Source organism: Rhinoderma darwinii, chromosome 8 (assembly GCF_050947455.1).
Source record: "Rhinoderma darwinii isolate aRhiDar2 chromosome 8, aRhiDar2.hap1, whole genome shotgun sequence".
Taxonomy (NCBI): domain Eukaryota; kingdom Metazoa; phylum Chordata; class Amphibia; order Anura; family Rhinodermatidae; genus Rhinoderma; species Rhinoderma darwinii.
Window position 1 is genome coordinate 73860376 of NC_134694.1, and position 72089 is coordinate 73932464.

At 40.7% G+C, this 72089-nt stretch overlaps 1 protein-coding gene across 1 annotated transcript; it reads right to left on the reverse strand.

Annotated features, from left to right (window-relative positions):
* Positions 1-28566: 28566 nt before the first annotated feature.
* ZC4H2 (zinc finger C4H2-type containing) lies at positions 28567-56039 on the reverse strand. Its single transcript, XM_075834335.1, has 5 exons — positions 55645-56039; positions 48177-48348; positions 37464-37636; positions 30316-30478; positions 28567-29710 (listed from the first exon to the last, which is right to left on the reverse strand). The coding sequence occupies exons 1-5, from the start codon at positions 55695-55697 to the stop codon at positions 29597-29599; spliced, it is 675 nt and encodes a 224-aa protein (XP_075690450.1). The 5' UTR covers positions 55698-56039; the 3' UTR covers positions 28567-29596.
* Between the last annotated feature and the right edge of the window lie 16050 nt (positions 56040-72089).

The window sequence follows — 72089 nt, forward strand, 5'->3', positions numbered from 1 at the left end:
TACATGGGGTGGACTATATGTGGAGCACTATATACAGGGGTGGACTATATGTGGAGCACTATATACAGGGGTGGGCAATATCTACAGGGGGGCTATATACAGGGGTGGGCTATCTGTTGAGCACTATATACAGGGGTGGGCTATATCTACAGGGGGCTATATACAGGGGTGGGCTATCTGTATTGCACTATATACAGGCGTGGGCTATATCTACAGGGGGCTATATACAGGGGTGGGCTATCTGTAGAGCACTATAGGGGGAGCTATATGTGGGACACTATACAGAGGTGGGCTATATGGGGGCACTATCTACAGGGGGCACGGTGTGTGTGTGACAGTATATGGTGTGTGGCGCTATTATATTTAGGGGCGTAGTGTGTGGTATAATGAGAACTTTATCTTTGTTTATAGGTGTAGAAATGTAGGAAAAGTGAGAAGCTGAAGACATCTGAGTGGCAAACTGCAGAAATGGTCTGTGACCGGGAGAAGTCATCAGAGGTCTGGACCGGATGGAGAAAAATAAATAGAATCTGAGACGTCACTGGTGAGTCACTTAATGTAAATGTTTATTCTGCCTCTAATCAGCACTGTAGTCACTGTATGATCTGCAGCGAGATGATTATGATATGATTTATTTTTTGTGAAACAGCAACTCCCAGAATATCCTTATCATTGTTCGGGCCATGCTGGGAGCTGTAGTTTTACGCCATACATACCTATACGGCAGGGGTTGCACTAAATTGAGCTGTATTTGTGCTGGTGCTGTATTTATGTACTGAGCTTGGATCTGGTGCTGTATATATGTATTGAGCTTGGTTCTGGTGTTGTGTATAGAACTATATTGCTTGCAATATGTACAAATGTTTTTATGCCCGAGTTACTTAAAAAGAAATGTGGAAAGAAATGACACGTCATTGATTGGTAGAGAAAACAAACACGGCGAGGGGGAAGGAGATGTCGGGAAAGAGGTTGGTGGGGCGTCAAACTGAATCTTTGCTGGAGAACCTAGCTACGCCTCTGCCTTATGTACACACACAACCGCTTATAACCAGAAAGATTAGGTACGCTTTAAAACAACTACATACATAAAATCAATGCAGTGTACAACTCATCATGTAACTGGTAAACCAAAAGGGTATAAGCTGTGTAAACTCGAGCATCCAAGTTTTTGGGGGCTGTTGCCTATTATCAGGATCAGTGAGTCATTGGGTGATGTTTACGGCTCTCCGTGGATCTAAGTGTCCATTGTTGTCACGCAGATTACTTTAACTTCTACCAAACAGGAACAGCAACACAAAATGTTGACTCTTTTGGAACTAATAAAGGCAAAAATAAGCAAGAATAAGGAAAACAAGGAGATTCTAAAATAATAAAAAAGGAATTTTAGGATGAAGCAAAGGAATTATTATAAGACAAATTTATGCTTATGTGCCCTAAAGAAGTCCTTATTGGCATTTGATGATGATGTCAGCCGCCATAGCCTTGTGATGGGACCTCTGGGCTGGAATGGTTTGTAGTGAAGAGAAAGGAGACAATTAAGGGATATATGGACATGATCTACATCTCAGACTTACCTATCTCCAGTGTAACACAAAAAGAAAAAAATGGAACCAAAGTGGCGCTGCTAGTGAAGGAAAATAGACTAGGCAAAGTTCATAATTTAATGTAGGTATGCAGGGTTGACAAGCTACGCGTTTCAACGCCAGACCGGCGTCTTCATCAGGCTAATACAGACAGTGCAACTTACAGCGGTTTAAATACAGAACAATAAATTACAAATAACTGCAAGGTGAGACAAAAACCGCCAAAAGGCGGGTCAAAAGTCAAATGTCATTCATTGCGTCACTAGTAACGCACATCCACAGAATCCGTTAATTAGCCAAAAAAATTAGTTAAAACATACACAAAATACGAAAAACACTAACCTTAGTAAAAAATGAAATAGAAAAAATGATGGGAAAGATGTTATACAGAAGAAAGCAGATACGTAAACAAAATTTGTAAAAAAAATTGAATATTATAACAGCAACATATGTAACACTCACCCACATGATGATTGGGGAGACTCCACGTAGGAGATAGTAAGAAAGAGGCAGTGGTGATGCATGATCAAGAAGAAATGAATAAAACACAGGCGGCGCTGGGACAGCGTCCCTGGAGTCAAGGCAACCAGAAGAATACGGTGGCCGAGGAAGACCAAGGAAAAGATCATGACACACAAAATTGTACGCAGAAGAGGAGCGAGAAATAGACTCGCAGTAAACAAGAGAAGAATGATAAAGGTACACAAAGTCCTAACGATAATAGGTAAGTAGAAATAATATAATAAGTAATTAGTAAAATAAATAATGTATAAAAGCTAGGTGCAGTTAAAAATGAATGAACTAAAAAAGGGACACGGAAATGTAAAATGCTCGAAAAAGAATAAGAATAATAAATATAATAACAATGAGAAAGAAGGAAAGAGATATATAGAGGAATAAAACAGAAGAAACAATGTAAGGTCAGGGGTATGTCAGCATAAAAACGCATAATAAATAACCATAATAACAGAGAAGTTCCAAGTCTCTGACCAAGAGAACGTTTGTATAAAGGATAATATATAGTAGAAAGTACATAATATCATTCCAAAGTAGATTCTGTCAGATCATTCAGACCATTGGGATGTAAGGTCACAAGCTTATAAATCCAATGATTTTCCCTCTGCTTGAGTCTGATGAATCTATTAGATATGTCCACAGGAATCTGTTCTATTGGGGTAACTGTTAGGCTATGTTCACACGGGGTCTTTTGCCGAGTTTTTTGACGCGGAAACCGCGTCGCAAAACTCGGCAGAAACGGCCCGAGAACGCCTCCCATTGATTTCAATGGGAGGCGTCGGCGTCTTTTTCCCGCGAGCAGTAAAACTGCCTCGCGGGAAAAAGAAGCGACATGCCCTATCTTCGGGCGCTTCCGCGTCCGACCTCCCATTGACTTCAATGGGAGGCAGGAGAAAGCGTGTTTTATGCCCGCGGCGCTCAATGGCCGCGGGCGAAAAACGGCGCGATAATTGCTATTCACACGGAGTATTTTGGGGGAGGAATATCTGCCTCAAAATTCCGTTTGGAGCTTTGAGGCAGATATTCCTCCCCCAAAATACTCCGTGTGAACTTAGCCTTATGTTATCAAAGTTACAATCATGCTTAAATGTACAATGGCGAGAGACACTTTGCTTCAGAAAACCTTTTTTAACATTTGATCTGTGTTTGTTGATTCTGTTCCTAAGTGTTTGGGTCGTGCGTCCCACATATTGCAAATTGCACATATAGTGTAGCAAATAAATGACAAAATCGCTTCCACAATTTAAAGAGCTCTTAATAGGAAAAGTTTCATGCGTTATTGTAGAACAGTAGTCTGTACTTTTGTTTTTGTGGACGCGGCAGCAGCTTTTTTCGTCTTTACATTTCTCCCCATTGTGATACCTGCCAGTATCTACAATCCTAGCTGAGCACTTTTTATTAATTTAGGTGCTCTATTTTAGTCTCTCGATTACCTGCACTATGTGGCGCCATGTCTCCTTTTCTCTCTCTTAGTTTACCTATCTCCAGGTGACTCAAATGACTTACCTGGGAACTTTGCACTTTGAGCCCCTTTGTCATTTTCACAGATGCACAAGCAGTGAGGATCTGCCTGAACACATGGTCTATGAGTAACATCTGCTGTATTTGTATATGTGGCCTTTGCGCCTGCACTGGATTTCTTGGTGCTAATATTTGGAGTATTAAAGTCTTTTTTAATCCCAGTTTCCCTTTTTTGCCATTATTGAAGGAAGCCTAGTTATATATAAAATATAAATACATCGCTCTGCAAACTTCTTTAGTCTAGGAGTAAAACTAAATAAAATGAATAATCCTCTTTAAAAGGGAGGAATTAAAGTAACAGATATTAGAGAGTTGCTAAAAATATAAGGTTTAAAGGGTCTCCAAGGCTGAGTTTTACTATAGGGAAGGGGGAAATGTATCAGTTAGGGTATGTCTACACATGGCAGATTTGTTGCAGAGATTTCTGGAACTGAAAAATTAATTCCTTACATCGGAATGAGGTTGCTTCTGCAGCATGTGCATAGATTTCTGAGACTACGAGGCCAGGCGTGAATTCGCCTATTACACTGCCTGGCCCCTGTCAATCAATGAAAGAAGGGAGGGAGGGTTGGACCGGGGAAAGAAGACATAGCATTATGGAGCAACGGTGACGCCCTCGTTGCTCCAAAATGCTCATTTGCATATGCTGAATAAAAGGATTCTCTTTGCAAAGGGGGCATCCATGTGAAAAAAGGTAATAAACATTAGATTCAGGTGAGCCTACCCTATATTACTCTGTTGCTAGTTTGATAGGTACATTTCTGGTGACAGACTCCCTTTAATTACCTGCACTTTTCTCAGCAAATATACAGTGACTAGCTGATCTATGCTTGCAAATTGCTGTTTTTAGATACAAGTGTATGGTTCTTTTATGTGGCTTATGTTTAAGTCAAAGGAAACTGCTTTAGATCTTCCTTCTTCATTAAATATTTTTCTATTCACCTCCAAACATCAGAGAGAACTTTAAATCTTTCCAAGAGATTGAAAGGAAATTTCTTATACAGGGTGGTGAAAAAGACTGAGGATACTCATTTGGTTACAGTTTCCATGGCAATGCTCACTGATGTTTTTGTTACTTTGCATGTTTTGTATTAATTGGGTCCCAAAGAAGCTGAAATATGAAGATATTAAACTTCGGAGAGAGAAGTAATGAATGCATAGATTATCTAATTAGCACAATGTTCCTCGTGACAAGTAATTAGATCGGGAATATATTTCTAACTGTTAATGAATCTACGCCGTAACTGAAGAACTACAAGCAACAGCATGTTCAGTGATGCAGTATGAGTTACACAATGTACTATTTAGATCAAACTACCATATACTGTATGAAGCCGTTGCTTATATTCAGCACTTACTGGTCTTCCCGATGTCCAGATTCAGATCCTTAGTATACCATCTATGTGGAATACAGCAATGGTCAGGTACAGTATTTTAATTTGCCATTGCTATATGCTTAAAGCCACACATGTACCTAGGGTCAGATATATCCAGGTGGGTATAAGAGGCAGAGGTGAAAAACTTCTTTAATGTATTCATCTATGAGGTTTTTTGACTTTCCAAGAAATGTTGGTCTAATACGGAGTACCCCGGTACCATAGGGGCTGAGGATGACATCTGTTTTTCTTTCTGTCTCTCTATCTGTTAAAATATGCGGAAATACTGGTATCCAGTACATACTGCGTAATATATTGGTCTGGATAACCAATTCAAGGATCAGCACCGGCTACAGGTCATACACACAAGCCTTCGTACTATGCTGTGTACTTGGATGTGTACACCAATAAAAAGTTTTGTGTTGCAAGAGATGTGTTGGGTTTTGCTGCCTGCACTTATCTTTAGCTTGCTCCTTCCATGTATTTTTGGTTTTGGCATTACCGCCTTTCTTATGTCTTTGACTAATCAAACTAACAGTGATCTCACTGGATCCAAGGGCAATGGACCTTGCAGCCGTACATTAAATTGTCAAACCTTAACAATGAGCTTGTCCAATGGGTATCACATTATTTGTGGGTAATATGTTCTTCTGTCTTCTGTCTCATATTAACAGTGAAACACCCAGAGGTACCAGCTAATGCCCCAATATTAATGCCAGGTTCACTTACAGTGATAACGGTATGGTTCCTTAAAGGGGTATTCCAACTAAATACATGTACAACAAATCCACAGGATGAAGTGCTGGACCCATGTGGGCGGTTCCCTCCACTGAAGTCTATGGGAGGTGAGAAGACGGCAAGCACGGTCCGCATACGTACCCAGCTCTCCACTTCGTCTTCTCATATATTGTCTCATTTTTCTTAAGGTGTCTTTACATGGTTAGAGAAATTGTTCAATTTGACTAATTTCAATTGTCGCTCACGATCATCTCCACATGTAAAGCCCTACTATTTCAAAGAAAGGTCATATTTTGCATGACTTACAGTACATGGATATTTTTGTTTTGGACAACGAATTGTAATTTAATTGCCTTTATTATTGTATCAGCTTCTATACAGAATGTGCACAGTATACTTCACATTATGTCCAGCCTAAATTTCCCCTATGTGTGTTTGATCATAGTCACTTCTCCACAGTTGTGTTCTTACTTCCTTGCAAACTGTGATTGTTTTTTTTACTATCACTATGCATTTTTCCCAATGGCTGGAGAAGGCATTAGCGGTTTTTATTAAATACTTTACAGTCAACTTTTTCCCAGTCTTTTTTTTATTGTTAACGCATAATTCTGCATGAAGCACCATTGCATTCATAGACCGGGCTGGATTTCATTCTTCAGATTGCACTTTTTGGAAGAGTAGCCAACTTTTTAGCTATATGCATGTAAATACACCCATTACAATTATAGAGTACTAAAATTAAATATGTATAAAATGTCACTACAGAAAATAAACATACAGGTAAAATATACATAACTAAAACCTTTGCGGTCTTTTTTTTTTAGCAACAGAGTTTTTAATTCCATTTATCTTATTAATTTGTTCAATTAAACGTTAAAGAGGCTCTGTCACCAGATTTTGCAACCCCTATCTGCTATTGCAGCAGATCGGCGCTGCAATGTAGATTACAGTAACGTTTTTATTTTTAAAAAACGAACATTTTTGGCCAAGTTATGACCATTTTTGTATTTATGTAAATGAGGCTTGCAAAAGTACAACTGGGCGTGTTTAAAGTAAAAGTCCAACTGGGCGTGTATTATGTGCGTACATCGGGGCGTGTTTACTTCTTTTACTAGCTGGGCGTTCTGATGAGAAGTATCATCCACTTCTCTTCACAACGCCCAGCTTCTGGCAGTGCAGATCTGTGACGTCACTCACAGGTCCTGCATCGTGTCGGCACCAGAGGCTACAGTTGATTCTGCAGCAGCATCAGCATTTGCAGGTAAGTCGATGTAGCTGCTTACCTGCAAACGCTGATGCTGCTGCAGAATCAACTGTAGCCTCTGGTGCCGATGTGGCCGACACGATGCAGGACCTGGGGCAGGAAGTGAGTGACGTCACAGCGTGATCTCTGGAGAACGCGCTGTGTGTCTGCACTGCCAGAAGCTGGGTGTTAACGAACAGAAGTGGATGATGCTGATTCGTCAGCATCATACACTCCCATTCACAACGCCCAGCTAGTAAAAGAAGTAAAAACGCCCCGATATACGCACATAATACACGCCCAGTTGTACTTTTACTGTAAACACGCCCAGTTGTACTTTTGCAAGCCTCATTTGCATAAATACAAAAATGGTCATAACTTGGCCAAAAATGCTCGTTTTTTAAAAATAAAAACGTTACTGTAATCTACATTGCAGCGCCGATCTGCTGCAATAGCAGATAGGGGTTGCAAAATCTGGTGACAGAGCCTCTTTAAGGTAAATGCATCACAAATTTCTTAGAAAACTGACTGCTCAATGTTGGGAATGCCAAGATTTATATGGGTGATAAATAATGCATGATCTCCATCTAGTGTTCATCCAAGGAATTTCATGATAAAGTTTGTGACATTTATTTTTCTCAAGCTGGCACAATTTTCATTTATAGAATATGTATTTATATAGAAAAAAAAGACAGGAGACAACTGTTTGTCCATAGTAACCAATCACAATTCATTTCTCAATCTGCTTCAGAAAAGTTAAAGCTGTAATATGATTGGTTGCTATGTGCAACAGCTCCAAATGTCCTTTGTACTACTATCTATACGTCTCTATTTCCCCTTCTGTGTATAAAATCGCAAGCCTGATGTTTAGTAGGAAATGCAAATTGTGTCACTGTAAAGGAGCCACTGGGTAAAAATAATAGTGGAATTTGTTTCAATTTAGGGGTTGCCTTGTTTTAGATAGAAAGGTCTTATAATAAAAATATCCAGCACTTCAGGGGCATAGCTATAAGGGGTGCAGCGGTGCCTGAGGTGGTCCAAAGTCTGCCCTGTCACATAAGAAGACAACAGTAAAATAAATAGCACATGGTAGGTGGGGGGTTCTGTTATAAACTATGCATTGGGACCCAGGAGCTTCAAGTTACGCCTCTGTTAGGATAGTGTAAATGGTGTTGGTGTAATAGTTGGGTTCACCGGCTAGTGTCTCCCACTACTACTACCTCCTTTATATCAGGGTCACTAGGGTTATGCCTAGTTCCCCTACCTTTTTCCCTGTAGTAACGTTAATATATTTGTTTTGCTGCTAAGTAAGTGGATACGACTGTATAGTAGAAATAAAGGTAATATTTATTAATACATACAGTAAATAATACTTAGATAAGATACACCAAACACAGTAAATAATCACAGTATAGTATCAGTGTATCCGAATACACATAATAACTTAAAATGTATTGGATACACTAACACTACACGTGGTACAATATAAACAATCCTAATCTATACCACCACCCACTTACCTAAACATACATATATACGTTGCATGGGATTACAAAACATACTAGTAACATTATAAGCAAAATAACCATTGTCAAATTAACCATTGTCAAAAACTTAAGCTATAACTAAATAAATAGACACGACACTAGAGTGGTGCTAAAAATATTCTGGCCACTGCCTTTTATTAAAGTTACCATAAAACATTGTATAATAATAACCATTAGCTTTATCATCCTGAATTATTAACCAGGCTTAGCCATAAGCTCAAGCCTACCACTAATAATACATAAATGTCCACTCATACTGCTGAGCGACTTACCCCAACAGGCCAGAATGCCCTAAAGCATCTCTGGCCCAACCCCCACCAAAAGCAAGTTCAATCATTGTCTGGAGGTTCAAATTAAAAATGTCCAAACCGATCTCAGATAAATGTACAGCATTTTTTCTATAACGGCCGGGCACACCACCTTCCAGATCTGTGTGTCTAAATGAAAAACCACCTAGCAAAGGTAAAAATTGGAACATATATCTATTCACTTGTTTCCGTATTTTGTCACAGAACTTTAAAACCCTAGACCGCAGCCATATTGGGCGAGAAATAATTTCAGAATAAATTAACTTAGTCTTAGGGAAAAGATGCTTAAGTGTCAATAAACTGTGTTTCAAGAGAAAAATTAAATTAACAGTACTGTCTTCACCTATGTCGTTACCCCCTAAATGTACAATAATTATATCTGGATCTGGGTACCAATTACTCATCATCATAATTTGCTCGATCAAACTTTCACATTTCTGACCCCTAAGACCCCTCCAGTAAATTTTTATTAAAGCTGGATCCAAGGATAAATTTGTACTATAACATCTGTCCGCTGCTCTGCGTTCAGCCCAATGGATGAAGAATGGCCAACGATCCAAGCAACCTGACCTGTGGAAGCGAAAAAAACATAATTAAACTAGAGATAACGATGGTCTAATATAACTCTGAAAACAATTCGAATCCCATCTACCCATTCTTTTTATTAACTCCAGTGCCTAAACCAGCTCTATAGGCTTCTGTAGCTGCACCTATACGGAAAGAATGGGAAGAAAAGTCATGGCTAAGCAATCCCAATTCCCTAAGACATTTCCGCAGCACTGACCGAAATTGAAACTGAGTAAGTTTACTATCATCCTGATGAACCAAAAGCAAATTCATAGCTGCAGGTCTAATGGCGAAATAATTTTTTAACAAAAGAAATGGACAAACTAAGGATCTTTGCAGCCTATTCAAACGCAACGTACCTTCTTGATCCGTTTTTGATTGTGCAATAAAGAAAAACATTAAATAGCGTGTAACCTAAACTTGAGAAAATAATAAACCTTTTTTGTTTTTGGCAAAAGCTTCCCAATATGCAGCGCACCAGAAAACATAAGAGAAAATGCTGCAGAGAACAATACTGCTTCAAAGTCAGAGTAGCAACATTTCGAGTAAACTGAACACAGTTGTAGCAAAATATCTTCAGAAATAGGACATCTCCCATCAGGGAAACAATTTCCTCTTATATAACCTTTTAAAATCGGATTTATTAAAAAGAAACTGTTTACCGGAGGTTCTTGCAATATCTTCATAAAAAAGGAAACACCAGCTAGAAGTTTACACACACTGCTATAAGCCAACTTTTCATCAAATAATTGAAGACAAAATATAAGAGATACTACGATCAACTGGGAGATTATACAAAGCTAACACCTTACACCATTTCTTCCAGGCCGCTACATATCCAGACCATGTGGATTTCGCCACTGTCTTCTCCAAAAACGTAAACGTTACATCCAAATTAACCCCCACAGGTGATCTGGACAAGGTTCCCCTTCCACTTCTGCCCAGGGGACCAATCCACGGAATCTGGGAAACTGAAAACGTGACCAAGCATCAGCAATAGAATTGGCTAAACCCGGAATATGAACAGCTTTAACCCAAATATTTAACTTTAAACAAATCAGAACTAAATGACGTAACAACTTAACTTTTTGTCTTCTAAATGTCCGTTGGTTGTTAACAGCAAACAACACACCTTTGTTATCCATGTGTAAACGAATCCTTGTTTTCAAAAGCTGAACCCCATAATGACAATGAGACTACTACCGGAAAAAGTTCTAATAAAACCATATTTTTTAACACTTTATTAATATACCAGGATTGGTGCCATCTTTCAGCGCACCATCGACCATTCCAAAATGCACCAAAACCAACTGATCCTGACGCGTCTGTAAACAAATTAAATTGGTCAGAACCCACAAACTCAGCTTGCCAAAAAGAATGACCATTGTATACCATCAAATAATCCAACCATAATCGAAAATCCTCCCTCATATCTACAGAGATGTCAATCAAGAAAAGAGGATTCTTAATATCGGCTAATTGCATAGCTGTGCATCTACAAAAAACTCTGCCCATTCGCATAACTCTGGACGCAAAAGCCAACAGGCCTAAAACTGACTGAATATCTTTAACAGTAGCCTGCTTAACTCTACACAAAGACATAAGCAACATCTTCGTTTTATGAATCTTCTCCACTGGTAACCTAAATTCACAAGTGGCCGAATCGATTACAATACCAAGATATAAGATATCGGTGGGAAGAATAGTTTTTTTAAGCGCTAAAGGAACACCAAAAAATATGCTTAGTATTTGTGAACAAACTGGAGAATTTATAGGACCAACAAAAAGAAAATCATCCAAATAATGAATTATACCTCCCTTCATACATTTAACAGCCACTACCCACTCAAAAAAACTAGAAAAAGCTTCAAAATAAAATCAGGACAATGAACATCCCGTAGGTAAACATTTATCAAAAAAGAACTGATTGTTAAACTGAAAACCTAAATAACTAAAACACAACGGGTGAATGGGCAATAATCTAAAAGCAGCTTCAATGTCAGCCTTGGCCATCCATTCCCCAGGCCCAAACTGCTTCACTATACCAACTGCCTGGTCAAAAGTTGAGTAGGAAACTGAAGAAAGTTCTTTGTTAATGCTAAAATGTTATGAATCCCCTTCAGGATAAAACAGGTTATCATCCCTGCCACCCCGCCCCTGTCTACACTGTCTGGAACTGGAGTTAGGAGATCCCACCCACATCCGGCCCAATTCCTCCTCTCCCCCCATCCGACGTAACTTGGTCTTAGAGACCATCATTGCAGACGCAGCGTACACAGACTTTGGGGCCCGTTTGCAACTGTGACCGCTGCAACCCCTATAGCTAAGCCACTGTACACAGCTAAGAGAACAATTTCTGAAAATAACATAATATTATAAAATATGAGGTTGTGCTGCACTATATTCTGTGGGGTGCTATTATCATCTTTCGTTACGTGGATCACGTTGTTCGCAGGTTCATCATTACACCCATGGGTAAGTTTTGATTCATGGGCTCCGTCCGGTATTTGCCGGATGGGTTCTCTTGCTCACCATTGGATACATGCACGGTATATTCCCCTTGTGTTACATGGTATAGTGGGTCCCCCTTCTGGGAGTACCTCCTCATAGGTTACTTAGGGAGACGCTTATCATATGTGGGGACATGTTCAGTGTTATGTTTGCAGTGTTATGTTTGTAGCATTATAGTCACTAGACTCGATATAACATACACCATTGCAATGGACGTATTGACCGCATGGTCCTCTATATATCACTTGTGTCGACCACATGTATGTCCCCGTGCTTAGGTGGAATATATATACCCTGCTCCTTTAGGATAAGGTGTAGCATTTACATCATTCCTGCGTTTGATCACTTGTGACGTGATCCATATACTACTTCTCTTTTTTAGAAACCTCGTTGTGTTTTTATTATTATAGATGTTATATGTTTATTTATATGCAATAAAATTATCTTTTTTACATTATATATGGCCTTGTGACTCTTGGTTCTCAAATTCTTTATACTATATTCTGTGCGATCTGTGCACTTGGTGCAACTTTCTAATTACCTTTTATTAAAAATCTGTTTTACTTTTTGAGATACAGCTGCTTTGTATCCTGTATACAGAGCAGCTGTATCTAGCGCTGAAACCTGTATCCGTCAGGTCAGTGGCACTGACGGGTTCAGGGTCAGATGGTCTTGCGTGTCTCTGACACGCAGAATCAAGCTCTTACTGATCACATCTAAGTTCATAACAGCTTTTTCTCATTCATCGGCTGAACGTTGCCCTTATTACACAGGGCAATGATTGGGAACAAGCGTTCATATGAACACTCATTTGCAATATACAATATATATGGCCTGTAGAAACTGTCCCATCCGTGCTACTTAGTCAGGTGTTGCATGTGTATACTCACCATCAAACACTAGTAACCCTTATACTATAATAGCTGCCCACGCCAACAGGGTTCTAGGTAAGGATACTTATTTCAATTCCTTCATCCTTTTCAGCTTGTCTACTGCCATCACTATGCATCACATACCAACTAGGATACAACCGGGGCAGCTATTATAGTATAAGGGTTACTAGTGTTTGATGGTGAGTATACACATGCAGCTCCTGACTAAGTAGCACGGATGGGACAGTTTCTACAAGCCATATATATTGTATATTGTATGCTCTCTATGACATAAGGATACTGTCAGTACATTAACAGCACAACTATTTTGCATTATGTGGTGCATCATGCTTATATTGTCTTCCATGCTAGAGTATTTATGTATTTTCCTGAGTATGGGAACTAGATCAAGGAAGCATCTACAGGATCGCTGGATTTCTTGCACTATACACATGACACTGTATGCTCCACAGTACTGTTTCCAGCCACAGAATTTTGTGGCAATTTTGGGATTACTGCCGTAACATTGCAAATATACTCAGATGTGTTTCCTTATACATATATATTAAGTGATTATACGATTTAGACATGGTCTTTGAGGGATAGCTTAACCTGTACTATACCTCTAGCCTTGGATACGGTGCCACGGATGTGATGTCTTCCGTTTGGCATACACATGCTCATACTTTTGATTGTTTACATTTTTTCTGCATCAAATGTAGTGCTTGGTATGCATAGATATTGATGATAGTATGAACTATGTATGAGTTTTGCATATGTATTCTGTTCTTGTTTTAATTTTATTTTATTTTAAACGTTATCATTTATTATTTACTTTTCTCTTGTCTCGAGAAATTGCTATTTATATTTATGTTATGAGATATGATATACATATTGTGTAAAAATGATGCCTAGATATTTATGTGTCAAATTTTGTACACCTTTAGTGCCTTACGAAGGTCTTCTTGGACCGAAACGTTGCACGCACTCCGCCCATGGCATTTGAATACAATACAAATAAAACGGAATCATTTTTTTGAATCATATTTGTCTGTGTGCCGAATACTTCTCTACATACGATTGGGTTGGGACCCTATTCGTGCACCTCCTATAAGTCTAGTGCACTCTGAACCAATACCGACCTGGTCTGAGAACTGCCTCGATCGAGATGGTAGGGTACCAGCCACCACTGGAGGTCTTGTCTCACGTCTGAAGACATTGACATTAGGATGTCAAGAGTACCCAGTGTACCGCCTCGATAGCCGACATTAGAAGGCCTAACACACTCATGGCCTGACGGATAGAGCACTGATTTAATGATATTAGTCATTGAACTCCCTGACGGATGGAATAATATATCCGGTAGCTGGACAGTGTCAGAGACATTTCTTGTGTGATTACCATGAAGCCTAGGTACTTTAAAATGGTGCATGGTGTTAGATGAGACTTTTGGAGGTCTATCATGAAGCCATGTGAGATGAGCATGTCTAGAGTGACTTTTAGGTGCCGTGTAAGAATGTCTTCTGACGGGACTCTCACCAGCCAATCATCCAGGTAAGGACATACGAAGGTCCCTTTCATTCGTAGTACTGCAGATAGTACCACTGTTACTCTCGTAAACACTCGGGGTGCTGATGTTATCCCAAAGGGTAGGCAGGTGAACTGAAGATGTAACACTTGATGATGTAGAAATTTCCTGTGTTTCTTTAGGACCGGGATATGAAGGTATGCATCTTGTAGATCGATAGTGGCTAGAAAATCTCCTTCTTGAATAATATTTAAGACCGATTGTATGGATTCCATTTTGAACTTTCTCTTTACAAAGAATTTGTTCAGGTACGTCAAATCTATCACTAAACGCCATTTGTCTTCCTTTTTTGGAACAGCAAAGATAGGGGAGCACACTCCCTGACCTCGCTGATGATACGGGACTTCTTCCAATGCTCCCTTTCTTATGAAGTCTTGAATGAGACTGAGAACCACCGGATTTCTTCCTCTGTTTATACAGAATTTGTTTATTGGATTGGTATTTAGATCCAATGAGTAGCCATTCTAGATGGTGGATCTGATTCAGGCATCTGTAGAAGTTTTTAGCCATAGGTGAACAAACTTTCCCAGCCTTCCCGCTACTTGACACTCTTTTCTCTTGGCGTCATAAGTTAGAATTTTTTTGAAAGGGGGATTTCTTTCAGAAGGTGGGGTTTACCCGTTTGCTTGTATTTGAATGTACGCTGCTTGTCACCACCGTGAAAATATGAAAACATTACGCTTTGCTCTGCTGTAAGTACCAAACAAATGTTAACGAAGTGCAGGGATTGTGGATAGACATCCCGTCCTGGCTGGAAGGAATGACTATTCACTGTGGAAACACTTCAGTAACGTTAATATGTTAGTATAAGACAGCACATAGTGAACAACGCAATAAATGGAGAGAAGTGCATTACACTGATTGGTCACTATCTCTCCTCTGTACAAAGCCCACTTGGTCTAAAGTAAAAACACGCCCACTTGGGCATTAAGAAACTAATTAGCATAAAGCTAAAATCGCTCCTAACGTGGTGAAAATAGATCGTTTTTCTAAATAAAAAGCATTACTGTCACCTACATTACAGCGCCGATCTCCTTATGTAGGAGATAGGGCACTTATAATGTGGTGACAGAGTCTCTTTAAACCAAGACAGAAACCCCTTGGCTTCAGTGTGGAGGGATTGTTCAGGAGATCTGCATGAGGAGCAGAAACTCTGGTCCCAATCCCTCGGCAGCGGTTGCTGACAACTCTTAGACATATTGTGTTTGGATTTCCTTTTGCGTTTCCCTTGAGATGCAGGACTTGCCATCTGGGGAAAAAGGCATGTAATTTACAATTAAACCTGCATGTGGCAAAGTTAAACCAAGTTGTGCCAAACAAGGAGGAAACACCTCTGTCATTACCCTGACACCATCTTAGCTAGATACCTTAGTTCCCCAGGGTCTAGCAGCTTAGGCAGCACTGTAGCCCTAAATTTGTGGTCTTTTATTAAACCGCCGGGATCCTGCGAGACATCCGTTCTTGCGCATGTGCAGTACGAACCAAGCTGTGAGAGATTGCACCAGAAGCCGGCGTATTCCCTACCTGATGGCGGCCATATTAGTACACCCGCCCAGAGGTGCATGGGATCCACTTCTAGGAGCCGAGGGACAGGAACCTGCATGCCGCTCTAGAATAAAAGCATGGCTTCTATCTTCAGGTAAGACTTAGAAGCCAGCCTGAGGGACTGAGGAAACCCCCAGTATACAGCCCCCATACATCATGGGTCGCAGCTTAGGGACAGAGGGCACCCCCTGTATAAATCTTTCAGTATATATACAAATGATGGGTAGGAGCAGCACCAGGGGCATAGCTAAAGGCTCATGGGCCCCGATGCAAAAGTTCTTATTGGACCCCCCCCCCCGCAAACTTATCATGGCCGACGGTCCGCAACTTTCAGCTGCATCGCTGGGTCTCCTAAGTGATCCAACAATGCAGCACTAGCAGCCGGGGCGTCACTAAGGCTGGGTTCACACACCCTATTTACGGACGTAATTCGGGCGTTTTAGCCTTGAATTACCTCCGAAAATGCGGCTCAAAAGCGTTGGCAAACATCTGCCCATTCATTTGAATGGGTCTTACGATGTTCTGTGCCGACGTTCAAAAGGCGGCGCGTAAAAAAGACGCCCACGTCAAAGAAGTGACTGTCACTTCTTCAGACGTAAATGGAGCCGTTTTCCATGGACTCCATGGAAAAACAGCTGCAATTACGTCCGTAATGGACGCAGCGAAAGACGCCTGCACATGCCATTATGGCTGAAATTACGGTGCTGTTTTCTCCTGAAAACAGCACTGTAATTTCAGCTGTAATGGACGCTGCCGTGTGAACATACCCTCAGGGCTTAAAATGTCAGGGGAAATAGCCCCAATACATATGTGTCCGCCCAAAAAAAAATGTGTGTATAGGAGACAGCATAGCATATCTATAGCACTACGACCCTATAAACTATGGATAGGATTAGATACATTGGCTCAGCAGACAGTATCACACATGATAGGATTAGATACAGTGGCTGAGCAGACAGTATCACACATGATAGGATTAGATACAGTGGCTGAGCAGACAGTATCACACATGATAGGATTAGATACAGTGGCCCAGCAGACAGTATCACACATGATAGGATTAGATACAATGACTCAGCAGACAGTATCACACATGATAGGATTAGATACAGTGGCTCAGCAGACAGTACCACACATGATAGGATTAGATACAGTGGCTCAGAAGGCAGTATCACACATGATAGGATTAGATACAGTGGCTCAGCAGACAGTATCACACATGATAGGATTAGATACAGTGGCTGAGCAGACAGTATCACACATGATTGGATTAGATATAGAGCCCAGCAGACAGTATCACATATGATAGGATTAGATACAGTGGCTCAGCAGATAGTATCACACATGATAGGATTAGATATAGGGCCCAGCAGACAGTATCACACATGATACGATTAGATACAGGGCCCAGCAGACAGTATCACACATGATTGGATTAAATACAGGGCTCAGCAGATAGTATCACACATGATTGGATTAGATACAGGGCTCAGCAGACAGTATCACACATGATAGGATTAGATACAGTGGCTCAACAGACAATATCCCACATGATTGGATTAGATACAGGGCTCAGCTCACTGACATTGCGGCTCCAGCGCTGGACCCAGGAAAGGTAAGAATAATAATTTTGCTTCTTTGTGTTACTGATTATTTTTGTGTGTTTGTGTTTTTTTACAGGTTCGGTTGTTGGACTTCGGATTCGAGGACTTCAATGACGGCGTTTTTTTTATTCTCGATAAAATGGTTAATGAGGGTTGTGTTTTTTTATTTCAATAAAATATTTTTTCTATGTGCTTGCATCTTTTTAAACTTTATTATCACCGCCTTAGTAATGGCCGCTGGCTGATTGACAACCTCCATTACTAAGGCGGGGCTTAATGTTAGCAGGTGCAGAGGCCAACACTAACCCCCATTATTACCCCGGTACCCACCGCCAACAGGGATGCTGGGAAGAACAGGGTACAAACCAGTACCCGCCCATCTGTAGTGACGGGCAGGCACCGGGGTGGCCGCAGGCTGGCAGTATTAGGCTGGGGAAGGCCAAAAACAGTGGCCCCTACCACCCTGGTAATGCTGCCTGCTGCTGCTGTGTTGTATCTGGCTGGTTATGAAAATTGGGGGGGACCCCACATCGTTCTTTCCAATTATTTTTATTTTTTTTTATTTTTAAATGACGTGGGGTCCCCCCCATTTTTCATAACCAGCCAGATACAATAAAGCAGCAGCAGCCTAGCATTACCAGGGTGGGAAGGGCCACTGTTTTTGGCCTTCCCCAGCCTAATACTACCAGCCTGCGGCCACCCCGGTGCCTGCCCGTCACTACAGATGGACGGGTACTGGTTCGTACCCGGCTCTTCCCAGCATCCCTGGTGGCGGTGAGTACCGGGGTAATAAAGGGGGTTAGTGTTCGCCTCTGCACTGGCTAACACTAAGCCCCGCCTTAGCAATGGATGTTGTCAATCAGCCGGCGGCCATTACTAAGGCGGTAGTAATATAGTTTAAAAAAAAACACAAAGACATAGAAAAAATATTTTATTGAAATAAAAAAAAAAAACACACAACCCTCATTAACCATTTTATTGATAATAAAAAAAAAGCCATAATCAAAGTAGTCCTGGAATCCGCCGTAGTCCAACGACCGAACCTGTAAGAAAACACACAAAAAAACGATTAGTAACACATGTGTTAGGCTTAGATACAGGGCCCATGTGTGATACTGTCTGTGGGACCCTCTATCTAAGCCTACCACAACGTAGGCTTAGATACAGGGTCCAGCAGACAGTAATCTTATACAGTATAAGATTACTGTGTGCTGGGGCCCTGTATCTAAACCTACCGTGTGGTAGGCTTATATACAGGGCCCATCAGACAGGATCACACATGTGCCATGTATCTAAGCCTACCATGTGATTGGCTTAGATACAGGGCCCATCAGACATGATCACACATGGGTCATGTATCTAAGCCTACCATGTGATTGGCTTAGATACAGGGCCCATCAGACAGGATCACACATGGGCCATGTATCTAAGCCTACCATGTGATTGGCTTAGATACAGGGCCCAGCAGACAGTAATCTTATACAGTATAAGATTACTGTGTGCTGGGGCCCTGTATCTAAACCTACAGTGTGGTAGGCTTAGATACAGGGCCCAGCAGACAGGATCACGCATGGGCCATGTATCTAAGCCTATCATGTGATTGGCTCAGATACAGGGCCCAGCAGACAGCATCACACAATCTGTGATCCATGTGATTGGCTTAGATACAGGGCCCATCAGACAGGATCACACATGGGCCATGTATCTAAGCCTACCATGTGATTGGCTTAGATACAGGGCCCAGCAGACAGTAATCTTATACAGTATAAGATTACTGTGTGCTGGGGCCCTGTATCTAAACCTACAGTGTGGTAGGCTTAGATACAGGGCCCAGCAGACAGGATCACGCATGGGCCATGTATCTAAGCCTAGCATGTGATTGGCTCAGATACAGGGCCCAGCAGACAGCATCACACAATCTGTGATCCTGTCTCATGGGCCCCCTAAGCCTGCTACATCGTAGGCTTAGGGGTTGTGCAGTCCCTAAACATTGATGGCCTATCCACAGGATAGACAAAATAGACGAGGAGACAGCACTTCCAACATATGTCAGCTTTTTAATCACCCGTGCGACGTTTCAGTCCAGCAGGGTTAAACGTCGCACGGGTGATTAAAAAGCTGACATATGTTGGAAGTGCTGTCTCATCGTCTATTTTGTCTATCTGATATTGGGGACCGCGGATCCGGTCCTATTGAGGCGTGCACCCACTTGTGGTCCAGTGCTGTGGTAATTTTCTGCTTTGGATATATCCACAGGATAGGCCATCAATTGCTGATGTGTCTCCCAGGACCCACAAATCAGCTGTCTCGTACGAGAGCTGCTTCCCCTTCATTTCACTACTCGCTCACACTGTGAATCGCCGACACGGATTCACAGTGTGACCGGAATGAAGTGACCGGAATGAAGGGGAGCAGCTCTCATACGAGTGCTGCGGCCCCCTCAAAACAGCTGATTCACGGGTCCCGGGAGTCGGACCCCGCCAGTCAGGGCTAATCTTACCTTCCTCTTCAGCCACGGCGGTGGTTCTGTCGTCTCGATGCTGTGCGCGGCGCATAGCGCTGTGACGTCATGCGCTGCGCACAGCGTTTGACGTCAGGACCTTTGCTGCGATCCGGAACCAGGAAGGTAAGTACAGTCTGTTACTATAGTAACAGGGGCCCGCGGCCCGAGTTACTATAGTAACTTTTTATTGATTTGGTGCAGGGGGCTGTGGGCAATGGGCAATTGCTGTGGGCTGTGGGCAATTGCGACCGCTGCGACCCCTATAGCTATGCCAGTGAGCAGCACTGTGATTCCTTGCCTGTTAAGGCTGGTGCTCAGCTTTCAAACAGGGAGTGACCTCTCCCTGCACAAACGTGTATCCAAAAAAGAGAGATAGAAGCAGCACTCAAAAACACTCTGGTTTATTCATCCAGCATCCACTGCAACGTTTCACCTTCTCTATGAAGGCTTTTTCAAGTCCTTGACTTGAAAAATCCTTCATAGAGGTGAAACATATATATATATATAGTGTTCAACATTACAGGATAATCAAACATGAATTATAGAATAAATTGCAAAATATAATAAAAGGTGACATGATTGCAGATTTCATTATCAGTAAAAACTGTGTACTGACAACAATATATATGCATACAATTTCAAAATCCATAAAAATACAATAAAGTGCTTAAAGTGTCAATTCTAGTTGATTGCAATATCATAAATACCAGCTGAACTCACCCCCAAGTTCTCAAAATCAATACACCTGTCTTACATAGAAAAAATTGTATATCCTATAACATACTAGTATCTCAGTGTTGTATGGGGCCCACTGCGAATGCTCCCGCATCCATCTACAGACACAAGTGACGTCTAGTCACAAGACAAAAAAAAAGGGTCCCATACAACACTGAGATGCCAGTATATTATAGGATATACAATCTCTTCTATGTAAGACAGGTGCATTGATTTTGAGAACTCGGGAGTGAGTGCAGCTGGTATTTATGATATGACAATTAACTAGAATTGACACTTTAAGCACTTTATTGTATTTTTATGGATTTTGTAATTTGTATGTATTTATATTATATTGTACCGTCAGAACAGTTTTTGCTGATAATGAAATATGTAATCATTTCACATTTTATGATGTTTTGCACTTTATTCTATTAATCATGTATGATTAGCTTAATTGTATAATTGTAATGTTGAACATATATATATATATATATATAAAATGCTTCCATGGAGGAAGTGAAACGTTGCTGTGTTGGGTGAATAAATTCACATTTTTTGCTGAGTGCTTTCTTTGATATATGTATGGGGAGCACGTTACTCCTTGATTTTTGAAGCTAGCACCAACCGTTTCTTGGTTATTGACACAGTGCTGCTCCTAGCCCTTGTTCTATTGTATATATATATATATGTGTGTGTATATATATATATATATATATATATATATATATATATATGTATATATATATATATAAATACATATATATATATATATATATATATATATACTGAAATTACATACATTCATTGCTTGATAATCCCTTTAACGGGTAGCTGAGACATTGCCTGAACACTGGGTGAATAAACGTCTCTGAAGTTTTTACATTTACTTGGAGTGCTGCCTCCTCCTTGGATTATGACTTTATCATTTGCCAAGTGTATGCCCAAACTCTGAGTGTGTCAAAATCAGCATGTAATTTATGATCTATTAATTCCATTCTCTATATCATATATAAAGTTGAATAATAGAGGTTCCAGAACTGAGCCCTGGGGCACACCACTTATAACCGGGGACCATACAGAGTAGGAATAATTGACCACAACTCTCTGAATACGGTCCTTGAGCCAATTTGAAATCCATTTACAAACTATACTTTCTAAGCTGTGTAGACCTTAAAAGGAGTTTCCCGAATTATTTAAAAAATTGGCCAAAGTAGGCGAGATGCATTAAAAAAAAGAAGCATTACTCACCTCACAGATCCCAGGTGATTCAGTGCCACCACTCCTTGACATGGTTGCAGTGATGATGTGACCGTATACCTATGTGATCACTGCAGTCAATCACTAGCCTCAGCGATCCTTTGCTGTATACCCACTGAGACCAGTTATTGGCTGCAACGATCATGTGGGTATATAAGCACGTCATTGCTGCAGCCATATCAGGTGAGTAAGGACTTTTTTTTTTTTTAATGCAGCCCTCCTACCCCTGCCGTTTTTTGGTCAGAAACCACTTTAATTTATCCATTAGGCGTCTTCGAGGGACAGATTCAAATGTCTTTGCAAAGTATAAAAACATTATATCCACAGCAGCCCCTCTGTCCAGGCTTTTACTGGACTTCATAAAAACAAATCAGGTTGTGGGGGTGTGGCCAACTGCTGATGTGAGAGGACGTGTGCGGCGGTAGCTCCGGGCCAGCATCCTGCTTATTATCCTCCTGACACTGTTAAACCTGCCAAAATTCCCTACCAACTGCGAAGGAAGGGAAGGACATCTTCCAAGAAAAGGATGGGTCCAACTAAAGCCACAGATGCGGCGGAAAAACTGAAATCCTCTGCCTGCGCGGCGATCCAAGATGGCGCCAGCGGGAGCTCCTCTGTGTCAGCGTCTGCACTGGTAATGGCTGAGGCACCAGATCCTGTACCTCCCGTCTCTGCTAAGGAGATCACGCTGCAGGAGGCGTCGGAGAAGCTGTTAACAGCCATTCTGGACACCCATACATCGCTCACAGAGAAGATTGATGAGGTGAGGGTGGATGTGGGCTTGTTGCGCCAGGACCTCCAAAATTTGAGGGAATGGGTGACTGAGGCAGAGGGCCGGGTTTCCACCTTGGAGGACCATACTGAGAACATGCCGGCTGCTATACAAGACTTACATCGCAAGGTGGATTTATGGAGACAGAAGGCAGATGACCTGGAAAATATGTCATGACGCAATAATCTCCGGATTGTGGGATTGCCGGAGAGAGCAGAGGGGCAACGACCAGGGGAATTTGTGGAGAAATGGCTCCGGGACACCATCCCTGGAGCCTCATTTTCGCTAGCCTTTGCGGTGGAGAGGGCAAATCGTGTCCCAGCGAGACCTCCCATACCGGGTGCTCCCCCGAGACCCCTGCTAGCCCGTCTGCTGAATTGTAAGGATCGGGATTCAGTTATCTTGGAAGCCCGCAAAGCTGGAGAGATACGGTTTGACAATGCTTCGGTGTCCATTTATCCTGATTTTTCGCCTGATTTACAGCGTCAAAGGGCGTCCTATGCTCAGATCAAGCGCCGACTTCAGGATTTGCAGATTCCATATTCGATGGCTTATCCTGCTAGACTTTCGGATTGTGGACGGAGATCGTGCCTTATTCTTCACTGATCCGTCTGATGCGGATGACTGGCTCACTAAAAATAGACGATCTCCTCGTCGCTGATCTATCTGGCTGTCCTGCTTGGGTAAATATAGCTGACATATGGAACTCATGGATATCCCGTATTGTTTGACATAATTGTACCTCCTGTTGGGTGCAAACTTATGCGCTGCTGATACTGACCTGTATATTGTTATTTAATGCAAGAGTTCGCGTGGAATACCTGGTATTGGTTGCTTTATTAAGATATCTATATTCCTCATTTTATTACTGTGGTGGAAATGTCACTAACGCATGTGGGTTGCTGATTGGGGATCAGTTTTCAAAATATGTCTGTTTTTTTCTGTGTAAAGGGTGATGGCTGGGAGAGGTGCTGCGGTACTTGGATACTTTTGAGTCTTTACAGCAGAATTCCGCTAGCTGTACAGACTACCCCCCTAGGTTCTAGGCTGCAAAAGGTTCGCTCCTGTTGAGCAATGTGTTTTCAAAGCTACGTTATGCGAGTTTATGGGTCAATTCTAATTGCTGCAGATATGTACGCATACATAATAAGTAGGGTTCTGGTCTGTGACTGTCTAATATGTAATAATACTGGGGAATGGCAGGGTTACAGTTAATGTCCTGGAATGTGCGTGGTATGGGTTCTCCTGAAAAGAAACATATGATATTTGCTGCTCTGAGGCGACACCGGCCTCATTTGACTTGTCTGTAGGAAACGCACTTGACAGCTGACACGGTGCAGACTCTGAATAAACCCTGGGTGCAATGGGTTGGTCATGCTTCCCACACATCTTACTCTAGGAGAGTGGCTATTTTGGTGCATTCTGAGCTCCGATGGAAACTGCTCCAGTCCAACATTGATCCTAATGGGAGATTTATTTTTCTACATGCAGCAATAGATGAGTGTCCCCATGTGATAATAGGTATCTACAACACCCCACCGGCCACATTGGAGATTATTCAGGATGCCATGCGATTTGCGTCATCATATCCGGGCTCCCGTATTATATTGATGGGGGATTTTAACCTGCTTATGGAACCCTGTATAGACCGTATGCATAGACCCGTGGGACACGGTTCCACTGGCCCATCTCAATTGAGCCTACTTATGTTAGAAATGGGGTGGATAGTTTTATGGAGTGCTACCCATATTGGTATTCGAGAGTTTACGTGTCATACTTCACAACACAATGCGTTATCTAGAATAGATTATATTTTTGGCTCTCCTGCCGTTCTCCGTGAAGTGGACTCTATATTGCATTTACAGAGGGGGATTTCAGACCATAGTCAAGTACTGATGACAATGAAAAAGACGCAGGTTGGTCGAAGGGGGGTGTGTCAAATTTATCCTTCTGGCTCCAACTCATCCAGCAGAATGACGAAAAATCTGATCAATTGTCGGTTTTTATAGATGCCCATTCTCGAATGGAGAATCGCATGCTTGTGTGGGATATGCTTAAGGCCTATTTGAGGGGGTGTCTCCAGTCTTCCATATCGTATGTTAAACTTTCTTCGGCCCTTCAGGAGGAGGACTTAGCACACAGGTGTTCGCAAGCGGAGGGGAAATTTCTGCAAGATCCATCCCCGTCTAATAGGCATGAATGGTTAGGCTTGGGAAGACAGTACCTTCAGGTTCTGAAAGATAAATCCTCACGTAGTTTGTTTTTGAGCAAGCAATCTCACTTTGAGCTGGGAAATCAGTCGGGTAAGATTCTTGCTCATATCGTTAGAAATAGCTCTAGATCTCCACCTGTACTTGGCATTGTCAGATCGGATATGTACCTCCCCGGATGACATTCTTACTCAATTTGCATTATTTTTCGATCAATTGTATTCCTCTCGGGTCGACTATGAGCTGGATGTGTTGGAGTTGTATTTGGATGGAGTCTCTTTTCCTACTTTGACGTCCGAGCAGGTGGGGATGTTGGATGCCCCTTTCACTGTGGAAGAAATGTTGGAGGGGAAAGCCTCTGGGCCGGATGGGATTCCTCTTGAAGTCTATCTACAATATGGGGAATTGTTAGCTCCTCAGCTGTTGACCCTGTTTGAGTATAGTTTTGGGGAATTTGCTCTCCCGGATTCGATGTGTGATGCAACCATAGTAGTGTTATTAAAACCTGAGAAAAATTCTGAAGATTGTGGGTCTTATAGGCCAATATCGCAGTTAAAAGTGGATTACAAAATATTGACCAAGTCGTTAGCTAATTGCTTATGTACGGTGATACAGGAGGTTATTCACCTGGATCAGTGTGGGTTTATACCTGGCACATCCACTTCTGAGAATGTACGATGGATGGGGGGAGCAGTAGGACTGGGCCTTGGCTTCTCTGGATGCAGCCAAGGCATTTGACTCGGTTGAATGGCCTTATTTACTGGTAGTGTTGCGCAGATTTGATTTTGGGGAGGGTTTTATTAAATGGGTTTCTATGTTGTACCGGTCTCCTAGGGGTCAGGTGTTGGTGAATGGGGTACTGTCCCCTTCCTTTTGCCTCCATAGGGGCACGAGGCAGGGGTGTTCCCTTTCGCCACTCATATTTGCATTGGCCATTGAACCCTTAGCTATTCAAATTAGACAAGATTCCACATCTATGGGGATAAGAATAGGCCCTAGAGAGGACCGTATAGGTCTTTATGCAGATCACATGGCACTTTTTATGGCTAACCCTAATGCTACTCTTCCTAAAGCTATATCCATTATCAATGTCTTCGGGAAGTATTCGGGTCTATTTATAAATTGGCAGAAGTCGTACTTGATGCCCCTGAGACGGGATGATTGTGGTTGGGGTTCCGAATTCTGTGGTTTAAGGGTTACCTCTGACTTCAAATATTTGGGGATTCATATTGCTAAAGACAGTTCTCGATCTTATGATTTAAACGTCGCACCCTTGTTGAAGTATCTTAGGGACAAATTTCAAGTGTGGAAACTCCTGCCTCTGTCGGTGGTGGGACGCATTAATTTATGAAAATGATTGTTTTGCCCAAGTTCTTGTACGTTCTGGAACACGCAGATATGATTGTGCCTAAATGTTTTTTCAAAATAGTGAACTCACTGTTTGCGCTGTTTTTATGAGGGGGGGGGGATGTAAACAAACTTTCTACGCTTCAGAGACCTAAGGAATGAAGCTGGAGCTGCGTTGCCGAATGTATTCTTGCATTATCTGGCGGGCCAGCTTTGATACCTGGTGCCTTGGGTCTCTCCCACCCTTGAATTCTAATGCTGAATTTCATTTGGGATTGAAAAATGTATGGCCAGTACTGGAGCCACATTGTCACGGCGCTGGGTGTGGACCACAATGGGGCAGCCGATGGTATAGCACTGACAGGCATAATACCTTGCAATAGAGAAGTGTTGCAATGTATTCTAGTAGCGATACAGAGATTAAATGTTTAAGTCCCATACAGGTACTTAAATAAAAAATAAATAAAAAAAGGGTAATAAAAAAATTATAGAAATATAAAAAAAATCCCCCCAAAAATGTTTTTCCCCCTCACAAAATGCTTTTTAAGAAGAAAAATGTACAAGAATTCAAAAAAAATAAAAAAATCACATAATGGGTATTGTCACATTCCTAACGACCTCATCTATAAAAATAAAACATTATTTATCTTGCATTGTGAACGCCATAAAAAAAATGAAGAAACACAAATGCCTGAAGAAAAAAAACTAAATAAAATTAAAAGACATCAAATGTCATATGTACTCCAAAATGTTAACAATGACAACTTCAACTCATCCCACACAAAGAAATATCCCTCATAAATGGAAAAATAAAGCGTTCCGCTCGGTCTCCTAGGCTCCAGTAACCAGTATGGCAGCCATCGCTGAAGGAGACAGAGCAGGACGCTCTATCTTCTAATGCACAGGTACGAGCTGCACAGATCACAGCCAGTTCATACTGCTATTTAGGAGTAATATCAAGCGATTTAGCAAGACAATTATAGTGCATACTCCTAGAAGTAATCTGTTACACTACCCTTGACATTGTCAGTTACTGTTCCTTGTATGTCCTCTGCATTGTTAGACGTCTCTTTGCTTATGCTCTGTATGACCTATCTTTTAATGTTGTGATATTCAATAAAATGTATAAATTTTTTCAAATATTTGTGTTAATTACACCCTACACTCTATAGGTTCTATATTAGTTATTTAGGGCAATACACCAAGGTTTACTTGGCTTTATTGAGGTCTAGCCTTTATATATAGGCACTAGTGTAGCACATATTAACATATGTACACTAATTAGACCTTCCTCCTGCATGTACCAATCGGTTTATGTAAATAGGGATGACATAAAATATTTTTTGGGCCCTGCATACTCAAATGATCAAACCTTTCTAGTCGTATCATGGGCAGGATCATACAGAAAACATTACACCGCCCAGATTGAAAAGAAAGTTACTTTCCATTTGGCAACTTTAGCCAAATTAGCATATTTAGAAAAACACTCATAACTCTGCAAATAGACGTTTTTGAAAATAAAATAAAAATCACTGTAGTTATCATCATCATCGCACCTTGTAGATTAGTTAGAAGATAGGGACTAAACTAGTGACAGATCCTCTTTAAGGATTATATTATCTGCCCCTATTTCCACCAGCTTTATTCTTAGTTATATTACAATATACAAATTATTAAGAAAAAATATCCATTTGGATTTTTAGTTCCCTTAAAAGGCGATTGAGCAGTGTCTTCTCTCTTAACCGATGAATTTTAAAGTGTTCGGCCTATTTCCCGCAGTGAAGTTTCGGTCTGTTTTTGCATTTACAACCAGGTAGGGACTAAAGAGTATAAAGCTGGAATTACACAAGCACCCCAAACTCCATAAAAAAATGCCAATTTTAGGTGCAGTTTTTAAACCAAAGCCAGGAGTGGATTCAAAAGGATGTAAAGGTATAAACAAAAGACTGATACATCTCCTCTCCTTTTTGTCCACTCCTGACTTTGGCTAAAAAAAACAAAAAAAAAAAAAAAAAAACGCACCTGAAACTGCATGTGTGATTCCAGCCTGGAAACGTGAATACTTTTTTCTTTCCATGGACTCCTGGTTTTGGCTTAAAAAACTGAAACAAAATGAAGAGCCAATCTGCAATGTGTGAAAGGATGACTGCCATTCCCCAACACAAAAGCATAGACATTTGGGTGATTATTATTATTATTATTAGGCAGAAACTCTTTATAGGGGCACATTGGGAGGCGAGACAATGGATAAGATTTATGAATGCAATTACAACAGTTTCCTAGTGAAACAATATTAAAGTGAATTCCATTCTTTCCGAACACTTTTACCAACACAAACAGCAATGTGAAAGGGATGTGGACTTCCATTGTCCGAGTATGACAAATTTATCAAAGACTTCTGCTAATTTTCTGCAGAAAAAAAAAAAAAAGGATTCTATAATAGGTATGTGGTTTGTTGGAGGATAAAGAGCACATCAGCAGAGCCATGTGCAGGAGGCTGTATGGTGGCACACTAAGTCCCTGAGGCTGCGTACTATGGAGCTGTAGTCACTCCCTGTGCCACTATATGGTGCTCAGTGTGATGCCATAACACCGTTATTCTACCCTAGATTAAGAGACCCCCCCCCCTCCCGATAGGAGCTGTTTATAAGGCTGCGTGGTTTCATCCCCAGGCAATACAGATCAGCACCTAAACTGACCCATACACCCACAGCAACTTTATAGCAGATACTTTAGCCTTACGGGATCTGGCACAAGTATACACAATACATTTTACTATGATATTTTTTTCTTCCCTTTTATTTTATTGATCCATTTGCTTGTGAGAGGCATGTAATTTAGGCATTTTAAAGTAATCGTTTTGAGTGCTCTTTTTTTTTCCTTATGTAATTGCACATTGTTCTTATCCTCGGATAGCAATGGAAATTTTTGTTCAAAGGGCAGGATGTGAAAATAGCACCAAAAAACGTAGATATATTTTCTTCTCCTTTAACTAAAAAATTACAACAAACACTGGGAATGTATGGTTGTAGCAGAGTTACAGCAAAAACAGGTACAATATTTGTTGCTTTGTTTTGCAGCTCTGTTTTATGCTAAAACTACGCCACTGTAACAAAACAGGCCCATTGTGCTTACAACACGTTAAATAGAAAAACACCACACGTTCAGTTCAAGGTTTCACAGGCTTCAGGGCGAGCATGGTTACATTGTTACTAGAAAACATGTGAGGGCAAAAGGGACTTTTCAGGATTAGGAATTGGCCACAATCTTTTTATTCATCTTGCTTCCGTTTTGGCTTCTTTGGATTTCGAGACCGGCTCTTTGCTTTACAGAGTGGGCAAATGGGTGCGTTACGATGGATTTGCTGGTGACAAGACAAGCAGGCCTGGGGAAATAAAAATACATGTTTAGATTATGCGGACAAAAAAAAAACACACAGTACGTACATACAATTGCAGAATATGCATTCATATAAAACCTCTCAATACAAGTGAAATAGTAAAGCCAGACATACACTATTATATATGTAGCAATGTATATATTTTCAATAGAAGTTGCTAAACATCTTCGGCAGCTTATTTTAGCAGCTAAATTAGAGCCAGGTTTATCAGTAGGCACAGTAGGCCTGTGCCTATAAGTGGCCGAGGGGGAAGGCCATCCCCTGAAGGGGAAAATCACATATGAACACACTCAGTGTGTGTTAATTTGTAAAATTGTGGTTGTGTGTGTGTAAATTTGGCACAGACTGTTGTGGGAATGAAATAGAGGACTCTCCGAAATTAACAAGAGGAATGCTGCAGAGGTCGCTACATGTTGTGAGAAGTGGCATACTTGATTGGCAGAATGTAAGGCACAAGACAATCTGTGCCTACAGGCTCCTGATACGTAAATCCGGCACTGGATAGAATAGTTAGATTCGTTGTGAGGTGACCATAGATCAGTGCATCGTATATGGCTTCCAGTGGTTGGCAAAAATAATATGACAGTTACCTTCATGGGAGGCGGCTGCTGGCGGAATGTAGCGGTCTGTCTGGTATCCTGCTTTCTGGCAACTTGTAGCTGTTGGGCTGCTGCCGCTGCTGCTGCCAGGGATTCTGGTATCGGTGGCTCCTGAGGCTCTGTCTGCCACTCAGCTTTCTGTTTTTCAAAATAGCTACAACAAAAAGACAAGAATTACATTAGTTCAAAATCTGGGTTACATTTTTTCTAGCCACATTATAGAATAGACTTATAGATGCCCTCTAGAGATCTGTGACAATTGCCTATGGGAAAAGGAATATCTTTCCTATTGTAGAAGGGAGCATGGTCTCATTTTATGACTTCCATTACAAATTAGCATATCGTTAAAATTATAGTGAAGTTACAATATGGCGTAGAAAAAGGATGGAAGTTAAATCTAGAACCTCCTGCAGAATGCGGATCACCTGAAAATGACAGTATTATAAATACACATAGTAAATTTAGTTAAAAGTGTGTTTGTTAATAAAGCATATTCAGTATATAATGAAAAGTTCCACAACTTTCTAATATACTTCACGAATTAGTTATTGAGATCTGGGTTTGCTGAAAGTAAAGGGGAACATTCTTGTTTACATTCGGAGGCTGAAAACCTGTACAAACCAAATACTTCTCGAAGCTGAGAGGTGAATAAAACTCTACCCAATCTAGGTATTCTGTGAACTAAACAACCTGAATTGTGGGCTGATACATTGTAGCAAACTATAAGACTAAGGGGGGATTCAGACGAACGTGAGCATTTAGCGCGCACAAAACGCTGCGTTTTGCGCGCGTTGCAGCAGCGTGTCAGCTCCGTGTGTCCTGTTCATATGGATGCGCGGCTGCGTGCTTTTCGCGCAGCTGCCATCATTATGACACTCTGTTTGGATGTTTGTAAACAGAAAAGCACGTGGTGCTTTTCTATTCACATTCATTCTTTTACTGCTGTTGCGCAAATAGCGCTTGTCCCACGGAAGTGTTTCTGTGTGGTGCGCGTGATTTTCACGCACCCATTGACTTCAATGGGTGCGTGATGCGCGAAAAACGCCTAAATATAGAACATGTCGTGAGTTTTACGCAGCAGACTCACGCTGCGCAAAACTCACGGACAGTCTGCACACGAATGCGTAACAGTGGCATCTGTCACCCAAAGACTATTATGGAATCCATTTATCATACACATTACTGTGTTAGGCAGTTGTGGAAAAATGCTGCAAAGTAAGAATGCTTTCAAAAAAAGAAGCTTTAGTTTGTATTTTGTAAACTGATAAATCAATATTTGGTGTGACAACTCTTTGCCTTCAAAACAGCATCAATTCTTCTGTGTAGGAGGCTTAAAACTGGGTGCGAAACAGCCAAGCTCTGCTACAAAGGTGAGGGTGTGGAAGACCGTTTCATGTCACAGGTTCACCATGGCAAGACTGAGCAAAGCAACAAGATATAAGGTAGTTATACTGCATCAGCAAGGTCTCTCCCAGGTAAAAATTTCAAAGCAGACTGGGGTTTCAAGATGTGATGTTCAAGCTCTTTTGAAGAAGCACAAAGAAACTGGCAACGTTGAGGACCATGGACGATATGGTCGGCCCAGAAAACTTAGTGCAACAGATCAAAGACACATCATGCTTACTTCCCTTTTAAATCAGAAGATGTCCAGCAGTGCCATCAGCTCAGAACTGGCAGAAAACAGTGGGACCCAGGTATACCCATCTACTAATAATGGTGTGTAGTAAAGGCGGATCCAGCACTCAAAATTAAAAGTTCCAAGTTTTATTCAGGTCATGTTAAAACAAAGGTAAAACAAAGAATCCCGGGACCACGCTTACGCCTTTCAGACCGCTAGGGTCATTAATCATAGCTTGCTTTTCTAAAATAAATTCTCACACACACACACACACATTGACTAATATATATATATATATATATATATATATATATATATATATATATATATATATATATATATATATATATATATATATATATTAGTCAAAGGCATTTAGTCAGGTGACTATCTGGGGCTGGACTTAGAAATTTAACCCTATACTGCATGTAGAAAAATTTGTATCGTACTTACAATATAATATCACAATTCGCAGGATCATATTAGGATTGTACAAACAAAGTCAATAACATATTAATGAATGAATGTCACTTAAAAAATCTATTTTGATTTAAACCAGGGAAGTCATCAGTGTATTTTTGTGACACGAAACATGTGAATTGATTCATTAGTCTTCAGGTGTATAATGCAGTCAAACATAGTTCAAGAGAGACGGCTAATGTGCTGCGCGTGTGTAATAATGACAGAACATTTTAAAATGTGAATACTTCTGAAAGAGATATTATTTGGAGTGTATCAGTAGTGTGTTACTTACTGTACACTGTTCATAACGAATAGTATAATAGTTGTCCAGTACTAAAATAGTGGGATTTCCCAATATGTGTTACGCCCGTGGTGCTGAAGAACAGCTCCTTTCCAGATGATACTCCAAAAGTATTATCTAGTTCCGGAGAGCATTATTAATTACCTTGAGTAAAGCATAACATTGCTAAGAAGATGAGATTAAATATTAATATACTATCCAAAGTTAAATGATATTCAAGTTATACTAAATTTATTAAATAATAGTGTCCATTAAATATTGTCTTTTCCATTAGCTAGCCCATCTTAGCAATGTTATGCTTTACTCAAGGTAATAATGCTCTCCGAAACTAGATAATACTTTTGGAGTATCATCTGGAAAGGAGCTGTTCTTCAGCACCACGGGCGTAACACATATTGGGAAATCCCACTATTTTAGTACTGGCCAACTATTATACTATTAGTTATGAACAGTGTACAGTAACACACTACTGATACACTCCAAATAATATCTCTTTCAGAAGTATTCACATTTTAAAATGTTCTGTCATTATTACACACGCGCAGCACATTAAATGACTTCCCTGGTTTAAATCAAAATAGATTTTTTATGTGACATTCATTCATTAATATGTTATGGACTATGTTTGTACTATCCTAATATGATAATCCTGCAAATTGTGATATTATATTGTAATTACGATACTAATTTTGCTACATGCAGTATAGGGTTAAATTTCTAAGTCCAGCCCCAGATAGTCACCTGACTAAATGCCTTTGACTATATATATATATATATATATATATATATATATATGTGAATTATTTATTTTAGAAAAGCAAGCTATGATTAAGGACCCTAGCGGTCTGAAACGCATAAGCGTGGTCCCGGGATTCTTTGTTTTAACATGACCTGAATAAAACTTGAAACTTTTAATTTTGAGTGCTGGATCTGCCTTTACTACACACCATTATTGCTTTGATCACCTGCGGCCGACAGGATAAGTTTGGGAGCATCTACGAGCACCTACAGCATTCGGATCAACCATACATCAATTTGCATCAGCTAAACGCAATGAAAACGCATTGGAAACGCATTGGAAACGCAACCATAGCGTGGTGGTTATGAGGTGAGCGAAACTTCTAGTAAATCTTTTCTATTTTTATACCCATCTACTGTTTGGAGAAGTCTGGCCAGAAGTGATCTTCACAGAAGTATTGCACCCAAAAAGCCATACCTCCGATGTGGAAACAAGGCCAAACGTCTCAACTATGCACAAAAACATAGGAACTGCAGTGCAGAAAAATGGCAGCAGGTGCTCTAGACTGATGCCAAAATTTGAAATATATTTGGCTGTAACAGAAGGCAGTTTGTTGGCCGAAGTGCTGGAGAGCGGTGCAATAGTGAGAGTATGCAGGCAACAGTGAAGCATGGTGGAGGTTCCTTGCAAGTTTGGGGCTGCATTTCATAAATGGATTTGGGGATTTTGTCAGGATTAATAGTGTCCTCAATGCTGAGAAATACAGGCAGATACTTATCATGCAATACGATCAGGGAGGCGTCTGATTGGCTCCAAATTTATTCTGCAGCAGGACAACAACCCCAAACATACAGCCAATGTCATTAAGAACTATCTTCAGTGTAAAGAAGAACAAGGAGCCCTGGAAGTGATGATACAGAGAGCCCTCATCTCTACAGAGTCTGTCTGGGATTACATGGAGACAGAAAAGCTTGAAGGAAACCTACATCCACAGAAGATCTGTGGTTAGCTCTCCAAGATGTTTGGAACAACCTCCCTGCTGGTTCCTTCAAAATCTGTGTGCAAGTGTACCTAGAGGAATTGATGCCGTTTTAAAGCCAAAAGGATGGTCACACCAAATATAAATGAAATTTAGATTTTTCTATTCATTCACTTTGCATTTTGTTAATTGATAAAAAAAAACAAAACACTAACAATATTTCTATTTTTGAAAGCATTCTTACTCAGTACTGTATGTCACGAGTTTTCCATGATCTACAGTAGATATGAAAAAAAAAAAAGTCTACACACCCCTGTTAAAATGCCAGGTTTTTGTCATGTCAAAAAAATCAGTACAAGATGAATCATTTCACAACTTTTTCCACCTTTAAATGATTTGAGTTTGTTTTTCAATGGAATTGTACAGATTATAGCTTGCATTAGAGGAGGAAATAAAAATAACAAAACTACAATTCAAATACAATACAAGTGATTCTGAGAAACCCCATATAAAGTTCAGCTGTTCTATTAGGATTTTAGTCACATTTTCTGTTGCATGTGACAGCAAAAGCCATGGTCTGTAAAGAGATTAAAGCACATCAAATGCATCTGATTGTTGAAAGGTATCAGTCGGGAGAAGGGTACCAAAGAATTTCCAAGGCATTAGATATACTATGGAACACAGTGAAGACTCATCAAAAAGTGGATTACATTTGGCACAACAGTGACATTACCAAAAACTGGGTGTCCCTCAAAAATTGATGAAAAGACAAGACGAAAATTGGGCCGGGTGGCTACCAAGAGGCCTACAGCAACATTAAAGGAGCTGCAGGGCTTTCTGGCAGGTACTGGTTGTGTAGTGCATGTGACAACAATCTCCCATATTCTTCATATGTCTGGGCTGTGGGGTAGGATGGCAAGACGAAAGCCTTTTCTAACAAAGAAAAACATCCAAGCCCGGCTATGTTTGGCAAAGACCTACAGCAAGTCTGCCAAAAGCATGTGGGAAAACGTGTTATGGTCTGATGACACCAAGGTTGTACTTTTTGGGCATAATTACAAAAGGTATGTTTGGCGCAAAGCCAACACGGCACATCACCAAAAGTACACCATACCCACAGTGAAGCATGGTGGAGGCAGCATTATGATTTGGGGCTGTTTTTCTGCAGCTGGAACTGGGGCTTTAATCAAGGTGAAGGGAATTATGAACAGTTCCAAATATTAGACAATATTGGCACAAAACCTGCAGGCCTCTGCTAAAAAGCAGAAGATGAATTTCACCTTTCAGCACGACAACGACCCAAAGCATACCTCCAAATCAACAAAAGAATGGCTTCACCAGGAGAAGATCAACGTTTTGTAATGGTCCAGCCAGAGCCCAGACCTGAATCCAATTGAAAATCTGTGGGGTGACCTGAAGAGGGCTGTACACAGGAGATGCCGTCACAATCTGACAGATTTGGAGCGCTTTTGCAAGGAAGAGTGGGCAACAATTGCCAAGTCAAGATGTGCCAGGCTGATAGACTTATACCCAAAAAGACTGAATGCGGTCATAAAGTCAAAGGATAATTCAACAAAGTATTAGTTTAAGGGTGTGCATATTTACGCAAGCACATTATTTTTCTTCTTTATTTTTCCACCCTAAAAGACTTCCGTTTGTTTTTCAATACAGTTATATAGATTATAGGTGACATTAAAAGGTGGAAAAAGTTCTGAAATTATTCATCTTGGACTGATTTTGTAACATGACAAAAACCTGGCATTTTAACAGGAATGTGTCGACTTTTTATATCCACTGTATATGTTAAACGGATGCCATAAAAGCCTATGGGTGAGAAATGCCACTGTCGGGCATCCATCACACACATATGTCATGAAGCTCATGACATATACTTTTAACGAATGCCTATGACATAAGCCATATAGTGCATACATTACCCATAAGCTTATATGTTAAAATAAAATATACCACACAATATACTCTTTTTACAAGATCCCGTTGTATGGAATTGCGTAGTCTACTACTCCATTCCATACCTAAAAAACATATACCAACGTATACTAGCCCGACAAAGGCCAAAAGGACACTCTTTTGGCCTTCGCCATGCTAATGGAGCCTTATGGATACATTTAGCTTGTACCTCGGGAGCTTTCCTGGCGTGCATACTAAGCGTAGGGTAAAAATGTGATGAAAATGGGGCCTTAGCTATGAGAAGTGTTTGGTCTCTACAGATTTTCATTAAGAAACAAAATCTGATGCAAATCATCAGTTTTCAAGATCTCTGTTTGCCAACACAACGTATATATGAAATTTGCAGAACTTTTCTTTATACAAAGATAAAACTGTATTTACATAAAAATGCAAAATCCCTTTAATTGCACGGAGAATGGCCCGGTAGGTCACAGGTTGCTGTTTATGGTGGTCTGTAGGCTGTGAATGGATTCTAGACTAAAGACTAATCTATCAGTAGTTTGCCTATAGGAACCAATAAAGCCCCATTGAACTTGAATTCGCCCAGCAGCCTTGCAGGTTATTATTTTGAAGCTAATGGAACTGAATACATGCAAGAAGTTGTAAGGTTTGAACCACATCATCCTGTTACACTTCCCTAGACGATAAGCTGATCGCAGTGGGATTCCTGCTGACGGTGGGGGGCAAATAAGCACTATATGTCGCCCATTATCATCATACTATTCCTCATGCTTTTATCATCATGCTATTCTTTGTATCTGTGCTCATCTCTCGCTCTATTAGATACATATGCCCTAAAAAGGATATATCCACAATCAACAATTTAATATTAATATATAAAGGAATTACCCAATATATTACAAAGTGACAGAAAAGAAAGATATTGCTGTAATCCCTGTGGAGTTTTGTGCTTTTATAATGGTCATCATATAAGCAGATTTTTATAGACAAATGACACCAAGGACACGACACGTATCCCGGACTTAAAAGAAAAGTGAAATTGTTGATTTATCTGTTTTTTCTTAGAATTACAGACAACGGGTATGTAGCTAAAATATATACTACTTACTCCAGAGACAGCTTTTCCTCTTCTTCACACAGGTCCGGCAGCCTCTGCAGCCCAAGAGTCATTCTCAGGGCATCTACGTGCTCTTTCAGAGGTTTGTATTCTTCATGCAGGCGCCGAGTAGACTCCAGCAATTTGTTTAAGTCATTCTCAGACTGCTTGATAGTGTTTTCCATCTGCAGTATAAAAAAGTAGATCACCAAGATTGTCAGGGTTTTAGGAAACTTTTTCATTGACAGCCGTGCCAAAATCAGACAAATAAATTATCGCGTTATGAATGTTCTTTTTTTCGCTAATATCTACTATAATGCGGAGAAGTGCATTGATTGGCCCTTGGTGTGAACTCCGTTCTTTTTTATTTTTTCCACTATTACTTTTTAGCACAGAGGCATTTTCGGAAAGAAGCCTACAGTGCACGCCGGTATATGTTCCTTTTACAGTCTATGGGTGATGAATAAACATGTATGGTTTACAGTTGAATACATCAGGGATATTCCAGAACATGAACGGATACGGTTATGTGAACAGTGTCTAACAGCACTCATCCCAGCGCTGGCAGGAGTGTAACTTTACATGTAATGTAGGTTACAGCTCAGTTCCTTAATATATATGTTACACCCAAGGAAACAGGACCGTACATATTAATTGAAAATTAAAATGTGTCCAACTGGAGATGTCATGGATGCTCTGCTGTCTCCATTCATATGGAATGGACAGTGGATCCCATCAAATACATACACAAGACTCTTATGTCTATAGGCACGCATGCTCGCCCACCACTCCATACAAACACTGCTTCACTGAGTCCCATTTACGTACAGGGCCTTGTTCCATTTGTTGCTGGCAATCACAACGCATTAATTGATGGGGGGGGGTGACAGAAAATACAGTAGAGAGCGTAAAAATGTAAATGCTAAGATTTTTATATTATTCTATTAGAAAGCATCTGACACATTTAGGATCCATAAGGACCCTTTAACAATTAAAATAAATTACTGTACCGATTACCGAGTCATATATGCTTCCTCTGTAAGGATAACACTAGCGAGTCAACACCTACAACCCTAGATTTAAATAAAAGTATTCTTCATATCCATATTAACCCGTTAGTGACCGCCAATACGCCTTTTAACGGCGGCCACTAACAGGCTTTATTCTGATGCATATGCCTTTTTACGGCACTGCATCAGGATAAAGTAAACAGAGCAGGGAGCGTCAAATCTCCCTGCTCTCAGCTGCCAGAGGCAACTGAGGGCTGGGAGCATCCCTGCTCTGCTGTGTGAGATCGATATTAGTATCGATCTCACCCGTTTAACCCCTCTGATGCGGTGCACAATAGCGTGCACCGCATCTGAGTGGTTTTGGAGAGAAGGAGGGAGCTCCCTCTCTCTCCCACCGACACCAGGCGATACGATCGCCGAGTGTCTGTGTCTCTAATGGCAGCCGGGGGCCTAATAAAGGCCCCCAGGTCTGCCTGGAGTGAATGCCTGCTAGATCATGCCGGAGGCATGACCTAGCAGATGCCCGTTTTAAACGGACAGGCAGTAATACACTGCAATACAAAAGTATTGCAGTGTATTACAATAGCGATCGGAGAATCGCATATTAAAGTCCCCTAGTGGGACTAGTAAAAAAGTTAAAAAAGTTTAAGAAAGTTAATTTTAAAAAAAATGTGAAAAAAAAATGAAAAACCCAGCTTTTCCCCTTACAAAATGCTTTACTATTAAAAAACAAAATAAAGTAAAAAAGTTACACATATTTGGTATCGCCGCGTCCGTAACGACCCCGACTATAAATCTATTACATTATTTAACCCGCACGGTGAACGCCGTAAAAAATGTAATAAAAAACTATGGAACAATTGCTGTTTTCTGTGAATCCTGACTTCAAAAAAATTTGATAAAAAGTGATCAAAAAGTTGCATCTACTCCAAAATGGTACCAACAAAAACTACAAGTCTTTCCGCAAAAAAAAATCCCTCATACAACCGCATCGGCGAAAAAATGAAAACGTTACGGCTCTTCAAATATGGAGACACAAAAACGAATAATTTTGAAAAAAAAAAGCGTTTTTACTGTGTAAAAGTAGTAAAACATACAAAAACTATACAAATTTGGTATCGTTGCAATCGTAACAACCCGCTGAATAAAGTTAGTGTTATTTATATCACACGGTAAATGGCATAGATTTAGGACGCGAAAAAGAGTGGCGAACTTTCAGGTTTTTTTCTATTCCCCCCCCCAAAAAAAGTTAATCAATAAATAATGTCCCCCAAAATGGTGCTATTAAAAAATACAACTTGTCCCGCAAAAAACAAGACCTTATACAGCTATGTCGACGCAAAAATAAAAAGTTATAGCTTTGGAATGCGACGATGGAAAAACGTCAAAAAAGGCTGGTCATTAAGGGGTTAATATAGTTGTTTGATAACAACACCATATCGACGCCTATTACATAATAAATAGTGATAACGCAGATCAACTAATCTCACATTTCTCATTTCCATGATAATGAAATCAAATTAATGTGGCATGTAACGTTCTTAACATTCGAGACTAATGGGCATTTCCTAAAAGTCTCTAGTAATACCTGCCATTAGTAAAATGCCCAAATCACCAGGAAAAATCTATATTCACTAAAATAGCGCAATCTAGTAGTCTTGTATTTATTATTTTTGTTAATGGGACTTTTTCCCTTTGAAATAAAAATTGTTGGATCATTGAGGTAAATGAAGCAAAGCTTAGGTTTGTAAAATACTGTAATAATTACAACAAATCTTCACCGTGGGGATAATGTCACAAACAATTAGGTTACTATGACATTTAAGCAGCAATTTGAATTCTGGTATGGATGACTGAAGAGTAGAGTGAACTGAAGCATCAAGAAATACGGAGATCGGATCTAAAAGATTTCCTACTACACATTTCTAGGCTTGTGACCTGAAAATACTACATGTACTTTACTGCCCACATACAATCCAATCAGAGGTCTCCGAGAGGACTTCCCTCTAAAGTCTAAAAGTACAATATGTACCGAATACATGTCTCTGAGCAAGGGCATATGTACTATGACTATGCAGCTGCTATGGGGCCCTGGGAAAATGGGGGCACAATGCTGGTTGTCCCCAACCCTTTTGCGATTATGTGTCGAGAACCTATATAGGACAACCCTCTCTGGAGGAACTGTATTCAAGTAGGTGGAGAATTGGTGCATGGGTCATGGAAAAGGGGCGACAACGCTCAGCACCCTAATAGTGGTCCCAGTTTGATCTTTGCTATAGGGCCCCCACTTTTATTCTGTGTATGTCACTCTCATTCCATCATCCTTGTGTTACGTCTTTTAATATGCTAATTAGCCATTTCTAAGTTATCCTGACCTAACAGTTTGGGTTTCCAAGGGTGAAGAACCACATCATGAGAACCAGAGATCCCAGATAAATAATGCTATATGTCCTTCCTAGATGAAGGACTGTTGTAGTGCATGGAATTGTAGAAAAACACAGAAAAGAAATAAATTAAATGTGAACGGTAAGATGATCTATTTTTTAATTAAATATGATCATCATCAACAAGTAATGTCGCAAATGCTCTTTAACCCATGTTTTTATAGAAGGCAATATGCCGTCTCTCCAAATGTGAATTAGATCATTCTTGCCCATAGGACAGAGAAGAACATTTTGTGGCCAATCGGTTGGATAGAAGAAAATAGCCCTTGTTGAATTTCTGGTCTCACAACCCGTTGAGCAAAGGTCACTTTCATAGTGTGGTCTCCATGACAAGTCTTCCTAATCATGTCACAACCATCATGTAAGGACATTGAAAAGTGGGAGCAGAATCCAAAGTGGATTCATTGGTGAATATCTTTTTTCATTTTATTATCTCTGCAAAAAAATGTATGAATAATAATATTATCCCATTAATAACATTAACACACATATATTAAAGTGCCTTTACGCAACGCAAAATCGGTGCTTTGTAAAGTGGTTGGCAAGTATCTGATGAAAACCTATACCAGGGTGATCCTTGGAGCCACCAGTGCCTATTGTAAATATCGCAACAAGCAGCATCTACATTTATAGATCATACAGCAGAGAACGATGAATTTCAGATGGCACGATCAACCAAGATTAACGACAATCATTTAACATTGCTCTTTCACTATTCACACTGTCCAATTATTGTTGCGATCGCTCGAAAACAAGAAAATCATAACTGGCCAATGTAATCGGTCCTTTAGGCTCTCATAACAACGAAAAACATGGAAGATAAAGATATGATTCACCAAATTACTTTCCTCACATTCTTTACTTCCATTTAAAGTGGATTGAAAGGTTACTTAACATTCTGTATTCAGTACAATGAAAAATCATATAGCCCCTTTCCATTTACTAATGGAAAAATAATGGACCAAAAATAATGGCCAAAACGGTTATACTAAACAGTTAAATTCTAGAAAGAACCGAACTGTGTAAACACATTATATTGCCCATGACTATTGATCCAGGAAACGTTCTCAGTACTAGCCAAAGGATTCCAGAAGGGTTTGGCCTTTCCACTGTGTTAATATTTTCTAATAATCTATTTTCTTCACCATTCACTTGCTATTAATCTTACCACAAAGCAAACAAGCCTGAGTCGTATACAGGTTACTAATATATTAGGACCAACATGGTTGCTAGAACACAAAGTACACTTGTAAGTGCTAAAGTAGGGTTGGGCAATTCATCGAAAAATACCTGAAATCGAAATTCAGCACAATTTAAAAAAAATAAAATAAAAAAAAAAAAAAACCGACGCCGTCTTACAAATTTCGGTTTAAGCAATTATTTTTTCCAGGTTTAACCCCTGGATACGTCATGGAAAGCTAGTGCTTTCCGCATTTTGCCGTATCCATACGGCAAATGGTGGACACCGGCTCAGGGGCGGTGCCACCATCGCCGTATGTCTGCGGTATCTTACAGCTGACATCCGGCTGTAATAGCGGGGATCGAAATTAGCTTCGATCCTCGCCATTAACCCCTTAAATGCAGCGCTCAAACACGATTGCTGCATTCAAGCTGTTTGCAGCTTGTCAGAACCCCAGCAATGAAATTGCCGGGGTTCCGGTGCGTGCAACGGCTACCGGAGGACTAATACTGGCCTCCCGGTCTGACTAGCACGGAAGCCTTCCAGGGCCTGCCCGGCGGCTGAGCCTGAAAGGCTTCCGTAGCTGACGGCAAGATAGCGCCGGCTGAGGAGCTGAGCCGGCGTCATCAGCGTTGGATGTCAGCTGTATGTTACAGCTGACATCCACCTGTAGCGGCAGCTCCGATCCCTGCCATTAATCCCTTAGATGCAGCGATCGCTGCATCTTAGAGGTTGCTAGCAGATCGCCAGCCCTGCCATGCAATCAGGGCTGGCGACTACTGCTATGGCAAAAGGAGACCTAACAATAGCCTCCTGCTCTGCCATTACGGAAGCGATTTGGCCCCGCCAGGAGTTGAAGCCTAATTAGCTTGCTGTCAGTGAATGACTGACAGATCTAATACATTGCACTACATAGGTAGTGCAATGTACTAGAAAAAAAAAAAAATCTGACAATTGGACCTTCAAGTCCCCTAGTGGAACTTGAAAAAAAAAAAAAGGTTTGAACATATGATAAAAGTTTCAAGTAATAAAATAAAACGCAAATCGCCCTGTTCCCTTATAAAGTCTTTTATTAATGAAAAAATTAAATAAACCATACAAATTTGGTATAGCCACGTCCGTAACACATCTATGGATTATTTTACTGTTTTTTTTAACCCAATTATTATACCACCTGACTATGCTGCTGATGTACTCTGCCCGGCTTACACGTGCCCCCACATTATAAACTAAAACACCAGCAATACTCAAACAAAACTACTACCAAGCAAATCCAAGCTACAAAAGCCAAACGGTGCTCCCTCCTCCCTGAACCCTACAGTGTGCCCAAACAGAAGTTTACTTCCACATATATGGCATAGACATACCCAGGAGAACCCTTTTAACAATTTTTGGGGTGTGTGTCTCCAGTGGCACAAGCTGTGCACTACATATTTGCCACTGAAACGGCATATCTAGGGAAAAATGTAAATTTTTACTTTGCACCATCCGCAGCGCAATCATTTATGGAAAAGACCTGTGGGGTGAATATGCTCACTACACCCCTTAATAAATGCCTTGAGGGGTGCAGTTTCCAAAATGGGGTCACTTCTCAGGGCTTTCTTTTATTATTTCACATCTGAGCCTCTGCAATTGTGAACCAATACTTTGTAAATCACCAAATTAGGCCTCAATTTTACATGGTAGTCTTTCACTCTCCTGAGCCCGGTCAAATGTCCAGGCAAAAGATTAGGGCCACATGTAGGGTGTTTCTAAAACTGGGAAACACTGCATCATAATTAGAGCTGTCCTGTTATGGTGGCCCAAGCTGGGCACCGCATATTGACATATCTATGGAAAAAATCAGCAACAGAGTGTACACTAATTTCTGCAAAACACCTGTGGGGTTAACATGCTCACTACACCCCTAGGTGAATACCTTCCAAAATGTGGTCACTTCTGCTTTGGTCCCACAAGGGCCTTGCAAATGCGGCATAGCACCATTCCGTCAGGTTCCCGTTTTTCCGACGGAATCAATAGCGCAGTCGACTGCGCTATTGATTCCGTCATTAAAAAACGGAAACCTGCCGGAATGGTGACGAACGGAAACCATTAGCAATGTTTCCGTCACCATTGATATCAATGGTGACTGAAACGGAAGCTGTGGTTTCAGCTTGACTTTCCGTTGCGGGCTTCTACGACCGAAACCTCCCGAGGAAACCCCGTAACGGAAAGCGAACAGTGATGTGAACAGGCCCTTACAAATTTTGCAGTGCTTTTTTCCTTTAGTCCTTGTGGAAATTAAAAAACATTAACTAAACCTAGAAAATGCTCACTATACCCCTATATAATTTCCTTGAGGTGTATAGTTTCCCAAATGGGGTCACTTTTGGGGGATTTCCACTGTTTTGGCACCGCAAGAGCCCTACAAACCAGACATAATGCCTAAAATATATTCTAATAAAAAAAGGCCCCAAAATCCACTGGGTGCTCCTTTGCTTCTGAGGCCGGTGCTTCAGTCCAGTAGCATAATAGAGCCACATGTGGGGTATTTCCAAAATCTGCAGAACCTGGGCAATAAATATGGAGTTGCATTTCTCTGGTAAAACTTTCTGGGTTACAAAAAAATATAAAAAAAAAAAATTGATTAAAAATTAATTTCTACAATAAAAATTTAATTTCACCTCTACTTTGCATTAATTCCTGTGAAACATCTAAATGGTTAAGAAACTTTCTAAATGCTGTTTTGAATACTTTGAGGGGTGAAGTTTTTAAAATGGGGTGACCTATTGGGGGTTTCTACTATATAAAGCCCTCAAAGCCACATCACAACTGAACTGGCCCCTGTAAAACTAGCCTTTTGAAATTTTCTTGAAAATGTGAGAAATTGCTGCTAAAGTTCTAAGCCTTGTAACGTCCTAGAAAAATAAAAGGATGTTCAGAAAACAATGCCAATCTAAAGTAGACACATGGGAGATGTTAATTAGCAACAATTTTGTGTGGTATAACTGCCTGTCTTACAAGCAGATACATTTAAATTGAGAAAAATGCGAATTTTTCGCTAAATTTTGGTGTTTTTCCACAATTAAATTCTGAACATATCGAGCAAATTTTGCCAGTAACTTAAAGTGCAATGTGTCACGAGAAAACAATCTCAGAATCGCTTGGATAGGTGAAAGCATTCTGACGTTATTACCACATAAATTGAAACGTCAGATTTGAAAAATTAGGTTCTGTCAGGAAGGTCAAAAGTGGCCAAAGATGGAAGGGGTTAAACTGTATCTGCATCTTCAGAGCGCAGACACAATTGAATGCAATGGTAGAGCAGGGGACCGTAAGGTCCTTGCTCCACCATTCACTATGCAACGCTGGACGCGAGGTAGTGACGTCATCGGGCCTCTCTGCGCTGTGCCGCACAGACCAGAGGATGAAAGGGATCTCCTCTACTCATCGTTGGAATGGGGTTAGGGGAGTATGTATATTATTAATTATTTTTATCAGGCACTAGTGTGTGGCTGCTGTGGGGGCATTATACTGGGGAGAGCACTATGGGGTTAATATACTGTGTGGGGGCAGTCATTGGGTATATTATATATAGTAGTATACAGCAGTCAGGGAAAAAATATTAATTCAATGGTGTAGCATGCAAAAAGTGGTGTGGCCTAAATAATAGTTATCGAAGTTACATGTTCAATTAATCGTGATTTTGATTTAGGTCATAATTGCCCAGCCCTATGCTAAAGTAAACTTTTTCAATACAGCATTACACATGCACTTGATGGATATGTTTATAGTACATAGTCATTTCCTTTATGCACAGACTGGTTTGGCATGAAACGTGGAGTGTAGGTCCAATAGAAAATGTCACATGTTCTGCCCCCTCGTATCATGATACATGCCTTTAGTCATCAGCTGCACACCGTAATTCTATACTGTGTTCCAAATTATTATGCACATTGGATTTAAGTGTCAAACATTTAATTATTAGTTTTTTAATTAAATTCATGGATGGTATTGTGTCTTAGGGCTCTTTGGATCACTGTAATCAATCTCAGACACCAGTGATAATTAGTTTGCCAGGTGTGCCCAATCAAAGGAAAACTACTTAAGAAGGACGTTCCACATTATTAAGCAGGCCACAGGTTTCAAGCAATATGGGAAAGAAAAAGGATCTCTCTGCTGCCGAAAAGCGTGAAATTGTCCAAGGTATTGCACTAGGTATGAAAACATTGGATATTTCAAAAAAACTTAAGCGTGATCATCGTACTGTGAAAAGATTTGTGGCTGATTCAGAGCACAGACGGGTTCGTTCAGATAAAGGCATAATGAGGAAGGTTTCTGGAAGACAAATTAATAGGATTAGGAGAGCAGCTGCTAAATTGCCATTGCAAAGCAGCAAACAGGTATTTGAAGCTGCTGGTGCCTGTGGAGTCCCGCGAACCTCAAGGTGTAGAATCCTCCAGAGGTTTGCAAGTGTGCATAAAGCTATTATTCGGCCACCCCTAAATAATGCTCACAAGCAGAAACGGTTGCAGTGGGCTCAGAAATACATGAATACTCATTTTCAAACCGTGTTGTTTACCGATGAGTGCCGTGCAACCCTGGATGGTCCAGATGGATGGAGGCGTGGATGGTTGGTGAATGGCCACCATGCCCCAACAAGGCTGCGACGTCAGCAAGGAGGTGGCGGAGTCATGTTTTGGGCTGGAATCATGGAGAGAGAGCTGGTAGGCCCCTTTAGGGTCCCTGACGGTGTGAAAATGACCTCTGCAAAGTACGTAGAGTTTATTACTGCCCACTTTCTTCCGTGGTACAAAAAGAAGAACCGTGCCTTCCGTAGCAAAATTATCTTCATGCTGCAAAGAACACCTCTGTGTCATTGGCTGCTATGGGCATAAGAAAGGAGAGAAACTCATGGTGTGGCCCCATGTTCCCCTGACCTCAACCCTATTGAGAACCTTTGGAGCATCCTCAAGCAAAATATCTATGAGGGTGGGAGGCAGTTCACATCAAAAGATATTCAAGCAGAAACTGTCCAAATACTCACAAATTCAATGGATGCAAGAATTGTGAAGGTGATATCAAAGAAGGGGTCCTATGTTAACATGTAACTTGGCCTGGTAAGTTTTTTTTTATTGAAAGAGCTTTTGATTTCTGTAAATATGACCTCCTGATGCTGCAAATTCAACAAATTACCATTTTAGTTCTCTTTACAACCTTTAAAATGTTTTGATCTCTGTTGTGCATAATAATGATACAGAAGATACACAGCCCGTCTTTATAATAGGCATGTCAGAAGTGTTTTGATGGCTCTTAAAATGTGGGTCCCCCTTTAGTTAACCTTAATATGGAGGTGCACTTTTTATAAAATGTTAGCTACAAAAAACGTCTAAGAAATCAGCAGTGTCTCCTTTATGGCAGCGGGTAGGCCAATGCTGGTGTTATTTCAGGCTTCAGCATCAGGAATAAGCACTTTATTCCATTGTCAAAAATGGCGTCTCAATATTTTTTTCTATAGCACAAGGCATCCCTAAATAGGCCCAAAAAATAAAATAAAAAGTTAAAGTGTAGCTAAACGTTTGACAAACTTCTGACATATCATAGTCAGAAATTTGGATTGGTGGGGGGTCCGAGCACGGAGAACTCCCACCAATTGCTAGAACAAAGCAGCTGAAGCGCTCAGCTGCTTCGTGTCTGTTCAGCTGTTTCCGGAAATAAATGTATCAGTGTACGGACTCAATAGAAAGTCTATGAGCCTGTACTCCGATACATTGGCTTTCCGGAAAAAGCCCAACCGTCATGAAGCGGCTAAGCGCTCACACGAGCTGCTTCGTTCTAGAGATTGGTGGGTGTCTCAGTGCTTGGACCACCACCAACCCAAACTTCTGACATGTCACTATGACATGTCAGAAGTTTGTCAAACGTTTAGCTACACTATAACTTCAACTGGTCTAAATACTATTCTAGTTTTCAGTTGATACATAAATCAATGTTTTTAGTGCGCCTCAAACCATAATGGAGAGTGTGCAGACGACCCAAATGATTATATAGGATTTCAGCTGCATGCATACAGTGATGGTTTGTGGAAGGAAATATAAAGTACAGTACATACCACATTAATATCAGCATGTATAAGCCTCAACTCTTCCACATGGGCCATTTTTTCTTGAAGTAGAAGGTCCATTTCTTGCTTATACTCCTTTAGGTGCCTTTCCTCTGACTCCAAGGAATCAAACTCTGATTTGAGGCGAGCCTTTATCTTCTCCATTTGAAGTGTCTTGTTCCTAGAGAAGACGATGTTGCATGTTTTAAGACATGGGGTTTCATAAAATATCATTCTCACTATATGTATGATGTCAGTACGTGACTTTCAGACTACCGCATCCCTCCAGTGGCAACATGGTGGAGGCGGTAGTCTGAGATGCTCCCCAGATTTCTGCTAACTGTAATTAGACATAAGCACAATCTAGTGAATGGAGGGGGCTGGCACAACTGGTGAAGCCAACAACATTTGGAAGAGGAGCCTTAAGGGAACGGAAGCTAGGAGGGTATTCTGCCACTCATTGTGTGTGGGCAGGAGAAGCAGGACTCAAAGGCTCAGTCGGTGTGTCCTGGCAGCATTCAAACAGATTATTACATATAGGGTAACAGAGATGCTTTAGTGTAAAAGGGATTATTGTTAAATTTATAATTTAGACAATCCAACTAAACGATAATCCCGGTGCCTATGGGTGCAAACAAATGGAAATTTAAAAAACACAAATTAGTAAGTAAATTATAATCCCAGCTTAAACATTCTTCCTAATCACTAATAATTAACTCTACAGACATAGGATATTATTTTTTGATACATTAGGAACAACTTTATCAAGAACAAATCATTCAGATTGTAACTAAAATGCTTAGCACGTATTTAGTTTGATAAAAAGGAACAGTCCCATATTGGATCACTTAGAGTTTAGGTACAAAGATCTGTCCATGTTCAACTAACGAAAACTACGTTTTATCTATAATAATGTAATATAAGTATCACATTATATTAATTTAAGAAGGCCATCTGTATAAAAGGAAGACAAATAGTAGTCTTATTTAATTCCAACAAATGAGTCCTGCAAATGGTTTAAATAATAACATGTAAGGCAAGAGCAAAGGTGGAGCAGCGGGTACCCAAGAGCACTGTCTGGCTGCAGTGACGGGACTTCCTGCCTGGCACAACTGCCAAGATAGCACTATAGCCATCTTCCCCTTTTGGAAACCCAGAGATCCCTTATGCAAGAGAACCCTCGATGGGCATTCACCAAACCCGATTTGAGAGAGAATGAACTAGAGCACGAGTGTTAGACCGAATTCAGACTACCATAGTATCCACCATGCTCATGAATTATTCCCTGCTTTATCCTAATCATCTCTCTTCATCTCCCTCTGTTTTTAGCATACACAATTATTAATTAACACCCATGAGTGACGTCAGAGGTGACCTTTGACCTGCCGGTTTTTCCTGTGTTTTTCTTTCCTTCCTTCACTATTTAAAGTACCTCTTCACAATTTAATGCACACGGCCTGATGAAGACGCTAGTCTAGCGTCGAAACGCGTAGCCTAATTGACTATTTCATTATTTATTTTATTTACAACCAATAAATCCCTTTTATTGCCTCCCTGTCTGGACTTGCAATTTATATTAGCAGTGCTGTATTTTTGGTTCTAATTTTTCTCCTTATATGTCTCATTGAGCGGTTGTCTTTGTACCACCGGTTTGGACCTATCTGCAGCTACATCACCTCATAATATTATTACCTGCTTACAGTAGAGTTGTGCCTACCCTTGCACAACTTCTAAAGGTGAGCAAAATCTTCACCACTGTTCTTTCCCTGGATTTTCTCTTGTGATCTGCACCATGTGGCGCCGTGGTATTTTCTCGTTTTCCCTCTAGGTACCATAGTATACGTCCATGTGACGGCCGTTAAAATAGCCGTCACACGGACTGTGTGAAGGGTACGTTGAAAAATAGAACATGTCCTATTTGGTTCCGTTTTCACGGATCCCTCGATAGACTCAAGTCTATGGGGATGCGTGAAAACAGGACCCGCACGGGGGCAGCTGCGACGTGATAAACGGCTGTTTTTCACGTCTAAGTTTCGCCACGTTCATCTGAATTTGGCCATATTATGTCAAATAATTCTAACAGACCTTTCCTCATTACACAACGTAGAAATAACTACCACGTGCTGTTACTGTGTGAGACGACAGACAGTTTGAGCAGGGCCCGCATACTATTAAGAAGATAAACATATATATGCAGCTGTCAAAACATACATTGGTCACATATAGGCCACACACACAGTACATACTGTATATGCTAAATGGCACAAAAAAAAAAAAGACATAGTGCCTTGCAAATGTATTCCAACCTCTAAAATGTTAATAGATTTGTCTGTACTCCAGGTTTATTACAAGTCACCGTAACTACAAAGAAATTAGGTGATAGTTTATATGGAACATTTAATTCACAGCCCATACTTTGATAGACTAATACATATTAAGTTACCGTTAATGTACTTATATAATTGCTATACATTTTGAGGTCATTCTAGGGTAAACCCTAAAGGGAATGTTTCATATGTTTAAAATTTTCATCTTCATTAACCTCTTACAGTCCAAGCCATTTTTATTCATTTTCGTTTTATACTCCCCGACTTCTAGGAGTTGTACATTTTTTATTTTTCCATCAACGGAGTGGTGTGTGAAGGCTTGTTTTTTGTGGTAGGAGTTGTAGCTTCTATTGGCACTATTTAAGGTAAAATATAATGTACTAGGAAACTGAAAAAAAACCTCTATGTATGGTGGAATTGGAAAAAACTGATTGCTCCATTTTCTTTTGGGTTTCGTTTTGAATGTCTTTCACCGGCAACAAAACGACAAATTTACTGTATTCCACTGGTCAATACAATTACGGTGATACCAGATTTATATAGTTTTTTTTAATGTTTGACTCCTTTTACAAAGAAAAAACAATTTGTTAGGATACTATTTGTTACCGGATTCTGTTAAGCCCTGCCACAGGCCATGAAAAACATCGGCACTCAACGATGGCGTTGTGGGGGCGCTGATGAGGGCCGCACCCCTCTCTATAATGCCTCAGATGCTGCGGTCGTGATTGACCGCTGCATTTGAGGGGTGAAACGGCCAGGAACAGCATGATCGCTATTCCTGGCCTTTAGCACCAGGTGTCAGCTGTAATACACAGCGGACACCCGCAGTGTATGGAGTGCACTCATACTTCTCCCCCTGCACATTGACGTGCACTTACATCATGGTTTGTTAAGGGGTTAAAGGGGTTTTTCAGAGAGAAAGTTGAAGGCCTATTCTCAGGATAGGCCATCAATATCTGACCAGTGGGGGGTCGACTTTTGGCACCCCCGCCGATCAGCGGTTTTAAAAAGCGCTGCTTCTCCTTCATTCCCTTTACTGCTCAATACTGTGATACACTGACACACTTACAGCGGCGTTTTACAATATTACAGCCTTTTTCCATTCATGTGAATGGGAGAAGGTTGTAATACTATGAACCGCCGATACAAGTATGATGGCATTTCAAAGTAATGAGCAATGAAGGGGAAGTAGTGCTCGCACGAGCACCGCGGAACCTTCAAAATAGCTGATCAGCAGAGGTCCTGAGAGTCAGAACCCCACTGGTCAGATATTGATGGACTATCCTGAGGATAGGCTATCAATTTTCTCCAAAAAAAACGAAAACTTTAAGTGGATTTCATTACCTTAATTTAAAAACTTCCCTGGTGGTGGATAGAGACAAGCACTCTGCTGTATTGACTATACGGACAATACAGAAAGTGTCTGTGCTTTATGGCAGCTGCAGTCCACAAGATTGACATAACTCAGTTGATTTCTTTGATTTTAACTGTGGACCTACAGCTGCAGTCCAATCAGTTGCGCTACAAAAAGCCTCTGCGTAGTCCAGGCCATAGAGTTAATTGAAAGAGAAATAGCAGATTATCATGGTCTCCAGAAAGTGTTGGGAGTATTGCTCATCCCCCAGAGAGTACCAGGGGAGATGCATACAGCGGCAGGCAGGTGTGGGTGTGTGTGTGTGTGTGTGTGTGTGTGTGTGTGTGTGTGTGTGTGTGTGTGTGTGTGTGTGTGTATCCTGCCCTATCTAGGCCTCCCGCAGTATACAAAGGGCCATCATTAACTCGCCCACCTTCTAATAATGTAATTACTCTTCTCATCTGTCCCATTCTATACAACAAAGCTGAAAAGTGAGCTATAAAAACAGGAAACGTCAGCCTATTGTGTCTGCTCTAGGGGGCACTGTAAAAACTTAAAGGGGTTGTCCAGTCTGTAAAAATTGATGGCCTATTCTCAGGATAGGCATTCAATAGCTGTTGGCTCGGAGTAAGACTCCCGGGACCCCCGCCAATCAGCTGTTTTGAAGGGGGTGCAGCCCTCGTACGAGCGCTGCTTCCCCTTCATTTCTACTTGCTCACTGAATAGCCGAAACGGATGTAGCAGCGATTCACAGGTATTGCAGCCTTCTCCAATTGAAATGAATGGGAGAAGGCGGCTGCAATACCTGTGAATCGCCGCTACATCGGTGTCAGCGATTCACAGGGAGCAAGTAGAAATGAAGGGCAAGCAGCTGCACCCCCTTCAAAACAGTTGATCGGCGGGGGTCCCAGGAGTCGGACCCCGACCCATCAGCTATTAATGGCCTATCCTGAGGATAAGCCATCAATTTTTAGGGACTGGACAACCACTTCAAATATTAAAAAATATTCGATAGTCAGGGATAAAAAAAAACAACACAATTTTACATAACAAAAGAAGTGCTCTAGTTTCCTAATGTAGGTTTTGTTACAATCCCATCCCCTGCAGATCTGTTTTAAACAGTCTATAGCCCGGATCTCATTTGCAGACTATGGACGGACGTAGACAGCTGCCAGTAGTGCGATGACGCATTAGCAGGGAAGCCGTGTTTGAAGTTGCTGCAGCCTTTTATGTTATTTCAAAATCTTTACCACAGCTATAAGGAAGGCTTCCAATAGACAGAATGAAGAAAAAAAATCCAACTAATGTGGCCTACTTTATCTCTCTTCAATGATGTTAATAGCGGGAAGTTTTAACTTCTATTATTATAACCACTCCTGTGTTTGCTAAAAAAAAAACAAAAAAAACCACAAAAAACAAAACACAAAATTGAGCTAAAAACTGCGTGTGTGATCCTGGCCTTAAGGTTAAGTTCACATGCTGCAGAAATTTCTGCAACTGAAAATCTGTTCTATACATCCGAATGGGGTTGTTTCTGCAGCAGATGAAAGGGAGAGTCGCAGAAATTTCTGTAAATAGATCGGCCGTGTGTGAACATGCCCTAATGGTAGAATCACACGTGGCAGATTTGTTGCAGGGATTTCTGCGACTTAAAATCAGTTCAATGTATATGAATGGAGTTGTTTCTGCACGCCACATTCAGGTATGTTCACACAGGTCAGGTTTGCTGCGGAGAAATCTAAAGCCAAATTCGACCCAGATACCACAGGGAATTCTGTCCAAAAGTCTGCACTAAAGTAGTGTTTGATTTGGTGGAGATTTTTGTACTATACTGGCCACCGCTGGCGCTGCCGTACCGAAGAGTCCATGCTTCCCTGGCTGGTCTGTCTTAAGCTGGTCTCCTGGAATGACATCTCATCCCATGTGACGCTGCAACCTCCGATTGGCTGCAGCGGTCACATTGGACACAACTTCATTCCCGGATCAACATAGACCAGCCCAGGGAGCAGGGACGTGTCGTTATGGGGACTATGATCTTTTTTATATAGATTGTATTTTTTCTTCTAGTTATGATTTTTGCTGCAGAAATAGTTATTGAAGTCAATGGGGAAAATCTGCAACAAATGCGCAACCATTCTGCAGCATAAATTGACGTGCTGCGTCAGCATTGACGTGCTGCGGATTAAAAAGTATGCACCGCAGGTCAATTTCTGCACTGAACTTTTCCACAGCGCTTAGATGAGATTTGTTAAAACTCATCCACTTTACTGCTACTGGAACAGTCACCGGAATTTCTGCTGCATGTGAATATAACCTTACACGGTCGCTTCCGCTCAAAAGGAAGAGATTCTGGTAAAGATGCTTTCACATGCAGTGTTTTTGCTGCAGTTGTGTCTGAAAATGCACATTTTAGAGAGTTTGCTGCGGGATATGGTTTACCATGGGAACCGTTCTAGGAACATTTCGTCACTGCTGGCTCATGTGAACAACTCCTAATAGTTATTTATTTAAAAAAAAAAATAGGCTAAATATAGTATCCGGAGGGAGAAAAAATGATTCCTGTGGGCTCTAGCATGGCCATGGTAATGGGTAAGTGAATACTAAGCAGTGTCAGCAGATGCATTTAGTGCCTTCTCCTATTGTCCACCGATGCGGGGACTCTGGACTCTCATAGGAAAGGCTTCAAGCTATTATGTACGTACAACAGACAATCAAAAGCCAATGAAAGGGTGAGAATCCCTCGACTGGCTGCATTGTCACATCAGTGAACATACTCCCCCACTGCTCCAAGCAAGAATTACCATTAACCCCTTTACTTGAAGTGACTTCACCCTCCGATTGAATTGTATGCACAACACTGTATTTTTATTCTATACTGTATAATACATTATGGCTATTTAGATACAATAACGCCTTAGATACACATATCATCTGCAATTAAAATCGACTATTTTGGAACATTTTACAACGAAGTGTGAAGCTACATAGGTGATTGTCCACCATGCAATTGTGTTACCCATGCCCACAGTATAATCCTCCCTCATTGTATCGCACGCGATCACTTTGCGATATTTAACCTCCATTTTTTCATAATATAAAAAGATGAATTAATGACGGAAACAGAAATTAGTTTGGGCTTCGATTTCGGTACCATTGAAACTAGCGATGTAATAATACATAATCTGGTCGATGATCTGCGCTAAGATATTTAATTAAAACCGATTTTCCTATTGATCATTTATACACTGCGAGAGAGATCAGATATCATCATTATTCAGGTCAGTTAAATCTCTGTCCGGTCACTTGGCCCATATACGCATATAGGTGTAGTTATTATTACTATTTAATATTTATGGCGGTGTCTAAGCGACAATTGCGGTTTGAAAACCCACCGGTGGCTACTTTGTGCTATTTTTCAGGTCTGGTAAATTTTTTAAATAATAGAAGCAAATCGGAATATAGAGAAAAAAAAAAAAAAAAAAATATAAGAAATTAGTCAACAATTGGTCACCAATGTTGCAGGACGGCGCACGCCTAATCACACAAGGCTACTAATTCTGCTAGAAAAGCACAGAATGTAGGTGGACTAATGGAAATAATTCCATGTATATGTTCCAGAGATGACTGGACTGCACCAGCTCCACATCTATATGCTGGATGCATCCATAGAGTCTGATGGTTCCTATGTAACTGTAGGTGCACAGTATTCATTATTACCTGCAGGATTCTATACAGTCCTGGTGCACAGATTAGAATGCATGCTAGAATAAGAACAATGCACTTGAAGTGTCCTTACCTGATCTCCTTGATGCTCTCCAGCTTACACATGATCTCCTGCTCATCGCCCATACTCCGCGCTCTACAGTACAACTGTCCACTGAAACGTAGGAAGAAAATCCAGCAAAACAATACAATGGATAGAAATGTAAGCACAGGCTACGATCCAGCAAAGTGACGCTCCCTGGTGCTGCTGGGAAATACAGTCCGTTCTAAGGTCTCTCTCCAGACCGTGTTAGCTACAAGGACTACATCTCCCAGAAGACACAGCGCGCATCTTCTCCCTTCACTTCCTGCTGCCTCCCAGCGTTGTGCAGAACGTCCCAATGTTAATCAATTTGCTGGAGCGAATGATGTGAAATGGCTGTCAGGAGAGGGAGGGCAGCGTGTCATAATAGATTAGTCTTCCTAATGAGCGTGTGTGGCCCTGCTGGAGGAGAGGGATAATGTCCTCGTCTATGCCTCACTGCTCCCTCCATTCATCAATGGCTTATTAGTGTGAGGGATGAAATGTATGGGCTTGGGCTATTAGTGGAATAAAGGGGTCTTATTGAGATCATTCGATCATTTGTCCCACAGAAAGCAAGATCAGAGGGGAATCAATGTGCTGCATTCTATAAAATGGCGGAAAAATGTGGACGACGGGCTCATGTATCAAACGGTCAACAACTGCGCTGGAAAGAGCAGAAGCGTCAACTTTTTCTTCATAATTCATATTTTATTCAAATTGGGCTACACGGCGACTTTTGGCACGACACAGATCGCTGTGTTATGGCCGCATTGCAGTAATGAAAGTGAATGTGGACACGACATGACAGAAATCCAAACTTCATGCATTCCTTGCAGCGGTCATGTCACAGCAACCTGCGGGTCGCAAAGCGGCCACATGCCATTTCATTACTGCGACGCAGCCAGGCGATCTTTGACCTCTCCCTGCCAAAGTCGCCGTATAGCCCTAGCCTATTTGTTAGGCCTCATGCACACGGGTATGATCTGTATAGCAGATACGTAACGCGGCACTGAAAGCCTACTCTAATGCCTATATTGTGCCTCCATTTTTTTCAGCAAACATACAGGGTTTCTTTTTCCATTAAATGCCATTTTACGGAGCTACCGTACATTGCCTATGAGCATTGATCTTTATAGCTTGTACACGGATATTTTAATAAAAATATTATAGCACTCCATGGGGTCATACTGGCCATAGGCTTCCAATTCCATGCAGAAGCATACAGAGGTTTCTTCTGTTGTATTCTGTATGCATCCGATAGAAAAAGAAGTCCCATGCTCCATTTAACACCATATTGCGGAATTACGACGGCACACAGAGTCCTTACAACTCCATAATCTGGATTACGGAGCCATAGGTACTCCATGTACCATGCATAATACCTAAGGCTTTGTTCACAGATACAGCAGAAAAAGGATGCAACTGTATGCTGTATTAAATAGATCCTTAATTTAAAAAAATAAATAAAAAAGTAGTATGTATTTGGTATACAATTTCTATCCATTTAATGGATCAGTCTTTTTTTTATTTATTTATAGTGTGCAGTTATTTATTTGTTTTTTGTTCATTTAGACAGGTTCAAAAATATATAGTGTGAAAACGCACAAATGTATATACCCATCAGGGTTGCCATACTGACTTATTTTTTCTGGACAACTTTTTCAAAAAATCAGTTGTCGCTGGTATCCGTTGTGCAACAGTTCCGCCAATATGTCATGGCTACTGCTATAAACAGAAGCTAAGATGCAGATGTGAAGAGAGCCTTAGGGTATGTTCACACCTGCAGGTTAAAAAAAAACAAAAAAAAAACACATACCCTCTGCCATCCTGCAGGCCAGCCTCCTGGGATGATGATTAATTCCACATCACATGGGATGAAACGTGATCCCAGGAGGCCGGCCTGTACGAAGAAACATAGAAATCTGGGTAAGTATAAGATTTAGTTTTTCTGAGCTGCGTTTTTTTGCGACGGAATCGCTGCTTTTCTCCTGCAAAAAAACGCAGCATCTGCTATTTGCCACGGGTTTTACCTCCAATTGAATTCAATATGGAAAACCCACAACACAAAAGTAGCGATTACGCGAATACAATGGACATGCTGCGGACTAAAGAAAGTGACCGCAGGTCAATTTGAGCGTTTTTTTCCGCTCATCATTTCCGCATCGTGTGGATGAGATCTGTGCAAGTCTCATCCACTCTGCTGCCACTGTATTATGTTGCGGATTTTCCGCAACGGGATCCGTTGTGGAAAATCTGCAGCATTTACGCTACGTGTGAACTTACCCTAACCCTTTGAAACGTATACTAGAAGGACAAGGTTTTGGCATATAAATGCATAATAGAAGCCTATGTACAGTATACCACGGTATACATTTTTTATGTATAGATTATATATATATATATATATATATATATATATATATATATATATATATATATATATAGAGGTTGGCCAAATACATGGTGTAAACACAGGTGACAGTTTTGCAGACTGTCCTCTTCTTGATGTCGAAATACCAGAATAGCCAACAATCCCCAAAACACAACATTAGTGTGAACAAAGATTAACATATTTATTTTCATTGTCATGTTAACAAAAAAGCCAGTAGCAGGTCATGCAGATGAATCCCAAATATGGAACTTCTAGAATTCTATGCGCCTATATTGTACTTCCGTGCACTTCTGATTACACGGTGTATCTCACAGGTTCAAAGAGAAGTGGTATCATGACATGCTGCAATACATGCCGTATTACAGAAGTATTTTTCTCTCAAAGTGCATCAACGGAGCGCTTGTCTCTCCTATTGTATGCCAGATTTAACAAATTGTGCCCTCCTGAATTAAAGAGGCTCTGTCACCAGATTTTCAAACCCCTATCTCGTATTGCAGCAGATAGGCGCTGCAATGTAGATTACAGTAAAGTTGTTTTTTGTTTTTTTTTAAAAAGAGCATTTTTGGCCAAGTTATGACCATTTTTATATTTATGCAAATGAGCCTCTCTTACGTACAACTGGGCGTGTTTAAAGTTATGTACAAGTGGGCGTGTATTGTGTATGTACATCTGGCCGTTTTTACTTCTTTTACTAGCTGGGCGTTGTGAATAGAAGTGTATGATGCTGACGAATCAGCATCATCCACTTCTCTTCGTTACCACCCAGCTTCTGGCAGTGCACAGACACAGCGTGTTCTCGAGAGATCACGCTGTGACGTCACTTCCTGCCCCAGGTCCTGCATCGTGTCGGACGAGCGAGGACACATCGGCACCAGAGGCTACATCGACTTACCTGCAAACGCTGATGCAGAATCAACTGTAGCCTCTGGTGCCGATGTGTCCTCGCTCGTCCAACACGATGCAGGACCTGGGGCAGGAAGTGACGTCACAGCGTGATCTCTCGAGAACACGCTGTGTGTCTGTGCACTGCCAGAAGCTGGGTGTTGACGAAGAGAAGTGGATGATGCTGATTCGTCAGCATCATACACTTCTATTCACAACGCCCAGCTAGTAAAAGCAGTAAAAACGGCCAGATGTACACACACAATACACGCCCACTTGTACATAACTTTAAACACGCCCAGTTGTACTTAAGGCTCATTTGCATAAATATAAAAATTCTTATAACTTGGCCAAAAATGCTCGTTTAAAAAAAAACAAAAAAAAAAAAACGTTACTGTAATCTACATTGCAGCGCCGATCTGCTGCAATACGAGATAGGGGTTTGAAAATCTGGTGACAGCCTCTTTAAAGCACCACAAAATCGGGCCAGAAAACTGGTATAAATATGTTGATAAATCTCCTTTTTTTTTATTGCTTCTACAGGAGAATAAGGTGCCTCATGGAGCAAGACCCCTATATGTAAAGCAGCACTACATAAACTTGTTGCCACTGGAGAAAAGCAAATATTTTGTCATACACAGATTGATACATCATAATGTATTCTCGCTAATTGGAAAAATTGATTAAAAGAAATGATTGGCCCAGATGTAATGTTAAAAAATATAATATTGCATTGTATGCACTAACCAAAACATTCTTCATTTAATAATGACTAGCACTTTCCAATATTTAGCTTAGAAAGCCTCGTCTCCTTGTTGCCCTTGAAAACTAAACTTGGACCACCCTGCTTTAATGACATGTGTAGAACAGCTTCTTCCACTGACTTTCTTTCGGTCTTACAAAGGGTTGTGAATAGTAGACCAATAGGAGCGCAGTACACAGTGGGAAGCGTTTCATAGTCATCCTCTGCTTCCCCTGCAATTAGAAAATCAATAGCAACACAGGAAATCACTCAAATGTAAAAAGGCTGGTACTTTACTTAGTCAAAATTCAGTCCTTTCAGGTGTACAGCATGAGAATACCCAATTCTACCCAATTCACAGATGGAAAGAGTCATAAAAAGACACTTACTATTTTCTGCAGCCTGTTTATTTAGTCTGATTTGTACACGAGTCATAGCAGTCCGTTTTACATTACAAATTTTAGAACTAAAAAATGGAAATGGATCCCAGTAGAAAAAGCAAGGGAAACATTTGGAAACCACAAATGGGAAGCACTCTCAGAGTTAACAAGGAAAACTTCACTAAAGCAAAAGATGAGAACTGATCCCAACAAACGGGACAAGAAAAGCGTTCTGAAACCAAAAATGGGAACGGATTCCAGCAAAAATCATAAAAGAGGGATTGCGGAGAAAACATTCCCAAAACATAAAAACAGGAACTGATCTCAGCAGAACAAACAACAAAAAAATATTCCCAAAAAAAGAATGGGGCAGATTCCAACAGACACAACAAAGGGCATAGAAAGCAAAAACAGGAACGGATTCCAGCAGAAGGAACAAGGAAAAATTACTATCCAAAAATGATGCCAACATATGAGACAAGGACATGAACATATAAGCCAAAATCAAAAAAGAGATCCCAGTGGAAGGAAGAAGGAAAAATAACTGCTCCTTTTCTAAAGGTTTGTACGGTTCCCTTTGATGGGATCAGTTCTTGTTTTTGGTTAAAAAAATAAATAAAATCAAAAAGATGTTATGAAGTCCAAACAAAATGTCTCTTATTCATAAAGAAACAGATTGAAGCAAATGACTAGCAGAGACAGAAGCGTTCAGTAAGACAGTTGGTCGTGGGAGTCGCTGTCCTGTAATAGCTAATAACACATACGTTTGCAGTCCTTCCAGCACAAGCTATTATATGTGTGTAGCTGGCTTTTAGAGCATAAATCACCTTCAGCTCTTGCACAGTAAGAACTTTCATCACAATTTTCAAGTTTGTAATAAAAATGTATAGACAGACATTTCCCATTACAACGACAGTAGATAAATTACACTTAAAGGGACACTAACTTTTCAAACAACTTATGCTAACCTAATAGTATACCTGATTATATATATATATATATATATATATATATATATATATATATATAAACACTTTGTAATTTACTTAAATGTTAAAATTTAGTTGTTTTATTCTTGCAAATAATGTATGTAGTTACTGCCACTAGGTGTCTCCCTTCCTATAATCTGCTCTCCACACCCTGTTGTCAAGCTAAATCCATCCCTAGTTACTGAGCAGAGGAGACGGTCTGCAGGAAGTGGGGGTATGGCTCTTCACTGTCTACCAATAAAAGTCTAAGAGGATAGATGGAGAAGGAGGAAGCAGGAGAAGAGACACAGACACGGTGCCCATACAAGTCTATGGAGAGTGGAGGGGGAGCAAGGAAAGATAGATGCACGCAGACGTGCAGCAGCTTCTGGTAAGATTTATATCTCAGCCCAGGGAAATCTGTTAAAAAAAATGCAGAATACAAGTCATATAATGGCCAGAAATAGTGTTATTCCTCATATACAAACATATGACAGCTTATTCTGGGAAGTCACCTGAAAAGTTAGGTACTCTTTCAATCTTAACAATGGGGTGTATGCATCTGTTACCTACATATTTTAAAGGCAGTGCTCCTCATCCGATTTCAAGTAGCTAAGCTTTCCTGGTCACATCTATAATTCTACACTACCTGGTGTAAATGCATAAGACATGTGAGCTACTTCGCAACCATTTGGCCCACACTACATAATTTCAACTTGCAGTCTACGGTGATGATTGACTATGTAATTTCGGTGCTCATTCATTCTACCCATTACATACTTTTCCATGTTTATCTGGGTAGCAGTTATAGCTTTTAATAACCAATACAATAACAAAAATGAAATAGAAGACAAAATGATAAATTCACTGAAATATGATGATAAATGTCGTTCCAATATTATTATTCTAATATATGATTCACCGCCTGAAAGAACGATTAAAAGTAGTTTATTGTTTATATAAATAAAATTGTGGCTCAACCAGCCACTGATACCAGACCAGGCATAAGCAAGTGATTTGCGAGAAAGAGAAGTGGTATAGAGTGAATAAAGTCTCTCTCACACCCACATACCAACTCTCCTGCTTATGGTATAAATTCCGCTATCTTCTTGCCATTAAATTACTATCTATCTCCTACGCGTTTCATCATCACACTCCAGGTGATGCTTCCTCAGGGATTCATAGATATGAATTGTTTAATTGTTGTTCAATTTTTGTTAAATTTTAAAGTGATTATATAGTTGCAATGTTAGAGCACTGGATAGCACTGTTCGTGTGCTGATTAATAGCCTCCAGACGCATGCACGGCTCTGATACACTGGCCGTAGACGCGCCAAGGAGACTAGAGGCTTAAAAGGCTGAGAGCCCGCCCTCCAAAGGTCATCCCCGGGGCGAACCACCAATCCGCATAGTACACGACAAACTATGACGTGCCGGAGGCGGCGCCCCGCAGATCTAGTAACCAATGAGGGTTCCTGGACGACGAACGCGTCCATGGTAACAGGGGGACGCTAAACGCGGCTCCTGAACTGTCAGTCGACAGCAATACACCAAATGGATGTTGTGGATATAACCCACGGCATTGTCAAAGAACAAGGCCGTGTAGGTACAGAGGGAAACGAGTCGTATCGAGAGCCGTCTCTGACAGAGATTAGACTCCCGGACGTGACACAAGCGGTGTCCCTATCGTCCCATGCCTCAACAAGGGGTAACAGACATAAACAAACAGCGTCCCATAGTATAGCATATAAGGTCAGTAGGATAGAAGGTACAGGGACAACAGTAATATTCTTCCTGTCACCAACTACCCCTTCAAAGGGCCGCACACAACGGCTAAGATAGCGCCTAATGACGAGTAGTCCCACAATGGACATCTAGTGGACCATAGCACGGAGAACACATGCCATAGATAGACTAAAGGGTAAAGATGGTACAAGGCAAACCGCGATATACATCGCGAAAAACGCGATAAACGCAATGAAAAACGCATGGTGTGTACAGAGGTAGATATCAAAAATTTGTGGAGATCTTGAATGCCAATGAATTAGGTCTCTTTTTTACATCGGAAATTCAAGATATGAGGATCACCTTCCTGGACATTATGATCTCGAAGACGGATACAGGGGTGTTGGAGACCAATATGTATCGCAAGGAGACGGCGACCAATAGCCTACTTCGGTGGGAAAGTTGGCACCCAATAAACCTGAAGAGAGGGATACCGAAGGGCCAATATCTCAGGGCACGGAGGAATTGTTCCACCATTACGGACTTTAGGGTATCCGCACGTGACCTTGAGAACAGATTCAGACATAGGGGATACCCTAGGGATGTGTTGAGAGGGGCGTACCAGAATGCTCTGGGGCGCAATAGAGATGAATTGCTTAACCCCAAACCGAAGGAAACTAATGAAGAACAAATTAGGGTCATAGGTACTTTTGACTCGGCCAATAGAGATGTTAGGGAAGTCCTCAAACGCTTTTGGGGCATTCTTAAGGCGGATCCGGATGTGGGGGCCCTGGTTGGGGACACCCCACTCATTACTTATAGGAGAGGACGTAATCTTAGCGACCGACTGGTCCACAGCCATCTACAACCGGTGACACCATGTAGCACTTGGCTGGGCAATAGTGTTAAAGGGACATACAGATGTGGAACATGTAAAGCATGCGTGTCCATACTATGTAGCAAAAATTTCATGAGCACCCAAACTGGAAAAACTTTTGATAACAGGTCATTCATAAACTGTAAAACAAAGGGCATTGTTTATCTGATGACCTGTAAATGTGGCCTACAGTATGTGGGTAAGACTAAAAGGGAATTTAGGAGAAGGATTCGCGACCACATTGGGGATGTCAGAAGGAAAGTGGACACCCCTGTATCAAGACATGTGTGGTCTTGCCATAATGGGGATGCTACTGCCCTTGTATTCCACGGAATAGAACACGTGAGACCTCACCTGAGAGGTGGGGACCTGGATAAGAAAATACTACAAAAAGAGGCAGAATGGATATTTAGAATGCAGACCATCAACCCCCATGGCATTAACGAACAAATCTCTTATTCTTGTTTCCTTTAGTCACACCTGTGACTTTATGGCGTGGTGTGGCATCGATGTAGGGATCTTTGTGTCCTCCCTTTACATTATGTTAATATTGCCACTCCTCGTGATTTTTTATATCTACCTCTGTACACACCATGCGTTTTTCATTGCGTTTCTTAAGGATAGTAAGGATTTTTACATTTTTCATTGATTTGTTTTATTTTTTAATTATTTTCAAATATTTAGCTTAACTTTTTGACATTTCTTTATTTATTTTTATTTTTTGAGTCCCGCTAGGGGACGAGGCTATGCGATCGTTTGATCGCTCATACAATACACTGCAATACTTATGAATTACTGTGTATTATGCCTGACAGCATAACGCTGACAGGTATCCAACTAGGCCCTGCCTTCTGTGTCCGCGCCATTACTATGACGTACATTTATGCAATTTTGCGTCAAGTGTAACGTTACTGTATGTCAGGGTAAAGTACGGAAGGGGTCTAAGGAGTTCAACAGGACATTAACATTGATGGCCTATCCTGGAGAACCCCTTTAATAGCGCAATATAATTTCTCTATATAGCAACATCAACTTCTGTGGCACAGTACATTGTGGTTAGAAACAAAACGGGTTAAAATATAATGTATATATACAAAAAAAATATTAGTACTCTTATCAAAATAAGGCTATGTTCACACTTGCATTGTGGCTTTCATTCAGAACTATTGACATAGTGGGGTCTGTTGGATACAGGATTTCTCCTGTTAAATTTGATGGCAAATATGAACAAACCCTCAAATAGTTTCAAAAATAAGTTACGGTAGGAGGGAGCCCTACCCATACTAATATGCTAAGAAGAATGAATTCATGACAATGAGTTACACAAGCACTTTTACAGTGGTGTATCAGCATACACTGGAAATAACTAAGAAAATTAGTATTCAGAAATTCTTGACAAGGGCGCCCCCTACCAGATTTAAAAAAAAACAGCTTTCTTTCTTGTCTTCCGACAAATCTGATATCCAATTATGGCAAAAAGTTTGACTAATTTAAATTAAGAAAAACCTAGATAGCAGCAACTACAGAGCCTTCCATTTAGAGAGGTCAGCCTCACCAGTGCACTAACATATAATGCTAATGCAAAATTATTATGCTTTGCGCATTTGACCTCGGTTATTGTTGTTATACGCATTGTTACTTATGTTTCTCTGTTTAACACCTTAATGACAGGGCCTGAAAATGACCAGCTACATTTTTCGGTTTTTACCTGTCTGCCTTTCAGCAGCGATAACTTTTAAATTTTTTAATTGACATGGCCATAGGCTTAACCAAAAACGTCTGAAAATACGGAGCCGTTTTCAAGGGAAAACAGCTCCTGATTTTTAGAAGTTTAAGCCACTCGTGTTTTTCGCTGCATTTTTTACGGCTGTTTTTGGAGCGGTTTTCAATAGAGTCTATGAAAAACGGCTTTAAAAACGTCCCAAGAAGTGACCTGCACTTTTTCCACGCGGCAGTTTTTCAAAATGGCCTCGTAAAAAAATGGCCCATCTGAAAAGAACGCAGTTTTTCCCATTGAAATGAGCAGACGTTTGGAGGTGTTCTGCTTCCGAATCGTCAGCCGTTTTTCGGGCCTTTTACCCTTAGAGGGAAAATGGAAAAAGTTTTTGTTTTTTTACTTTTAATATTTGTTGTACATAAAAACATTTAACTGTTTTAAACTAGTATATTGTGTTTCTGACAGGCCGGCAGGGCATAGGAGTACAAAACTGGCAGAACGGGGGGGGGCTTTGTTACAGTGAAGTGTCGAATGTATAATACAGCCGACACCCGCGTAGTATGGAGCGGGCACAACTCGTGAACCCGCTCCATGCTATCCCTTCTCGGCTATGACATCAAATGTTGGGAAGGGGTTACTTGTTCAGCTGGCATCTATCTCCCCATAAACATGCATTTTGTTGCATCGGAAAATGTTGCATCTTTTTTTTTTAGGGAGATGTGGATTTCAACATTTTATTTAATGTGTGTGGGCAGCTATAGAATGAGTCATTATAAAAAGGTGACATTTTGAATTGGGTATGAAGGCTTATGTCACAGTGGTTCTCCTCTGTCTAATAGATTTGTTCTAAAGGCTGATATGGAACTCCAACTCCCAGCAATCCCTAACAGCTGAAGAGCCACATGATGCGTATCACTGCTCTAAAATAACATATGCGAAGGATTGTAAAAACACTTTTAAACTGTTGGTTGCTTGTGCACGGAGGTAGGCTCTGGGCAGATTTACATCAGATTGGAGTGTGGCCTGTTTTAGAAACATTTCACTTTACTAATATTGACAAGCATGAAGACTTTATAGGCAGGAATAGTATTGATTAAATAAATGGTTGGTCTGGGAAATGCGGCCAACATGCGATCCGTATATCACGGACCGAACAGGGTTGTGTGAATAAGGCCTTATACATGGATGCAATGTTTGTCCATATTAACTTTGTTTTGGGAGAAATCTGTAAAAATACAGCATCCCATGCAGCACGGCACAATGTGTTCATACTGCATACAAAAAAACACTAACGTGGCTCATCAACCTGGAGGAATAGAAAAATGCTTAGAATTACATTACAGCAACGTAACTACTCTGAACTGTCAGGGGGCAATAATATGGTTGTGTGTGCGCGCATGAGGCATATATATATATATATATATATATATATATATATATACATACATACATACATACACACACACACACACACACACACACACACACACACACACAGTATATAAACTACCTCCTTATATTTATACACATTTTTTAGGTGTATAATCATTACAAATAAACCGGTGCTGCCATGTAAACAAATTGAAGGAAAATGAAAGCGAAAATCTGATAAGTTGCCATGGTCAACACCACTGGTTTTGCACTGCATTGGGTTTAATACAGGACTTCCAGACCATGAATATAGTTAAAGAAGCACTCCCATGAAAATTTGTACTACTTTGCCAGTCTGTAATGGGCATCTTGTACATGTATATGCTATTTATTTGCTCACCAAGTATCTAGTTTTCAAAACACAGGTTCCTTTCGGCTCACCCGTGCGCTCCCGTGATCTCTAATCTGGCCGCCCAATACACACAGTCTTATGTGTGGACCGGAAGCCAGTTTCTCTATGTAAGTCTCTTAGACGCAGAATGATTTTCTGTATATAATTGATGGGTCTTGTTAGAATAAACATAACTAATAAGCTACGAAATAATTTTTACTACGCTTTTCACCTCCTTTCACAACCTAACCGAAGTAAATTGATTAATTTGTACAAAGTACACGTAACCTTTATTTAGTCAAATGTTTGTATTTCATTAGAAACCCTGGAATTTTCTAATTATTTAGTATAAAAGGAGGGGGAGAATCAGGTTACGTGATGAAAACAGCTTAAGTTTAATAGACCAGTTGATTCAGTGGGTGGGTGTAAGGTATCGGCTCAGAGGCACGGTGGTTGCCATGCAACAGACTCTAGAGAGACATGGGCACAAACATCGTAAGATAGAAAAAACACTGAATATCGCTGATGAAAATGTGTGTTTATAATTAAACACTTTATTACATACACTGTATATGTATGTATACAGTGGATATAAAAAGTCTACACACCCCTGTTAATATGCCAGGTTTTTGTCATGTTACAAAAACAGTACAAGATGAATCATTTTAGAACTTTTTCCACCTTTAATGTCACGCATAATCTGTACAATTGTATTGAAAAAACCTAAAATCTTTTAGGGTGGAAAAAAAAAAATAAAGAACAAAAAGGTGTGGTTGCATAAATATGCACACCTTTAGGCCTCATTTACACGAGCGTAATATACGCGCGTGCGATGCGCGTGCTTTTCACGCGTGTCGTACGCACCTATATTAGTCTATGGGGCAGTGTAGACGATGCGTGAATTTTGCGCAGCGCGAGTGCGTTGCGTAAAACTCCCGACATGTTCTATAATCGTGCATTTTTCGCGCATCACGCACCCATTGAAGTCAATGGGTGCGTGAAAACCACGCATGCCGCAAGGAAGCACTTCCGTGCGAACTGCGTGATTCGCGCAAGAGCTGTCAAAAGGATGAATGTAAACAGAAAAGCACCACGTGCTTTTCTGTTTACAAACATCCAAACGGAGTGTCAAATTAGAGATGAGCGCACCGAACTTCACCGGGTTCGGCCGAACTCGTTTTGACCGAACCCGGCAAAAAATGTTCGGGTACGCGACGGCAGGAGACAGTCACCGTCCACAGTGCTGAAAGAGTTAAACTTAGAGTTAAGAGTTAAGTCTCTATGATGGCGGCTGCGCGAAAATCACGCAGCCGCGCATCATACACGGATGACACACGGAGCTGTCAAATGCCTTTTGCGCACGCAAAACGCAGCGTTTTTTGCGAGCGCAAAACGCACACGATCGTGTAAATCAGGCCTTAAACTAATACTTTGTTGAATTACCCTTTGACTTTATGACAGCATTCAGTCTTTTTGGGTATAAGTAGAAGATTGTGAGAGCATCTCCTGTGTATAGCCCTCTTCAGGTCACCCCACAGATTTTCAATGGGATTCAGGTCTGGGCTCTGGCTGGGCCATTCCAAAACTTGGATCTTCTGGTGAAGCCATTCTTTTGTTGATTTGGAGGTATGCTTTGGGTCGTTGTCTTGCAGAAGTGTGAAATTCCTTTTCAGCTTTTTAGCACAGGCCTGCAGGTTTTGTGCCAATATTGCCTGATATATGGAACTGTTCATAATTCCCTCCATCTTGACTAAAGCCCCATTTCCAGCTGCAGAAAAATAGCCACAAAGCATAATGCTGCCTCCACCATGCTTCACTGTGGGAATGGTGTTCTTTTGGTGATGTGCAGTGTTGGCTTTGCGCCAAACATACCTTTTGGAATTATGGCCAAAAAGTACAACCTTGGTGTCAGACCAGAACACGTTTTCCCACATGCTTTTGCCAGACTTTATGTAGGTCTTTGCAGAACATAGCCGGGCTTGGATGTTTTTCTTTTTTAGAAAAGGCTTTTGTCTTGCCACCCTACCCCACAGCCCAGACATATGAAGAATACGGGAGATTGTTGTCACATGCACTACACAACCAGTACCTGCCAGAAAGTCCTGCAGCTCCTTTACTGTTGCTGTAGGCCTCTGGGTAGCCTCCCAGACCCATTTTTGTCTTGTTTTTTCATCAAGTTTTGAGGGACGTCCAGTTCTTGGTAATATCACTGTTGTGCCAAATGTAATCCACTTCTTGATGACAGTCTTCACTGTGTTCCATGGTATATCTAATGCCTTGGAAACGCTTTGGTGCCCTTCTCCTGACTGATGCCTTTCAACAATCAGATCCCTTTGGTGTGTTGTACAGACCATGGCTTTTGCTGTCACATGCAACAAAAGAAAATGTCAGGAAAATCCTAATAGAACAGTTGAACTTTATATGGGGTTACTCAGAATCACTTGAAATAATGGCAGCCGTGTACTGACTACTATTTAACATAAGTTTAAATGTGATTGGCTAATTCTGAACACAACCACATCCCCAATTATAAGAGAGTGTTCACTCATGCAACGACATTACTGTATATTTGTTATTTTTCCCCTCTAAGTGATTTGTTTGTTTTTCAATGGAATTGTACAGAACAGATTATGGGTCACATTAAAGGAGGAAAAAGTTCTCAAACGATTCATCTTGTACTGATTTTTTGACATGACAAAAACCTGGCATTTTAACAGGGGTGTGTAGACTTTGACACACACACTTTTTTCTTTGAAAGCAGGTCTGGGATACAGTCTGCTGGCACACTGGCAACTTACAGTATATTACACAGTGCTGCTACCTTAAAGAGGCTCTGTCACCAGATTTTCAAACCCCTATCTCCTATTGCAGCAGATCGGCGCTGCAATGTAGATAACATTAACGTTTGTTTTTTTCAAAAACGAGCATTTTTGGCCAAGTTATGACCATTTTTATATTTATGCAAATGAGCCTTTCTTATGTACAACGTGGCGTGTTTAAAGTTATGTCCTACTGGGCGTGAATAGAAGTGTATGATGCTGACGAATCAGCATCATCCACTTCTCTTCGTTACCACCCAGCTTCTGGCAGTGCACAGACACACAGCGTGTCCTCGCGAGATCACGCTGTGACGTCACTCACTTCCTCCCACAGGAACTTAATCGCGTTGGATGAGCGAGGACACGCTGTGTGTCTGAACTGCCAGAAGCTGGGTGGTAACGAAGAGAAGTGGATGATGCTGATTCGTCAGCATCATACACTTCTATTCACAACACCCAGCTAGTAAAACAAGTAAACACGCCCAGATGTACACACACAATACACGCCCAGTTGGACATAAAGGATCATTTGCATAAATTTAAAAATGGTCATAACTTGGCCAAAAATGCTCGTTTTTGAAAAAAACAAAAACGTTACTGTTATCTACATTGCAGCGCCGATCTGCTGCAATAGGAGATAGGGGTTTGAAAATCTGGTGACAGAGCCTCTTTAACGACGGATATATCAGTCCTATGCGGGTGCTAGTTCCCGCATAAGATCAGCGGCAGTAGCACGGCTGTTATACACAGCGAGCGTGGCAGCTGATTAGCGTTGGTGTGGGGAGTCGGATCCCCACAACACATATATTGATGGCCTATCCTAAGGATAACTCCTTTAAAGGGGTTCCTTTATCATAAGTAAAAAGTCCATACTCATTTTAAATCCAGTGGTCCCCCGCCAATTTGTGATTACCTTGCTAAAGCAATAGCTTTATAGCGCACCCTATCGGAACATGACTGTTTCAGACAATTACTAGCCACAGCAGTCATGTCAGTCTGTACAGAATGTGGCTATTGATTGGCTGGAGTGGTCATGTGTTGCTGGAATGAAAGCGGATTTAAAAAGGAAAGTTTGGGCATTTTTCATTATGTTATCACATTTTCAGCTGTCATATTTTTATTTTATCGCATTTTTGTAGAATTTTTGGGGTCAGTGGTGTTTTTTTTTTTTTTTTTTTAAAACAGCTTGCCGTAAGTATGGTGTTTTTGTGGCGTTTTTCTTCCAGTGGTTTCTCTATAGGACTTTAAAAAAAAAAAAAAAAAAAAAAAAAAAAACAGGAAAAACACTTGTGCAAAATTACACTAAAGCAAAAAACACAAGTTTAAAATGCGAAAAAAAAAAAATGTATGAAGGAAGGCTTAGGCCTTGTTCATTAAGTGCATATTTGCTGCAGGTTTTGCATGCATTTTTTATGCCAAACACAGAATTGGATCCAGGAGAGCAGCCTCATAAGGCCTTTCTTGCTCTTACTTTCTTAAACCCTTCTGTTTAGGTTCTGTTACTGGTTTTGACATAAAAAAAAACATTCAAAATCTGCAGCAAATCTGCACTGTGTGAACAAGGCCTTAGGGTGCAGTCACTCGTGGCATATTTGTCTTGTATGGGAAAAATATTCTGCAACAGATTTCTCCATTTTATGCATTGCAGAATATTTAATATTTTCTAAATCTCATTCTCTTTGCGGCTATTCTAAATGCTGCTGAATTTCCGCACACAATTCCGTTGCAGAACCCGAGCTTAGTCCATGTTATCGCAGTTCAGTTTTGATGTAGATTTTGCATGTATTTTTAAAGCCAAAACCAGGAATGGAACCTAAACAGAAGAGATATGTAAAGTAAGGCATTAACCTCTTTCCACAAAATGACAGGTCTGGTACTTCGGCATTGCAAGTAACTTACCGCAATCCGACGTACCAGATCAGTCATGTAGACGACGCGGGCACAGGAGCTGTGCTCGCTTCATCTTCAGCGGGTGTCAGCTGATATCCCGCTGCAATGGCAGCAATCGCAGTTACCGTCGATCGCTGCCATTTAACCCTTTAATGCAGCGGTCCATGGCGTCCACCACATTGAAGTGGTTGACAGGTTATGACCACATGTGGGGTATTGCCATACTCAGGAGAAATTGCGTTACAAATTTTGGGGGGCTTTTTCTTCTTTCACATGTGAAAATGAAAAAAAAAAAAAACT

Bases quoted from the DNA above. Each gene is read 5' to 3' on its own strand.
- ZC4H2 (XM_075834335.1), bottom strand. From the start codon at position 55,697: ATGGGCGATGAGCAGGAGATCATGTGTAAGCTGGAGAGCATCAAGGAG. The intron at 37,637-48,176 runs GTATGTACTGTA...TTTATACTGCAG, and splicing joins TACATGCTGATATTAATGTG to ATGGAAAACACTATCAAGCA. The intron at 29,711-30,315 runs GTAACTGTCATA...TTATTTCCCCAG, and splicing joins AGCAGCCGCCTCCCATGAAG to GCCTGCTTGTCTTGTCACCA.